The sequence below is a fragment of the Rhinolophus hipposideros genome (assembly GCF_964194185.1).
Source record: "Rhinolophus hipposideros genome assembly, chromosome: 8".
In the NCBI taxonomy this organism is placed as follows: Eukaryota; Metazoa; Chordata; class Mammalia; order Chiroptera; family Rhinolophidae; genus Rhinolophus; species Rhinolophus hipposideros.
The window spans coordinates 33,811,442-33,883,530 of record NC_138054.1 but is presented as its reverse complement, the minus strand read 5'-3'; positions in this window follow the sequence as shown (position 1 = coordinate 33,883,530).

The window sequence follows — 72,089 nt, the reverse complement described above, 5'->3', positions numbered from 1 at the left end:
GTTCATATGGTTCTTCCACTGCCTCAAAGAACCAACAACCTGTGTTCTAAAAGTGACAGACATTCCAAACTGGCAAACAATGTCTAAATATAGCTGTAATGTCATCAAATTCAGTAAAACAATAATATTTATTATCATATATATATGTATATTAATATGCTTATGACATGCCAGGTACTGTTCTAACTGCTTTGTATATATTCATTTATCCAATCCTCCGAAGGACTCTATGAGTGGTCATATTAATGTCGCTATTACACAAGTGAAAAAAACTTAGACATAAAGAATAAAAGTACTCACCAAAGTCTAAATAGCTATCAAGGGGCAACCTGGGATCCAAATCCACAGATTTCTCTCTCAAAACATCAATTCTTAATACTGTGTTAATGTATGTTCTTACATCTAGCTAATATAAGATTGGTATGATGCTGACTGAGGGATGGAGGTTGGTTCTTGTAAATGAAATAGCTTTAAACTGGCCAAGCTTTTGTTCCACTACTCCCTCTTTGTCTTTCTTTTTCAGATATTAGGTTCACATTCTAGGTGTTTGTACAGGAGACAGGAGACCTATCAACGTCGGCTTGGTCCTGTCACACCTCCCCTTCTAGTGTAAAAGATACCTGGAGTGATAGTCCAAGTGACTGTCAGAACAGAAAGATTACATTTTTCCCCAAATTGTCCAAGCCGAACTAAACTATATCATATTTTAAACTGTATCGCCTTCCCTCAGTGCTGCCAGAGGTAGAAGAACTGCTTGCATGTTTGTCGTCTGCATTCACAGTTCCTCCTTGAACTACTTGAAATGTCAGCCCCTTTAAGAAATAATGTGTTCATTCAGGAAGCACAATCAAAATAACTGCACATTTTCCCCAGTTACGCGTGTATTAAATTTTTCTTCTTTGCAGAAATGTGGATAGAAATCACACCCATTCTGCTAAAGAGTAAAAAGAAATCAATTCAAACCTATCATGAAATAACAATTTCAGAAATATAAAGTTGGGAAATCATAGCATGAGAGCAAGCAGGAAATTCAAATCGCAAGCTTTATCACCCATCATTTGTCTAATTCTTTTCTTCTCCTGTATTGTGTTAATACAAAAGAAGAAACATGCAGGTCAAACCCTACTACAATGAGTATCATTATCCCAAAAAACTGTATCTAATCAGAAGATAGGAAAAGTGATAAACAAGAGCAGCATTTCAGAAATTCAGTTTCAGTGACAGTAAATAAACAGTCAGTAAATAAACAGTGTGAAAAATTCCATAAACTCTGTGGTAAATGGATTTTAATTAAACATTAACCAGGACTACAAGCGTTAGCCATGGTGATCAACTACAAGTATGAGTTGATTGATACCTTGAGTACTGACGACACGCACTTAACAGTTATGGGCTCCTTTATGTGACTGGTGCCTTAAATCTTATTTTATGGAATTTCACAACAGCACTGTGCCTGTCTAATCTGAGGTGCATAAAGTCTAAAAAACTTGTTCAAGTCTATATAGCAGGAAAATGCAGAACCAAGATCCAAAATCCAAACATATGCCTGTCTTTTGATAATGGCATGCAGGCCTGTGGAGCTCACTGGGAAGAGAATAGGTTACCTGAGTAAGGTAGCCCCACTTTGACTGTATGAGTGAGAAAAGAGCAGAGATCTACAACACCAAGGTCCATTCTACTCTTGTCACGCCGACTTTGAGTAAAGTGCAGCGCCACATGCCTGAGTGTTCTGAACTTGCCAAAAAAAAAGGGGGCGGGGCTTACTCATGCTTTACCTTTTAAGTTCTCCATTAAACACCTCAAGGACAAGTTCCCAGAAGCCATAGAGCCACTTTCATCAGAAGCACTATGTCTACAGCTCATTTGTTTACTTACTTTGTTTCTCTTTTTTATCCACTGCATTTCATAAATCTCTTATCCTTTCTTTAACATCGCTTTATTACATAGCATATTTTAAAATCTGTGTTGGTATTTATTTTTATAAGGTGGCTTGGGTTTTGAAACCATTTTGAAACCAGTTCTGCCATTTACTGGTCATGTGATCTTGGGAAAATCACACATGCGCACACGCAAGCACACATGTACCCTTTGTAGGCCAGTTTCTACAGCAATTAAATGAGTATAATAACTCTATTTCTCATTGAGCTGTGAGGCTAAAATGACAAAAGGAAGATAAGATCAGGCATACAGTAAATGCTGAACAAATGCTAGCTATTATTTCTAAATTTTCTAAATGTCTTATTTTTGTCTAACTTTGATGATGGGCAAATTGAGATGAATGTTATTTAATGCACACGTATATAATACTATGTATGTAATACTATACATTTTGAAAGAAGAAAGATTCTTGATAATTAGAGTTTTATGGCAATTTATTTCAAGAGTGTACTGTGACTTGGGATAGCAAGAAATGCATACCCTTCAGCAGTGTCAGCATTTGGAGTTGTCCTATTGCCATCCAAAGGGGATGCTCACCAGGTTTATTCAGAGCATAACAACCTGAGTATTAATGATTTGTTTATACCAGTATTCCAGTTATTCTTGGCTAGTTTGCCACCATCCCCTAGTGGGCAGAGTATTCAGCTAAGATGCTTTGGTGATGGTCGTTCAGCACGTATATAAATGGTGACCTCTGACTATTGTAACAATCTTTTTTTCTATCAAATATTCCTAGGGCAGTAGGACAGGTTTAACCCATCAGAAGGAAAAAGCTACAATAAATATACATTTTTTTTAAAAGTACACACTTGTGCACACGCACACACACACACAGTCATTTTCTTCATTAGGGAGCTATGCAACTGGCAGGAACGTTGAAGCTTGTAGTTCCTTAAGGAGGAAGTGAGATCAAGCCTTGGAGCCCAGGTAGCATTTCAGTAGATGGATATGGGAGGGGAAGGCCTTCAAATTAGTGCTGGGGGCAGGCACACAGGCAACACAAGCTAGTGCCCATAGGTATAAATATATTGAAACTCAGTTTATCTCTTATGTTTTCACCTTTACTTTAAAAAAATGATTAAAAAATATTTGATTGTTATAGCACAAAAACTATCTCCAACATATGACATGGAGATAATTTCTTAAGGTCACAAAAAAAAAAAAAAAAAAAAAAAAACAAACCAACTGTTTAGTAAACCATTGATGAATGGCTTGAAAGCATTAGTACAGCTTCTTATATATGCTTAATATATTCAAAAAGACTAAGTATTCAGTGGGATAACTAGTTCTGATGAAAATAAAAAATTCAGTCTTCACTTTCTCAATTGCAAGATCATTTCAACGATCACTTCTCTTAGGTAACCACTGAAGTCCTGGGTGAGTCTTTCAGGAGTGGCAGACCATTACATTGGAAATTCTTGAGCAGTGGGAGAGATATGGGCCTGGAGTGGCCAGCAGCCTGTGGAAACGTTTACAAAAGCATTCAGCAGTCCCTGATGGCCCAAAAGCAAATGGATATTTCACTGCAACAATGAAAAGAAACATTTCAATGTGGATGTGTTTGCTTGTGAAACACATGTTTACAACGGAAACCTCCATTTGGGTTGTTAGAACACGGTCAAACAAAGTACGTATTTACTGAAGAATCAAGTACAGCTCCTCATTGTAAGTATTGTCTCTTTGGGGACAGGCTATATGGTAAGGATAATGTGCTGGATAACAGACAGCAAATGGAGCTACAAGATTTTAAAGTAACAGGCAATGTGTTTAACACTTCCAGCTCTGCCAAAATGGCTATTCCAAGAAGAAAACGGTGATGCAAGCAAAATAGACGTTTATTTCCATCTCTTGTAACAATTTAGATGTAAGCGGTCCAGGACATGGCGTCAGGGACCAGGTCCCTCCTCTTTGGCTCCAGCCCCCATAACGTCTGATTTGCAGAGTGTGGTCCATGATGGCTGCTCTGGACAGAGGAGCACTTGTCAACAGACACATATCTGCCTTTGAGCCAATGGAAAAGGGAGGAGAGTTGAGGGAGGGCTTGCTTCTTCCCTTTAGAGCAGTGGCTCTCAACAGAGGGCAATTTTTCTCCTCCCCTAGGAGAAATTTGTGTTTGTCAAAACTTGGTGGCGGGGCAGGGAGGGTGTGGCATTATTTACACCTAATGGATAGGTGCCAGGGATGCTGCTGAACTCCCTACATAAATAGGACAACCCCCCATAATGATGAATTATCTGGCCTAGTATACCAGTACTGCTAAATTTGAGAAAACCTACATCAAACTGAAAGCTTCTTCCTGACATGCATTTGTAGAACGTGGAAGCTGACTGAGGACTGTTTCCACTACACTCCTGCTGCTTTCTCAGAGAACTGCCTGGCAGAAATGAGCATAATCTTTGGCAGAGATCGCCACTGGTCCCCAGTGTCTGTTCTCTTCTTCTTGTATATTAATAGAAGTTTAACCTGGGCCAGCTAAAAAATGTCAGACACTCCGCATCATGACAACCAAAAGTGTCTCCAAACATTGCCAGATATCCCCTAGGTGATTCTATTAAGAAATATTTTATTCAGCTGATGTCCTTGGGCAAGTCAATTAAATCTTTGGAATCTCAGTTTCCTCAAAAGTAATACTATGGATAATACTTGTTTCTTAAAACCACTGCTGTAGGGAGAGTTTTAAGACATCCTTCAAAATTCCTGGTTTATACACACTTTCTCCTAGATATTGTCAAACAGTCATCTATGTGCTGCTGTAAAGGGATTTTTATGATGTGATTTAGGTCCCAAAATCAGTTGACCAAGTACAGGACCTTGTGCTCCCTGAGCCTAAGCTAATCAGGTGAGCCTGTAAGTAGGATGGGGCTCTTCAGGACAGAGGAGTGTCATGTAAAGTATGAGAAGGATTCAGTGTAAAGGGGGTTCTCCATTGCTGGCTTTGAAGATGAAGGGGACCACATGTCAAGGAACGTGGGTGCCTCCACGAGCTAAGAGTGGCTGCAAGCTGACAGCCAGCATGAAAATGAAGACCTTAGTCCTGTAGCAGTGAATTCTGCTACAGTCACATGATCTGGAAAGAGAAATTTGAACTCCAGAAGAGAACATAGCACCTCTGATACCTTTATTTTAGTTTTTTAGATCCCAAGCAGAGAACCCAGCTATTCCATTCCTGGACTACTGACCTACAGAACTGTGAGCTAATAAGACAGTACTGTTCTAAGTTGCTGAGTTTGTGGTAATTTGTTACACAGCAATAGAAATCTAATAGACTCATTACAAAGATTGATTGTGATAATAACAGGTAATTTTTAGTGAATGTTCTGGTGTTCCAGAAAACTAGCTAAGCATTTTAAAAGAATTACTTATCTTTTCAGTAACTATTGCAAAAATAGGCATTATTTCCCCATTTTATAGATGCAGCAACTAAGGCCTTAAAAAGTTACAAAGTTTGCTTAATATCTCACAGCAAATAATGATTAAACTGGAATTTAAACCCTGCTTCTATGTCCTTTCCTCTCTGCATAATTTTGTTAAGTATAAAGTGTTAGAGAGAAAAAGGCCATCCTAATTTCATTCATTTTACTACGTATACACCATGACTGAATCATGGGTTAGTGAACATTTTGAGACACCGTAGGCACACAAACATCAAAAACTGCAATTACGCATAAACTGAGGTTTAGTTCTAAAGTTTATGATGATGGCTAAATCAAGACAAGTCTTACTTTCTAGCTTAGTAACACACTTCCTTATTTATTTGGTTGACATATTTTTACTGGCAGTAGGGCCTTTTGAAATCCAACTATTCCTTGTCTTTGTTTTTCAAAGAATACTTGAGAGATGATTATTTTCTGTATATCAAGGAAAGAAATGCCAGAAACCACCTATCTAAATATCTACCTAAAATAATAGTAATTTTGATGATCGTCACTCATAAGCATTCATCATGTCCCAGACACAGTGCTAAGTGCAGGGTGTTACCTAATCCTCACAGAACCCTATGTTGTAAACATTATTATCCTAATCTTAGAGATGAGGAAATGGTCTCATAGGTTTAGTAGCCTGCACAAGCAAACTTGCAAGTGGGTAACAGAAACAACATAACATCTATGGTCTTTTAAACCCTGCGCTTCTTACCCCCCAGTATATAATATTCGTAATCATGGAACCTCACAAGTTCTCCAAACTGCCCTTGGAATGAATGGCCGTCTCTGAGTGCCTCTAGATGAGTCCAGAACCTCAAATCCTGGTACCTGATATTTACCGTATATGGAGTTGCTGTTTAGACACCATTTACATACTACTCTTTGTGCACTTCGTTGCTCATCAGGAGTTATTTGGAGTACTGCTTCTGTTTTATCCTACGTCATGGGGGAGACTTATGGCTGGTATGTGTCTGATGGTGATGACTTTTGTTGCTTTACCCATGTTCTTTCATCCAAAATCCTTAAAAGCTAAAGCACTTCAGTACAGCTGGTAGAGATTAGGGTATATTGGAAGGCAGAAGGCGGAAACAAATTTCCCCATGCCATCTGCAATGGCTATGCAGCTGTAGTGCCTATACACATGTGGAGAGCTGCTGTCAAGTAAGAGCCTACTATTTGGCCGCGGTAGCAGATGACGTTCTTATTAAATGTGAATAGAGGCAGGGTTAAGTTTAAGACTAGGAAGATGACAGCCACAACAACAACAATATACATAGAAAGGAAGAAGAGAAACCGACACATAACAACACATTACAAAATGAGAAAAGTATATGAGGAAGGTGGTAAGATAGCAGGATAAAAATTTATGAAAATGTTAAATAGAGATAGATTTAAAAATGCCTTGATTACCATAGTAATTAGAAACTGTCAGAGTTGTGCTTAGTTAAATCTGGTTCATTTACTGGACCTGGTGCTAAAGTTGCCACAGACAACATTTGATGTTGTATGGCCTAGGGGCACTCCATCATTACTAATTGAGTTTGAGTAAGTGACATTAACAGAAGAGATGGACAAGCCTATCTCTGCTCATTTCAGGGAATCTCACTGCCTTTTAAGGGCTCCTACCAACCTCAGCTTTTCTTCAATTAAAAAAAAATAACACAAATATATATATGGTGTTTGAAGTAGCTTTAAGAATTGGGTCAATACTATGGTGCAAACAGATTCCTTTTCTTAAAGCATGCCTATCCAGTGGTAGGGTCCCCTTCAGTGCTGTGTAATAGATTCTCCCAACGCTTTTGATTCTTCCAAGTAGTTTCCAACAAATGATTGATAATAGGATCTGCCCTCATAAAAGAGACCAATTTCAGATCTGAGAGAGAGAGCCCATTAAATGGCAGGATAAATGTGGAAGGAAAGCAGAAAGGCTGCAACACAGTGGGAAGCTTGGTTTTGCTCTAAGTCATTGGCATACAGCTCTTATCCTGGGTCTTAACATTCTTTCTAGTCTTCAAGTAGGAAACTCACAGTCATTCTTTTTTTTCAGGTTGAGCTGACATTGAGAAAGCAAGCTGCTCAAGTTGGAGCCAAACCAGACAACCTGCCCATTCTGCTAATTGGATTTGAGATCTGTGTGGAGGTAGTATGAGCTGGAAGTTTATTCACCTCTGCTCAGATGCCAAATCCATTGGTCTAGACGTACACAGACCCTAATAAAATAAATTAGTAAAATGGTTATATCTTGCCCATTTTCAAAATGTATACCTTATGGTTACTCTCAGTTGGGGATGCTTTTATTTTTCACTGATCAATTAAACTTGTCTAGCTACATGAATTGTTCTAATTACTGAGTTTTCCTAGAATTAAATACTCTAAGTTAAATCAACTAACATTTAGCAAAAGGGAGCTACTTCTCCTGCTTCTCTCCCTAAGAGCCCTCCACAGAATTAACAGTTAGGTGCTAATTGCAAATGATTAAGTGCTCACCAGTCTTGGAGTCCTTTCTTTAATATTAATGAGATGGATTAGCATGGAACATGTCTTCTATTAATATTATAAATGGAAGCCTGCATGGATCACTGAGTGCTGTTTTGTATTATAAAGAACATTTAGTGTAAAGAAATAAAAAAAAAGTACACTCCTAAAATGTATCTTCCTTTCAGTTGCGAAGTAAAATTACTGAGGGAAAATGTTTAAATATCATTAATTTAGAGCAACTATGTAGCATTTTTGCAATAACCACAGTAGCCAACTTTCACATAAAATTCCTTTCATTAGTATCTGTGAGAAGGCATAGAGCATAAAACCAGAGTAGAGTTTAAATTATTCCATAAAACATAGATAGATACACACAGAAACACTCACTATTCCATGCTACAACAAGAAATTACATAGCAGTTCAGAACTGTTTTCACATCCCTGAATTCCCTTCCAAGATCACTACTTTCCTATTTTAAAAATGCTAATTGATTTCCTTTGCCAGTTTGAAAAACAACAATCTTGCTGCTTTTTCCTTCTTTGAAGAACAGACACAGGTAATAACTACGTTTTCCTTCTTAGTTTTCCTAAGAAGATGCTTATGAAAAAATAAAACTTATATTTCATATATCGCTGTTTTAGAATCTACCACAATGTGCTAAATCCACATTGTATCTATGTAGAATGGACATCATTCTATTTTATTTCACAAGGTTTATTAGTTAAGAATATTGTTCATTTTGATAAGTGCTATTTGAGAAACACCTTAAAAAACACTGAAATGCAAAACATTTCTTTTAGATCATGGCATAATCTCAAATTTAGTATTTTCACTCTTTTGTTAGTTGAAAGCATTTGCACATGAGAGAACTAATGCTTATGCATCTAAACCAAAGTTAATGTAGTATGTAGTATGAGTCAGTGTTAATGTAGTATGCACCACAGTTTGATTAAGGACTTGACCTTGAATCAAACTTCTAGTTTTGTCCTTACTCTTAAACTTAAAATTATGTACACATTTACCATTTTCCTGAGATAATCATATTTTCAACCACATAGTACTATGTAGTGATTACTTATATACTCAGTAACAGAGCTGATAACTTGTGTTTAAGATTTCATATGTTAAAAGTGATAATCTGTAGGGCAGGATTTCTCAGATCATGGACAAAATGAAAATATATAACTAATACCTTGCATTTGACCTTGAATGTTTGATTTAATCCTGAACATGCATTATGTGTTCATCGGTTATATTTTTGTACAAATATATTCAGATAGTGTGACTGTTTTTAATAATCGCAAACTTTACGTAAAGTCATAATTTATGGTAGCTGTGATACATGATCTAGCAAAAAAAATTACTTGAAGTTTCTGGTTTTTTGAGATATTTACAATTATTCTTGCAAACACTGAGATATAAAATCTGCAAAACTAATTTATGAAAATTGTGCTAGATAGAATTCTGATAGCTTCCAGGATAGATGCTCCTTGATGTACATACATACTCTAGAATTTTCTCCCCTTTAGTGTGAACAGGACCAGTGAATGTGATGAGATACCATTCTCAAGACTAGGTTATTTATCAACTGATTTGGAGTTAAATCAAGAAGATTATCTTGGATGGGCTTGACAAAATCAGACGAGCCCTTTAACACAAGGTGAAGTGTCAGAGAGAGTCTTTCCTGCTGACCCAGAAGAAAGCAAAGAGTCATGTTGTGAAGGAAGTAGTCACAAGGCAAGAAACTAAGAGCAGCTTCTAGGAAATGAGAGCGGTACTTAGCAGGCAGCGAGCAAGGACACCGGGGTCTCAGTCATCAAACCACAGGAAAATGAATTCTACCAACAACCTATGAGTTTGGAAGGGGACCCCAAGCCTCAGATGAATCACAACACGGTTAACACCTTGAATTCAAACTGTGAGACCCATAGCACAGAACCCAGCTAACCCATGCCTGACTTCTGACCCACAGAAACCATGAAATAATACAATTGTGTTGTTTTGAACCAATAAAGTTAGCGGTAATTTGTTAGCAGCAACAGAAAATTAATACCAAAAGGAATTTGGTTTGCTCCATGTAGAATACATTTAACTGAGAACAGTCACTCTTTTCATTTAATAAAATCTGGCTGCAGACTTACAATAGCCCACAAAACATGGTATTATTCATGGCAAATGGAAAAAAAAACACAATTATGAAGACTTAAGTAATATTGCTAATTAAAAAGGAAAACAAGAGCTTCATAATTTTGCTTCCTCTGTTCTTCAGATAGATGTTATTATCATTGACAATGACACTACCAATCATTCTTGGATGACTGCAAGAAATTGGCGAGGCATATCTCAGAATTCTCATCTCTGCTCACAGGTTTCAGACTCATAAAAGATGCTAAACTTTCTTCAGATTGCAAAAAATGTGCATTGCCCCGTATACCACTGGGAAAATGTTGGATTGTCTTCTGTGGAGTCTCAGGCTCTTCAGACAATGGATTCTGTTCTAAAAGCCCTGGACAGGGTATACTAATTAACTGTGGCAATGGTTATGCTACCCTCTCCACAAACACACCATTCCCTGAGTGTTACCTCCTGAGTGGGAACACCAAGCAGCGTTCACTGTGTTTCAGACAAAAATTTTGAACATCAGTGATATTTCTCCCGGCTTCCCCTTGTTTAGAAGATTCTGCTTAGCAAGATACTAAATCATATGGATACCTGTTTTTAACAATTCTTGGGAGTTCAGAGCAGATGATCGTTTCATGAAGTATAAAATGTGCTGGATCTGTAGCATGGTGAGGCACCATTTGGAGGGAATGGCAAACGAATGTCTGCCATTTTCTTTTTTCTTCTTTCCTGTAGGAGGATTCAGAATTTCCAAGTTCAGATCAGAATAAAATGTGTGATAAAAGCAAAAGAGTTACCCAATATAGAATCTTTGCTGTACATCCTAATAATGCAATAGTTATTGCAGATCAACCATTAAAACACAGGCACAACACACACACACACACACACACACACACACACACACACACACACACACACACTGAATTTCAGAGAAACAAAGGCTCCTGTTTAGGAATGCTTATACTTGATATTATTTCTTCTCTTCTAGTTTGTTATATTATCCTGCAAAAAGCTACAGCAGAGGCTGTAGGAGAAACAGTTCCCAATCTACCTCCGTAGTAAACCACCTTTATATTATTTCAGATAATACCCTTGAGGATATGCTTTTGTGGTTATAGCCTAGTTACAAGGCTGGGGCAACATTAAGTTGTTAATGAATCTGGCTGTTTCTTTTTCTGCCGAGAAGATAAATAGTCTGGACCATAGGTTCTTTAACACTATACAAGTTTATCATACACTTAATTATTAATTCTATTGTGAGGTTGTTGATTTGCAGGCAGCAGGAATAATCTCACTACAGTAAACTGACAATCACTAGGCTCATTTTGTTCAGTCACCTTTCCTTATTTTAAACCCAAATGCCTACAAGGCATATTTTTCACCATAAACCTAAATCTGAAAGACTAAAATTATATATTAAGTTCTGTGTTGACCTTGAAGGATCCCTAGAATAAAAAGTCCGAGTCTGAGGATCAGATGCAGCTCTTCTTGGCAGGTTAAACTTTCTGAACTCCAGTGACCTTATCTTTAAAAAGAAAAGAAAAGAATTAAAAGAATAAAAATAAAGAAACAAAAGAATTCTTGCAGTATATTATCTATCTCATGAAATGACTGTAAGACGCACATAATGGATACTGTGCCTGCCAAATACCTACTTGCTTCCTGGTCCAGTCTCTGCTCTTTACTTGCTCCTTTGTATTGCAGGAAACTGCAAATTTCATGTTCTCTTGCTTTCTGAATTCTGCATAGTTTCAGCCAATGAAAAGCAGTTTTAGAAAAGTCAGTGATGGAAATACTATTGAATGTCAACTGTAATTTTTTTTAAAAAGTCAATGATGTGAATTATGGGCAACACTGGGTATTGCTCCTCTGTTCTCTTTTCTTAGGTGGCATGTCTGGCCGGGATCTCCTCCTACCTGCACCAGCCAGCTGTTTCCTCCATGGTTCAAACTGTGGCAGGACAGTTCCCACTGGGTTTGCACTTTTGCCTGATGGTCCTTCTTCTGGGCTCCGGTATTACCACCTCCTCCTGTTGTCCCTCTAGCTCCAGGAGTAGCAGCAGCTAGCTTTTCCCCATCTCTTGCCTCACTCTCTCTCATACGGCTTCTCAGTTGTCCTATTAGCTACATATCCATTTCACGGTATCAAGTTACTTCATTGTGAAAGACCAAAGAAGTTTCTTTTCCTGGCCAGACCTGGACTGATACTGATGGAAAACACTTTAAAGATTATAAGCATTCTGCAAATGTATTGTATTACTATTATAGTCACTTTAATAATTAAGTCATATATTCCAAATATGTTATATTTAGTTAATCTGCCATTTTGGCACTCTCTCATTATTACCTTCCTTTATGGACATGGATAATCAATAATCCATCCTACACAAAAAAAAATCTCTGAGATTATAGGTATAGAAATGGAACATATATATATATATATATATATATATATATATATATATATATATATTCTATATATATATATTCTATATATATATATTCTATATATATATTCTATATATATATATTCTATATATTATATATATTCTAAATCTGTATTTCTCATTAAAACCATATATATATGAACACAGAACTTTATATATATATATATAAACCATATATATATATATATATATATATATATATATATATATATATACATAGATGGTTTTTAATGGAAAATGTAGAATTAGAATTGGAGTATTTTGGAATGTGTTTAGATGTCTTAATTTAAATTTTAGTGTGAAACAGTGGAAATGATGGCAATTTCCTTTTAACTACCTATCCTATGTCACTTCTTAAAATTTGTTAAAGAGTATATCAGTCTTTAGGGAGAGATTCATGAAAGCAAACAAAAGAAAGCATTAGAAGGAAATTCTAAAATGGCTTATTTTGTCCAGAAACAAACTTAAGACAAAATTCTATGACTTACCTATGTGTCATCATCTATCATCTACTTACCTACTTACTTGAAAAATTTTGAAGTGAGCTGCTTATCATGGGCATGAATATTAACACATTTGTTTGGATTGAAAAATAAAGTCAGAATGTTGTGCTGGAAATTAAATCTTACTTGGCTGGTTGGTTTGAAAATTAATAATTGGCTATAATTCATACCAATAAGGTCATAAAAGGGCATTTTCCATAAATTGATTGAATGAAACCTGCAGCTCAAAACTTTTGATGAAATTGTGTTTAAGGCATGTGATGATATAAAAGCATTTAAAAAGATTGTTTTCTAACTTTGTATTATCAAGTCCAGCAAGGTGCCTCTAAGTGAGAGAGAAACAGGTCTAATTAACAGTTTTTTGATAAGTGTTAGTAAACTCCTGAAACTAAGAAACTAAAAGATTCTAATGACTGAATAACATGCATTTATTGACTGATTTGTTACATACAATCGAATTGAATAAAGACCTAACTGAGTTATAACTGATAGATCATTAAAAATGATGATAGATCACAATGTGATTTTTGATATGTACCTCAGGAAATGTTCAGACTTGAGGAATGTTGTCGTAACAAAAGTCCTTCTATTCACATCTTTTTGTTTAGAAGAACAAATATTCTTAGCACATAATTTTTTAAGCAAATAAAAAATAGGAATAGAATGTTATTGAGTTCACTAATATTTTACCAATAATTTGTATTCTTTTATGATGCATGAACTAATTAAAAATGATTACCCATTTCATTAAGAAATTATTTCTAATAAAGTTTGCTTTATTTACTTAATAAACAGCAATTAACACATGGTTTGATCAATTGTAATATTAGGTCAAAGAGATTGTGTAATATTAAGTCAAAGTTAGAGTCAAGGAAAATTTAATTAAAATAAAAATTTCATTTACATTTATATTTTGTGACGAGGAGAAAAGCATAAAATGTTACATTAAGACATGATTTTGTATGGTAATTGAAATTAAAGTATGACTCCAAGAGGTAAAAGAAATAATATAAATTTTCTGACTTAGAGGAAATCTTGCTTTGGTAACTTTTCAAATGGATTCATTTGGTATCCGATTGTTGTGATATTTAGGTACTTTTGGATACTTTGTACAACATGGCCCAGCTGTTTTACTTAATAAATGTTAATTCTTACAGTATATCATAAATTGTATGCTATGCAACCCATTAAACACAATGAAAAGTCTTTTAAGTGGTATGTGAATAAAATTACTTTGAAGACCTATCTACACTATGCCCTTTCTTCTCTGAACTATGATTGTACTTATTCTGTTTATGCATATCTGAGCACATTGATGCATCTCATCTCGCATTAACTGATTTTTTTCCTTCTCCCTCAGTCTTATCTCCATCTGAATCAGCTATGGTATCCAGCACTATGCTGGCTTCATCACATAATATGGACTCAGTATTTTTAATATGTGAGTTATCTACAAAAACAGACAATAAACTCGTATACAGAAATACCTTCTGATATCCCATTGTATTTCCTGCTTACAGAGAGTGCCCTGTTTTTGGCCATTTCCCCCTTTTTATTGCTGACTTGAGTTTCCACAGCCCTCACATTCCTTTTTACAATCTCTTAATCCCTCCTCTTTCAAACCATTTGAATTTAGGTTTAGTATTGGGTGACTACCAAGTGAGTCATTTGGACTATAAATAAAATAACTCTAGATCAATTTCTTTTATTTCTCTACTACACTGTTCTAAGCCTGTTTTACTTCTTATTTTTTTAATCAGCGTATTACTCTGGCACACATCCCAATTGATGGGCGATCTTCAGAAAAGAGTGTTAAATTAAAAATATCAGTTACTGGCTTACCTCTTAATGAAGCAGCTGGCTTAAGAAGCTTGAGATTTAAATTATCTTCCCCGGCATTATTATGCTCCCTTAAGTGAGGCAGTGCACCAGTAAGTAATTGGCTGAAACTGAAAGTCTGAGGTGCCTCCATTAACAGATTGATTAGAGACATTATTGGTACTGTAATGTAAAGAAGGGGTAGTTCTTTTAGGCAAAGTCTGGATCAGTGCTTTGAACAGTACTAAGACTGAAATTTATAAAATGACTTTTAAATTAATTTACAGTGTAGCTCCTATTAGTGATCACAGAATCAGTGGCCAACCTGATTTGATGGATGGTCTCATTATGATGTACTGTAGATCAAAGAGATTTTTATTATGTGACAAATTTCCTTGGTGCCATTTATTTTTCTGCCATGCGTTGTACCAGTACTATCATGTCGTTCATTTTTTAAATAGAGATTTATTTTATATGCAGACATTGTTGTAGGTCAATAGAATATAATTTTATTTTTCTCATGGTTTAGGGACCATGAGTGGATCACTTCATTCACTCCTGTATTGTCACAAGTGGATCCAGAATCCTAGACATTTTTGGAAGAAAAAACTATAATACCAGTCAATATATTAACATATATGTTTTTTGACTATTGAAATATTAAATTTATCAGCCAATAAGTTTGTTCACCTGAAAAAAAAAAATGAGGATTAGATTAGTTTAACCCCATAGATCTTTCCCATTCTAATAGTGTATACTGTCAAATTTTTCTTTAGTGCTTACGCTAGAGCTAGACAATGAGGTCTACAAAATAACAATGTGTATTCATTTGAAAAGAAATTTATAGTTAAAATATTTCACCTACATTATCACTTGTAATCATCATAGTAAACAGAACTGTATCTCTACTTTACAAATTAAAACAAAACAAAACACATCTCAGAGAGTCTAAGTGACTCATTTAAGGTTCTGCGCTACACTTTAAAGTGACTACTGATCAGTTCAGACTAATACTGGGTTTTCTGCTATTTCTTTCAATGCTTGGTTCACTATATTAAATAATGTAATGACTATTTTTAAAGATCCTAGAATTGGGTTGGAGGAGCAAGAATGACACAAAAGAAAAAAAAAATGAGAGTATAATAAAGTACTCAAGGACTATATGCCATCAACTTCAATAAGCTAGAAGAAAGGGACAAGTTCTTAGAAACATATAGCCTTCCTAGGCTGAATCATGAAGAATTGGGAAATGTAAATAGGCCGATCACCAGTAAGGAAATTGAACCAGTCATCCAAAACCTTCCCAAAAGCAAGAGTCCGGGACCAGATGGCTTCACTAGTGAATTCTACCAAACATGCAAAGAGGATCTAATACCAATCCTGCTCAAACTCTTCCAAAAAATTGAAGAAGAGACAGTACTCCCTAACTCATTTTATGAGGCCAACATTACCCTGATACCAAAATATGTTAAGGATAACACGAAAAAAGAAAATTACAGACCAATATCTCTGATGAATACAGATACAAAAATCCTAAACAAAACTCTAGAAAATCTAATGCAACAATGCATTAAAAAGATTATACATCATGAGCAAGTGGGGTTTATCCCAGGGGCGCAGGAATGGTTTAACATTCGCAAATTCATCAATGTGATACATCACATAAACAAAATAAAGGGAGAAAAAATCATATGATTATATCAATAGATGCAGAAAAAGCATTTGACAAGATACAATATCGATTTATGATTAAAACACTTAATAAAACAGGGATAGAAAGAAAATGCCGTAACATAATAAAGGCCATATATGACAAACCCTCTGCTAACATCATAATTAATGGTGAAAAACTGAAGCCCTTTGCTCAACATTCAGGAACATGACAGGGCTGTCCCCTATCACCTCTGCTTTTCAACATAGTGTTGGAAGTCCTCGCCAGAGCAATCAGGAAAGAGACATCTACACTGGGAATGAAGAAGTTAAATTGTCACTTTTTGCAGATGACATGATGCTATATATAGAAAACCCTAAAGACTCCACCAAAAAGCTATTAGAAACAATAAACAAATAAAGTTGTCGGCTACAAAATCAAAGTACAAAAGTCCATTGCATTCCTATATACTGACAATGAAATCTCAAAAAATAAATAAAATTAAAACAAAGAACAACAAAAAACAAAAAGAAACAAAAATCAATTCCTTTTGCAATTGAAGCAAAAATAATAAAACATCTAGGAATAAACTTGACCAAGGATGTGAAAGACCTATATATTGAAAACTATAAGACATTAAAAAAAAAAAAAAAATTGAAGAAGACACAAAGAAATGGAAAGACATTCCATGTTCATGGATTGGAAGAATCAACATAGTTAAAATGACCAGATTACCCAAAGCAATATAGAGTTAATGCAATCCCCATCAAAATCCCAATGGCATTTTTTAAAGTAATAGAATAAAAAATCATCAGATTTGTATGGAACCACAAAAGATTCCTGATAACCGTAGCAATCCTAAAAAAAAAAAAGAACAATGCTGGAGGTATCACACTCCCTGACTTTAGCTTGTACTACAGGGCAACAACAATTAAAATAGCATGATATTGGCAGAAAAACAGACACACAGACTAATGGAATAGAACTGAGAACACAGAAATAAACCCACATAAATAAGAACAAGTAATTTTTGAAAAAGAAGCCAAAAACATAAAATGGAGAAAAGACAGCCTCTTCAATAAATAGTGTTGGCAGAATTGGAAAGCCACGCACAAAAGAATAAAACTAGGCTGCGTGCCACCATGTACCAAAATTATTTCAAAATGGATTAAAGACCTAAACATAAGACCTGAAACAATAAACTGCATAGAAGAAAACATAGGTACTGAACTTGTGGATTTTGGGTTCAAAGAGCACTTTATGAATTTTACCCCAAAGGCAAGGGAAATAAAAGCTAAAAGAAATGAATGGGACTATATCAAACTTAAAAGCTTCTGCACAGCAAAAGAAACCATCAATAAAATACAGAGGCAACCAACTGAATGGAAGAAAATTTTTGCAAACAATGCCTCCGATAAGGACCTAATATCCAAAATATATAAGTAACTCATACAACTCAACAGCAAAAACTCAAACAATCCAATCAAAAAATGGGCGGAGGACCTGAAGAGACATTTCTCCAAAGACGACATACAAATGGCCAATAGACATATGAAAAAATGCTCAACATCACTAATCATCAGAGATATGCAAATAAAAACTACAATGAGATATCACTTCACACCAGTTAGAATGGTTATCATCAACAAGACAAATAGTAACAAGTGTTGGAGAGGCTGTGGAGAAAAAGGAACCCTCATACACTGTTGGTGGGAATGCAGATTTGTGCAGCCGTTATGGAAGGCAGTGTGGAGGTTCCTCAAAAAATTAAGAATAGAATTACCATGTGACTCAGCAATCCTTCTCCTGGGTATCTACCCCCAAAATTTGAAAACATTTATCCCTAAAGACACTTGAGCTCCAATGTTCATTGCAGCTTTGTTTACGGTGGCCAAGACATGGAAACAACCAAAATGTCCTTCGATAGATGAATAGATAAAGAAGTTGTGGTATATATACACAATGGAATACTATTTGGCAGCAAGAAAAGATGAAATAGTACCCTTTGTGACAACATGGATGGATCTGATGGGGATTATAATGCTAAGCGAAATAAGTCAGAGAGAAAAAGTCAAGAAGCATATGATTTCACTGATATGTGGGATATAAAACTGAAAACACCAAAAAATAAGACAAACAAATGAAAAAACAAAAACTCATAGACACAGATCATAGTTTAGTGGTTACCAGAAGATAAGGGGGGAGGGAGGTGGTAAAAGAGGGTAAAAGGATCGAATATATGGTGATGGAAAGAGAATTGATCTGGGTGGTGAACACACAATGTGATATTTAGATGATGTGCTATAGAATGGTACTCCTGAAATCTATGTAGCTTTACTAACAATTGCCACCCATTAATTAAAGAAAATAATAATAAAAAGATTTTAAAAAGATAGTCAAACTCATAAAATACTGAAAATTTAATAGACTAGCTTTTACACAGTAAATTTGCAATTATATTTTCTCTTGACACTCACAACAAATCAATAAAATAGATATAATTATTGTTATTGTTTTACCATTTTATAGATGAGAAAACTGAGGGGGAAAAAACTACAAAGTGAATTTCTTCTAGATCATACGAAACGTGCATTCGGGCCATAGTGAAACAGGAAAGTTTAATACAAAAGAATAAAGGAATTGCCCGGGTGGGCCTTTACCTCATGAATAGCATTACCAACCTCAAGTCTTTAATGTTTAATAAGATCTTTCAAATAGATAGGAACCACAAAACCACAGAGCTTCTAAGCATGACATCATGTCAGAAATATTTTCTTATAATGTTTCTTTTTCTTCTTAAGCCTTGTTAATATGTCGTCCATTGCTAGGCCTTCCAATTAGGTTAACTAGAAGTCTAAGGTAGAAGTGAATTGGAAGCCATAGTTTATTAGGATACAACAATGAGGTTCCTTCAAAATTATAATGGAAAGAAATCATGAGGTCCTGTAGATTTCAGAGTAAATGCTGTTGAAAGTTCAGTATATCAAACATACATTTATTGAAACCTGTTCACGACAAAACATCCATATTTCCTAGTTATAGAGCCTACGATCTTTAGAATTAAAATAGACTTTAGAGATAAATCATCTCATCTATTTTTTTTATTTATATAGATATAGAATTTGAGGTCCAGAAAGACTGTGAGTTGTTCAGTGTCACACAGATGGTGAATAGTAAACTTGAGACTCCAATGCTGATCTTTGAAATTTAAATGATTTTAATTCCATTCAGCAAAAATATTAGTTTCTGCAGATGACAGAACCCTGTGCTTTGTGCTGTAATAATGGAGCATTGTCAGGCCTTTTTATATGCTGTAAACACAGACCACTTTGGATCCCAGTTTTTTGGGAAGTGTAAAGGTGAGTTAGCCATAGACATTGGTGATGGTAGATGGAAAGGCAGAATTCCAAAAATATATTAGGAATAAATTGTTAAAACACACAAAAAATAAATAAACAAAAGAAAGAGATACACATTACCCTTTCTGAAAAATTTCTAAAACTACAATATCTCTTATTAGAGACAATGCAGATTTCAGACCTAGTGTGCATTTATTCTATAAGTATTTATTGAGTACCTACCACTACATGCCAGGCATTGTTTTAGAAATTGGATTTACAACAAAACTACATCTTGGCCTTAGTCAAGGGTTCTAGAAAGACAGTAATGAATTTGGGAGTAAGAGGGCGTGGGGAAGATTTAGAGACAAGATATAATAATAAAATAAGAAGACAGTTATCTAAGTACAGAACACTCTGTTGACTTAGCTGCTATTTCTTTAGTAATAGTATAAAATTTATTGAGCACTTATCATGTTCTAGGCTATTATAAGTACTTTATATTTATTACTTTATTAATTCCCAATAGTCATTCTATTGTCCAAAGGAAGTAGATTATTTTATCTATCCAATTTTGCAGATGAGGAAAGAGGTACAGGGAGGTTCCATAACTTGCCCTCTTAGAAAGCCTTGGTAAATACTGAGACCGGGAGGCAAACCAGGAAACCTGAATCCCAAGCTCATGTTTTTCATCAACAAGTATCAAAGTGCCTACTTGTTTCCGAGGTTATTATTTGTGGAGGACACTATAGGACCACTGTAGTTATAATCACTGTTGTCTGACTTTGGACAAGTTCTTAAATCCTCAAATGCAACACAAGAGTTGTTGACTAGATAGTCTCTAAGGTTCTTGAGAATTCTAGCATTCCCCAGTCCTGTGGTTCCCTAGCGACTGTACAGGATACAGAGCTGCTGACTGCTAGAGTATTATTTAAGGAACATACAATAATATCCCATACTCAAGCTATCTCTGCTCCATACTCTAGATTCTGTCGTGAGGTCTGAAGTTGTTCTGGTTGATTCACGCCTTCTAGTCAAGGTATTTTCTATCAGAAGGACTCAAATTAATTAACATCAGTTATCGACTTATTAGTCAACTGGCTCCTATGGGGATGAGGGTAAGTGTATTCATGGGAAGAGGGACAGAGAAAGATCCAGATTTGTCATGCCATAGTAAATGTTCTAGCTAGCCACATCCTAGTAATCTGGGAACAGAGAATAATGAATTTAAAGTCATGGTAGTTGCCACACATTGTTTTGCCTTCATGATTTTGCTTAGAGATAGCCTTCATATATGCACAACCTCCTCACCCACTCAACTTTCTTTTCTTCTCCTTTGTCCCCACCTCTCCATTCCAATGTAGACCATGAGTGGGGAAGCAGTAAGTGGGGAAGAACAGTCAGGACACTCTAGAAATTACGAGACTTGCTGACGGGAGAATCTATGTTTAGAACATTATAAAAACAGAGAGATATCCCTTACTTTCAATAAGAGGACATGTAAAATGTGTCAGCCGTGAAAAGAACCTGAGTTTCACAGGGGCTATATAAGTTAAAAGCAAGGACAAATGAAACAGAAACTGCAGTGTTCTTTTCCCTCTCCTGTTATGCATTCTATCAGGTCATTAAGTGGTTAGGCCTTTCCCTAAGGTATAGTCATCATCAACACCTTTGCCTACCTCAGTCAGCTTGGTGCTCCTGCTGCTACGGATATTAATGATGTTGTGAACTTATTTAGTATAAGTGTGGCTTAATGTGTGTTATTACATTATCCATCAGTTGTACGTTGCCCCTAGCAACTGGCATAAAGTTATCTCTAGCCCACTGCTAATTTTATATGTCTTCAATGGGTCAGCTTTACTGGTTTCTTTGCTTCATATTACTACTTTCAGAGTTGTAACTCATGACAGTGATATAGAAATCACCACCTTATAACTGTAAAAATAAGAACTGATTACAATAGAACAATGACCTTGAGAACATAGGGTCATAACAAAGGTCTTCTGTGCCCTTCTATTTTTGTTCTTGAGGTATTCTTTTGGTAATATCATCTAGTGTAGATAAAGGGCATAGATGTACCCTGTGTGAAATTCCTCATTTATAGAAATCTATGCATGGATGCTAATACGTTATTTTGATGTCTTTCTCTCTTTATGGTTGGAAAACTGATTTGGGGGATGTATTTGAAACAGGATGGAAAGCTATACAGTTCTTTCTGGTTGAGCTAAAAAAAAACCCAAAACAAAACAGTAAAATAGTTTGCAGACCTAACTAACACACAAAATGATAGAAATTTTGTAGTCTGATGATCTTCAAAAAAATGTTATTACTCTTCTCTAGGGTTGAAATCTGTATCATTAGTAAAACTTACAACAAATAACTAAATTTTCGTCAGTCCTGTTTTTCAAATTATTTTTAAAAATTAATATTTATTTGTTTGAATGGGTAGATAGGAATGAAACCATTAAATCTGTGTGAGAGCAAATCATTTCAATTTCACATTTTACTATTTAACCTCTCTGAATCTCTTTTCATCTGTAAAATGAGAAGATTTGACAGCTGATTTCTTAGGCCCTGCTTGGAGTTATGTACAAATAAGTGCAATTTCTTCCTTTTCTCCTCATAGATTTGCATTGGGTAAAATGTTCTATACTCCATCATATAAGGAAAACTAGTTTTGGAATAAAACAATGTGAGTCACTATTGATGGTAATATTATAAGTATGAAAATAATATGTGCTTAGAAAATGTTTACAAATAACTCAGCTTGATGATAATTCTAATGTATAACAGTAACTACTTTCTTATCTGCATTTCTTTTTTTTAATTGAGGTAACATTGGTTTTTACATTATATAACTTTCAGGTGTACAATTTATAATTTGATATCTACATACACTGTAGTGTGTTAACCACTGTAAGTCTGATTTCCATCCCTCATCATACATTTGACCCCATTTACCCATTTTGCCCTCTTCCTACTACCCTTTTCTTGTGGTACCCACCAATCTGTTATCTGTATCTATGAGTTTGGTTTTATTTTGTTTGTTCATTTGTTTCTTTCTTTTTTCTTTTGTTTTATATTACACCTCTGAGTGAAATGATTTTTGTCCTTTTCTGTCTGACTTATTTCACTTAGCATAATCTCCTCAAATTGTCACACATGACAATATTTCATCTTTTTTACAGTGAGTAGTATTCCATTTTGTGGAGTGGACTACATCTTCATCCATTCATCAGTTGATGGGCACTTAGGTTTTCTTCCCCATATCTGAGCTATTGCAAATAATATTGCAATCAACATAGAGGTGCATATATCTTTTCAAATTAGTGTTTTCATATTCTTACAATAAATACCCAGAACTAGAATAGCTAGATCATATGGTACTTCTATTCTTAATTTTTTTTAAGGAACCTCCAAATTATTTTCCATAGTGGCTACACCAATTTACAATCCCACCAACAATGTACTAGGGTTTCCTTTTATCCACATCCTCTCCAAAACTTGTTATTTCTTCTTTTGTTCATAATAGCCATTCTAACAAGTATGAGGTGATAGCTCACTGTGGTTTGGGTTTGCATTTCCCTAATAATTAGTGATGTTGAACGTTTCATGTGCCTGTTGGCCATCTGTATGTCTTTGATAAAAAAAATGTCTATTCAGATTCTTTGCCCACTTTTTAATCAGGTCAGGTTTTTTTTGTTGTTGAGTTGTTTTAGTTGTTTATATATTTTGGATATTAACCCCCTATGAGAAATGTCATTTGCAAATATTTTCTCTTATTTAATTGCTTTTGTTTTCATTTTGTTGATGGTATCCTTTGCTGTACAGAAGGTTTTTAGTTTGATGTTTTAGTTTAGTGTGGTCCCACTTGTTTACTTTTATTTTTCTGTCCCTTGCCGTTGTAGTAAAATTTATAAAAGTGTCCCAAAAACTGGTGTCCGGGAGTTTAGTGCCTATGTTTCTTCTACATATTTTATGATTTCAGGTCTTAAATTCAAGTTTTTAATCTATTTTGAGTTAATTTTGTGTATTGTGTAAAATAGTGGACTACTTTCATTCTCTATAATGTGGTTGTACAGTTTTCCAACACCATTTGTTCTTTCTCTAATTTATGGCTTGGCTCCTTTGTTATAAAACACTTTCAATTCTGTTCCATTGGCCTGCATGTCTGTTTTTCTGTCAATACCATACCATTTTGATTACTATAGTGTAAAGTATAATTTGAAATCAGGGAGTGTGATACTTCTGGCTTTGTTCTTTTTTTTTTTCTCGAATTTGCTTTGACCATTCAGTGTTTTTTCTGTTTCCATACAAATTTTAGGATTTTTTGTTCTTGTTGTTCCACTTTTGTGACAAATTTCTTTGGGATTTTGATAGGGATTGTGTTGAATCTGTAGACTGCTTTGGTAATATGGTCACTTTAACAATATTAACACTTCCAATCCATGAGCACAAAATATCTTTGTTTTCTCTTTGCATATATTTTTTCTTAATGTCATTGGACAAAGATCAAATTAGATATTTTTACTGGTAGGCTACTTTTCGGCTAAATGGAAGGATATTCTGCCAGAAATTCCATATGTGCTAAATGGTGAATCTTCAGTGGCAATTAGACATCTTTTCACAGTATCTGTTAGGCCATTAATGTACTTTATAAGCATGCAGTAGGAATTTGTGTAATGAAATTGAATAGTGTCTCATCCCAATTTTTGGCGTAACTAGTCAGTTTACCAGTATATATTCAATATGTATTTTGGCATACTAGGTTATACAAAAAGGCCCCTTAAAGAATTTATGTTTCTTGCCTCTCGTCTCCTTTCTTTGATTCCTATAGTAAAGCCTGAAGATCTGTTTCAGTTGCTTTATGAATCTTGTTTTGCATGTTTCTGCATAGATTTGCATATTAAAATAAAGGGACATTAATTCCAAGGTTTGTGATATAGAATTCAATTAATAAGTTCAGGAAAATTATTCCAATTATATTCAAAACCAGTATTCAAAGCTGACATTTGAGACTCAACTTGAGTATCTTTATAGCTTTTATATCTTGCCATTTCAGCCTTGAGTAAAAAGCCAAAAATACTCAAGTGTGAAGAAAAAATTCTATGGTCTGACAGAACATAGAATCATAAAACTCCTTTGTATAAAGGATTCCAGAGATAATCAGTCTAAGTCTTTACATTGGTCTATAAAGCTCTATATAATCTGCCCTCGACTTTTACCTTGTTGGTCTCTGCTATGGACTGAATTACGCCCCCACCCCCAGTGATAAAGTGCTAACCCTCAATGTGACTGTATTTGGAGATAGGGCTTTAGGAGGTAATTAAGGTAAAATGAGATCATAAGGATGGCATCTTAGGGTTAGTGATTTTATACAAAGAGGAAGAGAGAGATATCTCTCTGTCTGTGCATGCACACACCAAGGAAACGCCATATAAGCCAGCATACAGTGAGAAGTCTGCTATCTGTTAAGTCAAGAGGAGAGTACCCACCAGAAATCACCTTTACTGGCATTCAATTTGGGACTTCTAGTTTCTAGAACTGTGAGAAAATATATCTGTTATTTAAGCCACCCAGTCTGTGGTGTTTTTTTTATGGCAGCTCAAGCAGACTAAAAAAATCTCATACTATCTCACACTTCCTCACTCCAATCCAGAAACATTGTCCTCTCTCCTGTTCCTTTGCATGCATTGTGTGCTTCTGTCTTAGAGATATTGCACTATTTCTTCTGCCTAGAATTATTTTCTGCCAGATGTTCTACATGTTTAATATGATCACCATCTTCAAATCTTCTATCATATGTCACTTTCTCAACGAAGCCTTCCAAAACACCCTATTTATGACTATAGTTTGCCACCTCTACAGCCTGGATCACCTTAAACTTTTATACACTGTTCCATGTTTCACCCTTTAATTTCTTTAACAATCAACCCCTTCTACCAAGCTAGCATTTATTTATGCCCGTTATTTACTGTCTGTCCTTTTCTCTTTTTTTCTCTGATGTATTTCAACTGTGTAGAGTAGTACTTGCACACAATAAGTTCTCAATAACCTTTTGGTAAATGAATAAATAAATGTTTGCAAAGAAACAGTTTAAAAATATTTCTTGGTAATGCTCCTCATATCCCTTGTTGGGTTTAACTATCACACTGTGAATCGTATCTTTTCACCTGTTATTTGTTCATTCATCTATACAGCAATATTTCCTAAACACTGTTAGGCACTGCTGAAAATTGGAAATAGGAAGTGAGATAGACAGGTATAGCTTACGTTTTAACAGAATTTAGAGTTATAAAGGATCATAAAGATTATCTTGTCCAATGGTTTTAAATACAAATTTTTGGAGATGTTTAAATAAAAAAAAAATACATAAAATTTTAGATGAAACTTAAATCAATAGGTCTGAATTTGAAGACAAAGAAAGAAGTAGAAAATACACCACTTGGTTTGGAAACCATACATGACTCTTTTGATTTTAAAGCTTGAATTCATACAGGACATGAACGAGTTGAATAATGTTCGATTCCTGTGAAGGAAAGCGATAGCATATTTGGCTTCAGGGCAGCTGGGTTTTCAGGTCATTGTCCTTTTGCTGTGATGTGCTAATTTTACACTCTTTCATGCACTGACTTTTTGAATTATTTTAAGTCATCTAAATACTCAGAGAAATTGTGATTTTTTTAATGCATGCTGTTGTTAAGGCAACTATCATTTGTAGGGTCTTGTCAACTGATGCATGTAAACTTGTTTTCTATAAAATCATAAATAAATTGCAAGAAGAGTTTTTATTTTTAGTGGATTTTTTTCTGTAGTTTTCTTGAATCCTGAGCAACAAGGTTTGCATGTCATCACATCGCATTCTTATAATGTGGAAAAATTACCGCTCGCTCTAGGGAAGAAGGGCCGCAATGACCTGAACTTGACCACCTTCCTGGGTCTCATAACAAGGACAAAAATTACTTCATGGCTTTTATAGCTATTTATTATTAAATTGCTATAATTTGTTATTAACAATATATTAGAAGGTCTTTTATGTCTTATCACATTTTATTATTCAATTTATAAACTTCAGATGAGTTAAGCGATAACCTATGTTAACTGGTTTAATTTCTATAACATTCTATAAATAAGCATTCATTTCAGTAATTACATTATTTGGAATTCTCTATTATGCAATATTCTGTTACAAACGAATGCCATAAAAATATGGAAAGAAAACACGAGAAGCAATACTCAAAAACATGGATGTGGGAGAGCATGTATATATATACTCATTGGATCTGATATCACCTCTAGGTCACCTCTGCCTTATTAGCTGTACAGTCCTACTAAGATAGCCATGCTGAGAGAGACCTCATCATTACCAAGAAAATCCGTTGGCTATTTAGGCTATTCTGATTGTCAGGAAGTTCTTCCTTATACGACTCCAAAATTTACCTCACTGTGACTAGTTAGGACTGATGAACTGAAGAGGCATTTTCTTCATCCTTCAGTCTTTTCTCTAGGCTAAATATTTCTCAGGTCTTTTGACTTTAATTTTGGTAAGCTACCCCCTCCCATTTTAGGTTGTTCAATGCTTTAATTATCTCCCTTTGAATTGGATGTGTTAGGGTTTATTGGCCTCTGCTAAAATGTGATGCCTAAAAGACTAAATTTAACTTCTTGCCTTCCTCATGCACCTGCTTCTGATTCATATTGGCCTTCTCTAAACCTTGCAACTCTGGTTTTCCTTTTGTATAATTTCCTTTATTTTATTAACTGATAAGAGAGAAGAGAATTATTAAGCTCTTTTATCTTTTAAAGACATTTAACCAGTTTTTATTTGAAACATAAGTTTCCTGACTAATCAACCTTATGGTTACCAGCACAACTCCCTTCATAAAACATCAAGCTAAAAAATAAATTATAGAACTTTGACTCTTTTTGGTAGCTTCCTGTTTAAGTGTTGGGTCAATAAGAATATACTATGTCTGAAGACGGCTAGATTCTGAGAGCTCTATAATTTTTTTTGCTCCCCCCAAATCTAATAGTTTTTTTTTGTTTTTTTTTTTCCTCCAAAGAGCTTTGGCAATCAGATGGCAATTACCAGAAAATTACCACCTTCATTCAGTTTGTTAAGTACCCTGCTTTCTCTAGAATATCTGCCTTCTCACATACTTTTGGCTGTTCCTGGAATGCATTTCTATTAGCTGGTCTCTTGGAACACTTCCTCATATATGTTTTAATGGTCCACTCTGTTATTATAGTTATAAAAAATCTTCTCTACACCCACAATCCCCCAAACCCAGACCAGTTTAACAGATCTTTCCTTTGTGCACAGATCTATGATGAAACGTGATGATACTCTACTGTAATTTGTGGGGTGCTTGTCTATAACTGATACAATATCATTAGCTCCTTGAAAAGATAGAACTCGTTTATTCAATTTAAAATAGATACAATGTCAGATTAAAGGCATTTGATAATTATCTGTTAAATTAATGTAGGAGCAAACTAATGAATGAGTGACATCTTGTTATTCTTTATTGTGAAATATATCACACATATGAAAGTATATAAAACATACGTATATATGTATATACATATATATGTAAAACAGTTAAAAAACAATAAAATGAATTTCCTTTAGCCAGCAGATAGCTAAAGAAACAGAATATATCTAGTCATTTAGAACCCCTCAATCTAATTCCTGTTTGCCCAAAGAGTTTATTCTCTTTTCTGAATATTATTTTAATCATCTTCTTGTATTTCTTTTTATTGTTATTACATATGATTTAAACACTAAATAATATAGTGTTTGGTATTGTCTTGGTATTGTCTAAAAACTGTGTTGACATATGTAGCTGAAATTTAATTTTATACTAGTATATAATATTACATTTTATGACTATTACAAATGTATATATCTCTTTTACTCCTGGTGGACATTTTGACTATTTCTAAGATTTTTATTATAGTAAACAATGTTACTATGAACATAGAAAAAAATTGCCATGAATTCATACAAGAGTTTCTCTAGGTTACATAACAGAGTATATATACTGATGCAGAATATGTACAAATGTTAACTCTAGTAGGTGATGCCAAACTGTTTCCAAGTGGTTGTACAATTATACATATCTCTTGGATAGGGGGAAATTCATGTTAACCCATATTCTAGCCTATATCAGCATTGTTTACGTTTCAATTCACCCCCCCCCCAATATTGTGTATTTAAAAATATATCAGGATGGTTTTAATTTGAATTTCCCAGATTACTACGCAGGTGGAACATGTTTTCATATGATTAAGAATCTCTTTTATTTCCCTTTTTGTGAAATACCTATTCATTCTTTTGTCCAATTTTCTACTGAACTGTTTATCCTTTTCTTAATACTTGTAAATGTTAATTCTCTGTATACTCTATGTATAATAAATGTTTCCTCAGTTTATTTTTTTTATCACATTTATAGTTTTGTATTCACAGTTAAATCTTTAATCTACCTAGAATTGATTTTGTACATATGTGAGTTAGAATCCAACTTCATTTTTTATAGGGTAACCAATTATTTCAAGATAATTTAATAAAAAATAAATTTAAAAAACATATGCTTTCTAATGTGATTTAAAATGTCTACATTATCATAAATCAAATTTCCATATATGCACAGGTCTATTTGGATCTCTCTTCTGTTCATTTGAACATTTGTTTAGCAATTTGTCACTACACTGTCTAACTATCTTAGCTTCATAATAAATCTTAATATTTGTATTTTTTCTTTCTGTCTTCATTCTATCTGCCATGCTCTTCTTTTACAAAATTATCTAAACTACTCTTGATTATTCAGTCTTCTGTGCAAATTTTAGATTCAGCTTGTTAAATTCCATGCAGATTTATGTTGGAGTTTGTTTGAATTGCACTGAACTTAGGAAAGTTTATGTGTTTATAGTATTGAGACTTCCAATCATAAACATTGAAGATATTTCAATTTAAGTAGATTTTTAAAACATATTTCAGTATCTTATAGTTACATTAAAAATTGCTTTTTTGTGTTGGATTTATTGCTAAGCACTTTAACAGTTTGATGTTATTTAAATGGAATGTTTTATATTTGAAATATATTTCCTGATACATGGTTGCTATTGAATACAATTTAATATATTTATATATTAATTTTGCACTGATCAGACTTCTTAAACTGCCTTATTAATTCTAATAATTTATATATAGATTTTTTTGGAATTTTTATGTTGACTAACATTTTCTATGAATGTTTTGTGACTTCCTTTATAATATGTACACACTTTATTTCTTTCTTTCTTAAGATCATATTGTACTTTCTAGGACTTCCAATTAAAGGATGAATTAGATATACAATATATGTAACATTTCTATATCTATGCATATGGATGTAATATATACAAATGTGCATTATATGTACTTTACATATATTGATTAGTATACATATAGCTGAAGAGATTTTATACATACACATATATACATATACATAAACACATATACTTTTAATTTGCAATTACAATTATTTCAGTCAGAAGCATTTAGAATATTCTCCATAACTCAGCTTACGTTTATAAAAAACTAGCATATTATCATCTAAATGGTCAATAGTTACTAGCTGAGTAATACTGATTAGTTGACCGTGAAATAAGAAAATAGTTGAGTTCCCATTAACACTTATTCATCATTTTAAAGCCAAGCAAGACAAACTATTTCTAAAATTTGACCTTACCAAGTATTTCTTTTCATACTTAATGGGAATGATGATTTGTATTTGCATAACAGTTTCATCTGTATTTGCTATTTTGATACCCTTGCTTATTCTTTGTAACAATTAGGTTAATCCTATCTTCATTTTACCGATAAGATAGTCACTAAGTGACACACCCAAGGCCAGAGAGCAGAAGAGTTTATAAACATAGGGCACACTTTCTGGTCCTTTAAATTCAGGGCACTTCCCTTTTCAGCAGTGTTTACTCTCTGAGCATAAGAAATTTTTAACTTCTTTACCTACAAATAATTTTGTTTTGTAGAAACAATTAATTACTGCATATAGTAGTCCTATCAAATTTAAGAAAATATAACTCTACTATAAGTTCTAATTGCAAAGTGGGCTTGTAAAGTGTGAAATGTTTTCAGCACAGCACCTAATTCAAATTCTTCAATTTCCAACTCATCAACTTCTTTTAACCCCATATACAATACCAACCCACCTTTTATTTCCCTGTACCCTGTACAGCTTCAAAGAGGGTAGTTTGATCAGCAGTCTATTAGATACATATGCACATCAAAAATAGACAAGAATTTCAGAAAAGAAGAAAACATGTTCTTATGGTCCAAGGGCAAATGTCATTCTCTCAAAGACAATATACTGTACATATGTTATTTATATGCCACCATTTTTTTACTGCCCTAACAAGATGAAAAACATCTTGTTACCATAGCAACTGCCATACAGCATGCTATCTTTGAGACTACTATATCATTGCACTAGACACACAGAAAGACACTCATATTCTTAAGTCATTTCCAAGTCATTTTAGTAAAGTTTAATGAAAAATAATGAATATGCGGTAGCCCGCTTTTCTTATTTTGTTTTAGAATCACTTGATTTTGCATGGACCTTATTTTTTCATTAATTTTTAACTGATAAAGGGAATATTGACAATTTATATTTCATTGTGTGTTAGAGGCAGAAGCAGATAACTAAAACAGAAAAAGAATTACGATCTAGCAGTTATGGCTGTATCACATCTATTTGTTTTTACATTGAGGGGTTTATATCCTGTCACCGTAGTGACATCTCACTGAGCCATAATGTGCTGTTGAGCATATGTGTTTTCATTCTTTAATACAGAATTTAGACATGTGTGTTATATTTTCTGCTTAATCCTTGTTTTGTAATAATTGTCATCAAGTCTCACTGATAATATATATCTTTACCTGAAAAAGTACAGTAGAAATGTGTTGACTATAAAATTCTATTTTTTTAAATGAACTGTATTTATAACACTAGTGGAAAATTCTATTAATAAAATAACTAATATTAATTGTTTTCTATATGCCAAGGACTGTGCTAGTACTTTATTCATTATTTTAAGCTTCAACTGATTTAATAAAATTGATACTATTATTATGCTATTTCTAGATGGTAGAACTGAGATTTACAAGGTTAAATAATTTCCCCAAGATCTGATACTTAGCAAGTGGCAGGTGCGGGTCTCCCACTCATATCATTCTGATCCCAGGGCACAAATCTTTACTTTTGTGCTATATTGAGTTCCTTGCTAGATAACCTGGCAAAACTTTACGAAAAGAAAAGATAAAAGAAACATTTTATTTGTCTTACATTTTAACAATAATTCTTAATTTGTTTTACAAGTTCTGATGTTTTTAGAAGAAAAATCCTGTGAAGTCACAATAATCAAATGGCAAAATTAAGTACTTATTACATAAACTGAACTCAAATTAAATAGAATATCCCTGATTCTATTTCACATACTCTCTTGTCTTCCTTACAATGTTTCCTTTAATTCTTTACATCGTTAACTTGAAAACTAAAATGATCATGATCATAGATTCATGCTGTCGGCGTGTAATTGTTAGGTGGTCTTGGATTTTTTCAAAGATATTTGCTACTATCACTCAAGCAGTAAAATTTCTGACACAAGGTAAAAATGAGTTTAGCCAAGTCAACATAATACAACACAAGAACTCATAATCTCTAACAGTGGAATATCTGCTTGCATATGCTATCTTTTATAAATTGCAATTATAAACTCTATTGATTTCATCTGATTACAAATGCAGATAGAGGGGATTCAGGAAATGAGAAAGTTGAGATTCACTAGGTGACACCCACAGGGTGTAAACACCCTGTGACTACAGGTAGACAATTAAAACTTTGGAGCTGAAAATGATATGAAGCACAAAGATACCACTTTGTGTATTTAATTTTGTTCATGTACATGTATGACTCTAACAATCCACTGATTAAATTATTTTGATTTCATATTCAAAATCTTAGTGGACAATCAAAGTTGTGGTCTAGCTTAAATTAAAAAATATATAAATTACAAAAATAATACAAATATTTAAAAAATAATTACTACTTTTTGAGTTCCTACTTAGTGTACTGTATTATGCCTGTCACATAAATTATTCCTATTTCTCATAATAATCTTGCTCACTAAAACAGGCAGAGAGAGGTTGGTAGATTTTTTGACAGTCACACAGTCAAGTAAGATATCTATTTGGAATCAAGTACTAAAAATTCCAACGTCTTTTATCTTTTTGATAAGGGATATTTTTTAAAAGGATAGAATTCTGACCTGTTTATGTGCTTCTTTTTATTTTTAGAATTTCATTCTTTGAAAAAAAACAACATAAATTTTACTTCATAAATATATATCTAAACAACTTCCAAATACTTTTTTTAAAATTTTTTATTGGGGAATATTGGGGAACAGCGTGTTTCTCTAGGGCCCATCAGCCCAAAGTCATTGTATTTCAACCTACTCCAGTCGCTGTGTTCAGTCTTAGTGAACAGGCAACCTTGTTGTTGAGAGCTTGAGCTCTCACCAACTGAGCCATCTGGCCGCCCCCTCCAGAAGCTCAGTGGCAGCTCCTTGTCTTCAATCTAGTTGTGGAGGACGCAGCTCACTGGCCCATGTGGGAATTGAACCGGCGACCCTGTTGTTCAGAACCCTGAGCTCTAACTAACTGAACTGTACCGCCGCCCGCAACTTCCAAATACTTTTAAAAATTAGTTAAATTATTATAACTGAATCTATTTATTTCCAAACAGTTAATCTTTCAGGAATCATTTTCTCACTCACAGATATATAAAAATTTTGTTTTGGTCACATCCTGAAGCAAATTTTCCATCTCTCCTGAACTTATAGAATGAACTGGAATAATTATTCCAACAATTTAATTTAAAAAACTAAAATAAATTCTTCTCTTCCAGAAGAATATGTTCTTTTGGCATGAATTTTGTAAAGGATTGCTTCTATATTACTTTGCAAGCATAGACAAACAAAATCTCACTTTAAAAATTCGCTATGAAACTTCTTAATGAAGAGTAGTTTAAGGTGCATAGTTAGACTAAAATGGCTTTAAATGATCTGGTTTTGTGATGTATAAGTGCAAATGTGTCATCAGAACCAGTCTAATTTCTTTGAGCTCATGGGCAAGATAGTGTTATAAACCTTTTTTATTCCAGATGCATTAGTTTACCTTTGGAAGGTGTTCTTAGGACCTGACACATAGAGATACATATATCCAAGCATAATGTTCCATTAATGTATAGGATACTCTATGCTCAAATTTATTTTTATCTGAATGAGCAATTGAAGTAAACAGTGACTTGGTAAATTGGCATATGTATGAAACATTTATTTTATTAAATTTTTGCAAATATGCTAAAATATGCAACCCAATGTGCTCAATATCATGTACGCATATATCCTTTAGATAGTTTATCCCCTCAAAACTTTCTACATAGTTACTCGTTAGTTTGATACTGCACTAAAATATTTGGGTAAATACTCAGGATTTATGACCACAAACATAGAGGTTAATGATAGATGCATGTACAGTTGTGAAAGTTTAATGATAAGAGTATGTGTCATTTGGGAGGTTAATGTGTATTAACTTCTCCAAAGACTATAATTAAGCAAATTTCTTTTCATTCCTTGTGAAAACCTCTGTTAATTGTTCTGGGAAGTCGTTGATTGCCTGTTACTGAGACAAAACATACAAGGTTAGACAGATGGCTTAATGTCACAAAGTTATTGGCTCATATAACTAGATTTTTATTACTAAGTTTCAGATGGAAAGAGAAAGAGCTGTGAATAATAAATATAAAGCAAAATCATGTATATTATATCAAGCTATTCTCCAGTATTAAAAGTATGGCACTGAATGTTTTAAGTGAAAAATTGTAACAGTAGAGGAATCAGAGCTGAATATGTATGGATAAATCTAGTTCCAGTATGTAAAGAGAGTGAGATACAAGTGCTGGTTGCACATAGCCTTGAGAAGTCCACTGACCTAAGCCACTTCCCCTGTTAAATGATATACAGAAATATTTTGAGCATTAAATTATTATGGGAGGTGTTTTCCAAACTTGATTTAGGAAAACAATCATAGTGACATGAACAAGTTTTTAGGTTTAAATGGTCTTTATTTTATACAAATTTATTAATATTTGTATGAAATAAACAATTGTTGAAATGATATCAATGTGTATTCATTTCTGTATACTCATTTCCAACATGTAAATAACATGTTATAAAAATATCTTTATATCACGTGATTATTTTCCTATTCACAAGCTTTGCAAAGCATTTTCCATAAAAATCCAATGCTCAGAATATTTCTATATATCCTTTAATGAGTCATGCTAACAGATCATGCACAACAAAACAAAAAAGCTTTATTCACCCCTCCAAATGCCCCTCTTTGATCTTCTGTCCATCTTCCTACCACACATATTGAGTTACTTGAGGGAGAAGGATGAGCACAATGGATTGACCATGTTGCACACATTTTCCTTTTCCCTAAATTAATTCACGTTTTCAGAACCTTTATTGGTGAATTATTTGCTTAAAGAAGAATAAAATAAAAAGTAGCAGCAAGGAAGAGAAAGCCCTGTATGCATTTGTTTTTAGAAATCCTAAATTCTCCTTCTCTGTTATTCACAGGGAAACTTATGTAGTAAACATATGTTTTTTCTTCTCTTTTTTGCCACCTTATTTTATGATATTTTGATCTGTCTCTGGAGATTTTTCAATAAAGTTAAATTTCTTATGCCTGGTCTAATATGACCTAATTTTCACATGATCTGAAGATGATTGTTTATTTTTCTTTCTCTCGCTCTCTCTTTAAAAACAATTCTGTTTAGCTTCCATCTGAAAATATTTGGCATCATCGTTTTGTTTTGTTTTTTTAATCATGGAACTTAATACAATTTGTAATCCTTGATTTTTTTCCCCTTGACTTCCTCTTATCTCCCATTTATTTGAACATGTGAGTCAGACAGAAGTTTAAGGGAAGTAGAATGAATGCATGGAAGAAAGTAGCTTTCCTGGTAAGGAACAGGGATGTGAAAGCTTTCAGAACTTCCTTCCCAATCCTGATGCTTTTTTGATGATTGGAATAGCATGGGTAGTGGAAACAGATGCTGTCAGATCCACATTTTTTGGCTCAGGATAAAGCAAGCAAAGGCTAAGAGAGTCATGCTGTTTTGCAAACTGACATACACACTTCATCTTTCCAAAATATATCTGGGTAAAAGAGCAAATTACCAGGCTGGGTGATGCTATGGATGCCGCTGTTTCTTTAGTTAAGGGCACATATAGAACAGAGAATAGAAAACCAACTAGATTATCAGTTTACAGTTGGCAGAGTCAACTATCTCTACTATGTCTTACAGCTGCTTTTTAAATTCCAGTTCTGCGGATTTGAAATCTGTATGCAAAACACATTTCCCCAAGGCCTTTGGTTGCTATTGCTGCCCCTGGTGGTCATGGAAGAGTTTTCTGAGAACAAGCACAGGTGGCAGGAACATCCAAGTTTCAATCTAAGTTCTGGTTTGGGTTGTTTCTGTGATTTTGAATAAATCATTTTTAACTTCATAGTCTCAGTTTCTCCATTAGCATAACCAGTATATTACTGTACTGTCTGACTCACGCTGCTTATCTCATATAAGTGTGAACTGAATGTTTGTGTATTACTTTACAATGGAGAATACCTAATTAATTAAGGTTCCTCTGTGGCTGATAAGCCTTCCCATTAAATATATGATAGACATGATTGGCTGGTACCTGTCATATGCTCTATCAGTAACCTGGTAATGATAACAATTAAAAGGTATTTGGTTTTGAAAGAGGCATTTCCACACAAACCCAGCAAAGATGCTGAAACTACAGGGTATGATCTGTTGAAAGATGTTGAGAGAATAAGAAACAATGTCTGTCAGGATACAAGCTCTGACATCACACCTTCCCATGCCCTTGATTCACTAAGTCACATGTATCAGAATCAGGAGAGCTGAAGACTTTGTGTTTGTTTGTTTGTTTGTTTGTTTGTTTGTTTTTAAATGAGCCTTGCTTCACCGCTTTGGCTCCATCTACTGCACCTCAAGAGTTAACAAGCTTTAACGGTAGCATTTAGACCAGGGGGTAACTGTTTGGCTCCTCATGGGACAAAAATTAGCTCACAGATGTTATTGGTAAGGAGGTTTGCTTCTATCGTTGTTTTGCCTGGTTTTGTTTTCAGATGTGAGCACAAATGCTCAAAAAGTCTGACCTTATTTCCCTAGCCTTCCTGACACCTTCACGCCTTACAGCTGTCATTTTACACATTAGGGTCTGCAACTCCTGGCTTAGAGAAATGGAGAGCAAGCAGTGGGAGGGAGATATGTCTGAAGCAAAGTCAAGGTGGCAACAATATCCATGTTTTATTTGAGAAAAAAGAATTGGAGAAGAGCAGTACAGGGGAGAGGAGTTTTAGATGAGTTTCGGAAACTTATTTGCAAAAGAGTTTCTTAGGATGTTTAATCAAATGACTGTCAACTTCCACAAAGATATTATCATATTTAGTTATCTACTACCATTTCAAATTTGGTAATATTTGAAGTAAGAAATATCAAATTTGGATATGAAAACATGATCCCTGCATCCTTACTATCCTGTTGCATTGCTCCAGAAGACAATATCCATGTCATATTCCAAACCAATGACCTTTGTTACGTGGCATGCAATACTTGTGATGACTAGGGACTTCTACTACAAAACAAGATTCATATCCATATCTTTATTTTTTAACTCTTTTTTCCTCCCTTGAAATGCCCTTGGAAACGTTATCTGTCATTGAAATCAGAGCAAGAAATAGTCGGAATGTTGCTAAGTTAAGTTACACAAATCATCAAGATCTAGGATGACAGGACCTTTGGAATTAGACAAAGTCATCACAGTAACAAAGATATTATTAGCAATTTATAGTTTTCAAATCGATTCATTACACTTCCCTAAAAACAATTTTGTAAAATATAGTGTTATAGTGAGCCAATTTAGACAGACATTTTCCTTTGTAGCTTTCTATTCTCAGATTGAAAAAAAATTAAATTCATAGACAAAGCTCAGCTTGGGTTAAAATCAGTTTCCAAGAAAAGTATTTGAGTTTTCTTTTCTTATAATTTGTATTTAAAAATTTATTGTATTTTACAATTATTATTCATGAGCAAGCTTAAGCAACTCACTAATAAAACTAATGGTATGCCACAAGATGCAATTAAAATCGCTTAGGTAATAGGATGACCATTAAAGTTCCTTTGGAGCAATAGCAAATGTTTCGTAGTAAGGGTGCTTGTTGAGTATACAAAAATTTTAATTTGGCTAATTAGTGACATGGATTTGAAAGGCAGTTACTTAGGTGATGAGAGCCCTGTAGTTTCAATATCGTTCTTTTTAAAAGGAAAATAATGTGGTATAAAGACTATTAAGTGAAGGTTCACTCAGAGAGCAAAGATAGAAAAAATATAAGGATATCAGTTTTCCTTTGATAGTGTGCCTTAGCTGAGGCTTCTTACTCCATCTGTATGACTGAGGGAATAAACTCTTCCCGCCAACTTCTTACCTCTCATGGTTTTTATTCAAAGCCTGTCAGGCACATGACAGTAAATGCCATCTTTGTTGAATCAAGAACCTTAATACTTTACACAAAACATGTAGTATTAATCAAAGTTACAAGATGTGAAGAAAATAAATAAAAGATGAAATTGTGAGAGTTGGAGAAAACGACCTTAATAGGCAACCTCTCATTTTTGTTGGAAAGAAGGTTGCTGAGAGTCTGTGGAGGGCAGTTTTAGGGAAAAAATCCACACAATAATGAAAATCAACAATGACAAAACAACCACAAACAAAACTCACTAAATGTTCTATAAAGTTTCTAGGGGTCTTTATAGATTCTTGCCTAACTCCTTCAAAGAGCGTGAAGCCCAGTGCTAAAGATGCTTTTTGTCAGGTAACCTTTTTTACCAAATTGGTAGCACGGTGGCAGAACAACTAGAGCTTTTGTATCTTGGGGGGCTTAATTGCCTCTCAATTAGGGTGATGCCTGTGGATATCCACACCTGTGGGAAGAATCTCAGGTATTTGAGAGAAGGATAATACTACTATATGCCAACTGGAAGGTCATCATACTTTTAGAACATAGCAGAGCAGCCTTGTTTCCCTGAGGCGATATAGGGGGTCAACGGAAAACAAGAGCCTTGAAGCCTCTTAAAAATGTAAAAAAAAGCTGTTGAATATTTTGCTCTTTACACAGTAACATTAGCAGAAAATTGTGAGGCAGATAAAACTGTGTAGTAGTATTTATCTGTTTACTGTTAATATCCAGTAAGTTTAATGAGTTATTATTAGTGTGTAAGAACATGTGAAGATTCCTGGGGTGATGGTCATGCAGAATTCTTCTGGGTTCTTAAGGAGAAATAATGTGAGTAGTCATTTCCATTTTTATAAAAATAATTCATCTTAATAGAATGCAATATTCCAATTGAAATGTATATAGCATCATAGCTACTTCATCTAACATGAAATGGATGGCTTTCTCAAAAGCCATCATACAATGCAAAACATATTTTTTGAGCATTTATGCTCATAACTCTCCATTTGCATTTAAAACTGGCTTTTATCACGCAGCCACAGAGCTGGTTAGGGACCACTGCCTTTGCATTTACCTAGCATATAGAGATAGCAATAAAACCCTTTAAAGTCTACTTGGTTTCCCCCATAGATTTTCACATATTTGGTCACACATTTGACGTGTTGAAACACAAGCATTGTACTAAAGAGAAAAAGCTTTTTCTTTTTCTTTTGTACAGGATTTGTTCAAACTTGTTTCTACACATCTGTATATATTGTAGATGAATATAGCTTCTTTCATGGAAATCCCATAAGGTGTTTCTGCGATGAGCAACACTCATTTAACAAGTGCACTCTGCCATGCAGACGGGACCTGCCAGGAGCAACAGCGTGCCTGGAACAGAAATGTTGTTTAATGAATATTTATTAATTATGAATATTCATGAGGTTAACATCTTGATGGCCAGCTTCTGGCTTTGTAATTTATGTGGCAGCAAAGTGGTTAAGTAAAGTTTTCCGTCCAATCTTGGAGCCCTTTGAGGTTCAAATAACTATAAAAATTACCAAGACTATAAGTTTTCTTCTGGAACAGAAAGCAACTCTTGAAATATTCTGATGTGGTTATATTTGGCATCAAAGCTTTTAGTTTTGGATCATGATAGGAAGTGACCTGACCCTTTATCTGAGATTCTTTTTAGTACAATCTCCCCAGCAGAAGGTGCTAGTCATTAGCTCATGATGTTTTGATATGTTTGTTATTTTCATTTTCTGCATCCTAACACTTACTGTACTAATTCGAGGTATCATCATGTTAGCATGAATTACTGAACCAGCTTACTTCTCCAGGTCCCTTTGAAGGCAAACTTGTCACCTAACATATTTAGAAGAGCATGATCTTCTTAAAACACTCTTTTGATTGTGGAACACCCCTGCTTAAGATCTGTCAAAGATTTTCCATTGCTTTTACCATCAGATCTACAGTCCTACTTTGGATCTGTATCTTGCTCTTTTTCGCTTTATTTCTCACTAGTTTCTGCTCTGAATGTTAGGTGCCAGCCATAGTGAAAAATTACTCATGCTAAGTCTTGCTTACATGCCTTTTGTGACATGCTTTACTTTTGGCCTAGGAATCTGTTCCCCTTACTCTAACCCTTTAACCCAGCTTAACTCCTACTTACCTTTTGGCTGTTGCTTTGTGCCTGATTTCCCTTGGAAATCCTTTCTGGATTTCTAAAACTGGCATAGATGTCCATTCTCTGTTTTCCTATACCATCCAGGTTTACTCCTATTTTAAGACTCACTACACTGCACTGAAATTTCCTCATTAGTCTTCTCCATAGTTTTTATAGTCTCCTTGTAAAGTAGAAGGACTGCGTCTTGTCCACCAATGAAACCCCAGCACCCAGACCAGTGTCTAAACACTTAACAGGTGCCTCATGTATGTTTGCTAAAGTGAATTGAATCGACATGCTTGATTCTGCCAGAAGCCTTCTCTGAGGGGCTTGCCTTCACAGGGTTATGCTAAGCTCATAAGATTGACTGAAGGAAACATTGATGAAAAAATAAGATTTTACATCTAAAGTTAGGTCTGTGGAAAATTTTGCTCAAAATCAGGAACCCAGCTCTATTCTATAGCATGTAGGACTCTAGTGATCAACAACAACAACAGCAAAATACTTCAATTAGTAAAGGCAAAAAGATATGTTTATTAAAAGAATATAGAGGTAGTTTGTGAATACTGGAAGGCATATGTTGGCCCGCAATCTGGAAGAAATTTGGAACTATGAAGTAAAATTGGAACCATAAACTAGAAAGAACTCCGTGCATCTTACATTTGCTACTCTGCATTTCTCTTGCAGACTTCTCCCTCTGCAGGCTTTTCCTCTGCTTCTTAAACCACATGGCAGATGCTTCAGTTAACATCACCCCATTCAAAACACAAGCCCAAACTGAACTAGAATTTCTTCTGCTCAATTTCTGTGGAAACTATTATTGTTCTAACCTGGGGACAAATGTAAATAAGGTTATGAGGGGCTTATTTTAGAAGTTAAATGGATCATTGAGAGAGTTCATTATGAGTTGAGAAACCAATCCAAAGATATAATTTCTGAGAATAATTTTATCTAATTTAGTAGCATAAAAACCATCTACCAACTTTTTCTCTAAGACTAGTATAATGTAAATGCAAAGGAAAACACTTTTTTTTTTTTTCTTGTTTGGCTCCACTTGAAAAGTTATCTATCCTAATTCTAACAACATTTCATTTGTAATCATACAACTACAGAAAATGTCATGAGCTTTTTTCCTACTGTTAGTGAAGCTATCTCAGATCTGATGTTTGGGCCTAAACAGTTCCTACCTATTCTTCTCAGTAGGGTTATAGACATGTCTATCAGGATCTGTCTTAATAGTCAGGGGGCAACAGCCCGGTGGCCTATTTCTATTAGATGTAACTTGCCTATTGACATTGTCATAATCCCTGTGAGTTTAGTCCTATTTGCCTGGTTCTCTGGTTGTTTTTTGCTTTTTGATCTAGGGTTGATTTCTCAGGTATTTTTTTCTCTCCCCTTTACCCAGTGGGTTTAAATATGGAGAATATTTCTCATCACAGAAGCAAAGAAATTATTCTAAATCTACTAGTTGCCACAATTCAAACCTTTGTTCTCTATGTCCTGTTTCCTGTGTCAATGTTTCAACTGTAGATGCAGAAAATCTGTAATTAACATTTGCAAGGAAAAAATAATGATCTTTTTTCTATAAGAAACATGCCATCTTCAGTCTTGGTTTCCTTCCTGTGATTGAACTTTGAGTTCACTAAGATTTCCATGACCACTGTTCCTTCCTACACAAGGCTCATCTGTCATCCTGAAGGCTTGCCTATGAGCTGCAGGGAAACTTCCTGTTAGTCTGCCCGAGACTGGATGCTCCACCGTGTTCGCCACCTTCTAGCTTCCTTTATGAATTCTTTAATTCCCCATCTCCCCGCGTGGGATAAAACAATGCCTTTGTGAACAGGCTTTCTGCTTTAGCTTCAGTAGAATCAAATCATTCCAGTGTTACTGAACTGAGCTGCAAATGTAAGAACTGCCTTCCTAAATGCATCAGAGACCCAAATCTTTTCTGTTCCTTTCAGAATACTTCTGCCTCAGGCTCCCTCGGGCAAGACTGACCCCATTTGCAGTTGTTTTTAGTTTCCCTGTGGAGATGGGCCTCACTGTTTAATGTTTAACAAATGCTCTACAACACAGGGGTCCGGCTACAACATTTTCTCTAATCAGAATGATGTCATAGCCTACTCCCAAAGTGGCATGCCCTCTGAGGGATGGTCTGCTTCTGCTTGCTGTCATTCTGCCAAGACTGGGCATCTCTTGGATCAGGGTGTTTCCTGAGTGTCTGAGACTATAGGGCTTTATGAACTGAAGGGTTTTCATGAGAAAAAGGAAGTAGACATTGCCTGATAAGTCTGAAGGGTAAAACTAGGACCAATGAGTACAAGTTATTAGAAGGCAGATTAAAATTCATAAGGAAAAACTGAGTAATAAGTTAGGTGTGTCTAGCAAGAGAATGGACCTGGCTCCCTTTCACTATGATTGATCAAGATGGGTGAACACTAGTTAGAAGGAAAAAGGGGGTTATGAAATTCATGACCAGATTGGACTAGAACACTTTTAAACCTCCTTGCAGTTTTAGTATTTTAATGATTTTATGTTAAAATTTTTCTTTTTCCCTCTCTTTCTGCTTTCCTTCTTTCCTCTCTTCCTCTCTCTCTTTCTTCCTTCTTTCCCCTACTCTCCTTCCCAACCTCCCTTCTTCCCTTTCCTCTTTTCTTTCTTTTTTTTTCTTTTCTTATTTACGTTTAAATTTAAATTCAACCTTTTTGAACTTAAATTATACTCAAGAGTAGTATAGTTGCCTTCAAGATTAGCAAAAAGAATGATGGTTGAATCTCTCTCTCTCTTTTTTTTCTTCTTCTTCTTCCCTTTCTTTTCTGAAGAATTCAAAATGAGCTTATAAAGAGAATGGTCCTATTCTCAGAATATTTCACTTTCAAGATTTTTGCTTAGTTTTACTGTATATATCCAGTGAAAGAAAGCACATTAGTCTTTGAACTCCAGGGCTGTCAAACGTCCTTTACAACACCAGTGCCGAGGCTTGACGTCAGTTTTCGCCACCTCATCACAGCTGAAAGTGTGGGCAGTTACCTGTAAGATCTTTTATGATCTAGGAAGCACTTGTCCATAAGTGTAGCAGTGCTTTTCCTCATAGAAATTCAGATTAGTAAATTATTTTTTTAAGCTTCTTATTTAATGCTAGTATAAAACCTGCTTACTGAAGAGCTGTTATTTTAAAAATCGGCTTTTCATCAAATTGGTGGAATTCAGAAAATACTGATTTTTGCCTTTTCTGCCAATGTACTTGCTTTTCACTACTCAATCTCCACTCATAGTTCAAGCCACTTAATTCAGATCAGAGTGCGTATTGTGACTTCCTCAGGATGACATGCTAGTCTGCTCCCCCGACACTTGAAAGTTGGTCTTTTTGTGCCAAGACCCCTGGGTAATTTCTCTGAGAGAAATCTATGACCTTGGGGGTAATACTTTATTTGTAGGATAGCAGAGTAGTGGTGATCAAGCAATGTTAAGTAAAGATCCTTTGGTATTTGTCTTTGTGTATTTTCCCTGAAAAAAGAGTAAATATATTTGGTTTGCCAAATATACTATGTTGATCTGCAGAATCAAACAACTTTGAAGAAACAGTCCCTTTGTAGTGCATTTGGCCAACATGGAATGAACAGAGCAGAGTTATGGCCATCTATTGTTTATATTCTACTGCGTCCAGCCCCATGTTAAAACACATCCAACAACTATTTCACCAATAGTTTAAAGATGCTTTGATGAGATTAACCATTACTTTCTAGTTACTGTGATATATCAATCTTCTCTTTGGGAAAAACATAAACAGACCCACAGTTTAGGATCTATATCTGCAAACTTTCATGTAACAACTCTATTGGAAGTCTCACAGCCATCTTATCCTTAACATATCTAAAATTGAACTGATAACTTCCCCAAATCTGCCACTTTTTCAGACTTCTCCATTCCAAGAGATGTCACTTGTTATCATATATATATATATACATATATATATATGTATATATATGTATATATATGTATATATATGTATATATATGTATATATATGTATATATATGTATATATATGTATATATATACACACACACATATATGTGTATATACATATATGTATATACGTATATACATATATACATATATGTATATATATAATGAATTGCCCTGGACAACACTTAATATAATTTGTAAGTGTATTTATATTTATGTGGGTTTTTTTTAGTCCTAGTCCAGGTTATAAATTTATGAGGGCAAGAGCCTAGAACACAGTAGCCTGTCAATGAAAGTTTGCTCAATAAATAGTATAATAGGAAGTCATTACATGATTTATTAACTATTTGCTAATCAACAATCATTAGCTATGACTCATCCATCTTTGGAGTTTGTCAAACTGTGTTATTTAACAAAAAGACACTGATCTCTAGCATATCTTTAATAAACACAGAAACTCATTCCAAGATATTATAACCTTTCTTTAAAAAAGAACATAGCCAGGGGAGTTCCAATAACTTCCATGTTTTCTGTACAAATAGAATAAGCAATCATGTCTAGAGTTATGTGATAATTCTTTGAGTTATGAAGACTATCCATTTCAATTCTGATGGGAATTCGCTGAATTCTGGCTTCAAATCAAAGAGAAAATGTAAGGATGACACAATTACGTTCTGTCTGACCACATGTATCTGGTTATAGAAGCTCCACCAGATCAGCCAAATAATGATAACAGCAGGATTAATAATGGCAACTAGTATTTATTATTTACTGTGTGAGGCATTATACTAAGTTATTCGTATTTTATTTTGGATCCTCATACAAACTTTCTGTAGTAACAGTGACATGAGTGACAGGAGCACCAGTTCAACACAGAAGGACACCAAAGCTGTAAAGTAATTGTTACAGAGTCACAGGGCTTGATTTAAACCTGGAGAGTCTTCCTCCTGAATTAGTTCATACTGGTACACTGCCTCTCAGTTGGTGGAATATTAACCACCCACATCTTTTTGCACATTGGTAACTAAAACTGCTAGATTTTTCCCTAAGGAGCAGTTTGCAGCCCCATTAGCAGGCCCTAAGCCCAGCCTTGCCATTCCTCTTGAACCCTTGCCTTTCACTATAGTTCTTTATGCTTCACAGCTGACACCTCATAGGATTTGACCTGGACAAGGTCTGTCCTCGTTGTAGCTGGAAAGGATTTGCTACGGAAAGGAGAGAATATTTGGGACAGGAGGAATTGGGATATGAGAAAGAAAAAGTTGAGCAAGTCAAATAAGAGTAGTATCTTTTCTGACAAGAATGGGTATAAATGTAAATTTGAAAAGTAATTAATCGTTTTTCATATATTTTGAAAATTTTTCATGTCCCAAAATAGGAAAGAGGTAAACTAAATAGATGTATTTATCTGTATTTGAAAAGTGCCTTCATGATATGGTGGAAACACAGAGAGAACTAAGGACATTAATAAGGAATTTGAAAAATAGTAACCTTGGAAGCAAGTTGAGATAGGGAGGGAAGTGAAAGCGAGGGACGGTAGGTCATGGAATTATGGAGAAAATCAAGTAATGAAGAAATACACTTTTCTAAAGTTTGTACTTGTGTAAGAAGCTATTTCATTTCTTTAGGTCACCATTTACTTTGGTAGAGAAATTACTGTATGGGCTTTCTTCCTGAGGAGAAACAGAAGATGGCAGATGATGGAATAAACTGTACCTCTATTATGCATGCAGTTTCAAGGCCACAACCAATACTAATCCTCTTCCTTTTCAACTATCCATTTGAAATTGTACTCACTCTTATCTGCAAGTTATGATGAGGTCTTGGTGGCTTACCTCATGGTGTGAACCAAAATTTTAACACTATTGGATCTGAGCCCTAAATTGCTGTTTTAGTTTGGGTTGCTATAACTAATTACCATAAACTGAATAGCTTAAACATCAAGTATTTATACCTCATACTGATAGAGGCAGGAAGTCCGCATGATTGCTTCTAGTGAAGGCCCTCTTCCAGATTGCAGATAGCTGACTTCTCCTTGTATCTTTACACCATGGAGAAAAGCTAGCTTTCTGATCTCTTCTTTTAAGAGCACTAATCCCATTCATGAGGGCTCCACCCTCCTGATCTCATTACCTCCCCATAGATTCACCTCCAAATATCATCATATTGGTTATTAGATTTCACATATGAATTTTAGGAGAACGCACACATTCAGTCCATGATATTTGTCAATCATATCCTTCAGACTAGAGTGGCTGTACGTGTCCATCACAGTTACAGTGGTGTGAAAGAATCCAATGAAACATTCTTCCTGTGTCCATGTGTAAATGTACCCTTACTTCTGCATGCTGATCAGAGTCAATTATTCATTCCTATAATGATAGTGACTCATTTTTTTTCAGCTATAGGTCTCTGGATATAAAGAAGTCCAAAGTGTTCTGGCAGATGCCATAACTGGTAGTTCGATGAGATTCAGTGGCTCTTTCTTACCTTCTTTTGTATCTGTTATTTCCAATTTCCAAGTCTTTCCTTGGTTATGAAAAGAAAATTGGCTGAGGAGCTCTTCACATTCTTGACTGAAGTTTTCTCTGTCCTGTTCCTTGTTACTCTGCCTGCATTTGCTTTCCAGATCCCAGAAATTTTATGAAATCTCTTGAGGCTTTTGACCCCTCCCCACCTCCACGCCCAATTCATCTGGTCACTTCAATTTATATTGTTTTATTTGTTTACTGTCATTTCAAAGCTATTTTCAGAGGGAAGGAAATGATATATGTGGTCGGTCTGCTATTTTGAACTGGAAGTCCTGACCTTGAATTAGAAATCTACAAATAAGTTTTAATATGTAGTGTATATCTTTTATTTCGATCTATGCAGTCTTTCTAACTTTGTCATTTTGGTGTCCTATTGAACTCAGTATTACAAAAGCATTTTGTTTGTTATCTTTTTTAAAATTCTCAAAGTGGTTGTTGTGTATGTGTATATGTGTGTGTATGAGGTATACTTCCAAAAACTATTTTATGTGTTGTTGTTTCAAAAATGTGACCTGAGAACTTATTCTTTTTTTCTTTATTTGTTATTTGATTAATTTTAGTGGCAAGATGTAGAGAATTTGAGTTTCTGAGTAAAATAGTATAAAGAATTTTTCCAATTTTTAAATTTGTACTAAACTCATTAATAGTTTGTGGGAATGCTTGTTTCAACATATTCCAATCCACACTGATTATTATAATTTAAACAAAACTAAAACAAATCCAAAAAATTAAAGATACAAACCACATTTTAACATGTTTGCATGTGAAAAATAACATTATGTTTATAGCTAAAACAACATCATCTTATCATTTAAACTGGTTCTTGGCCATTCAGATGTTTGTGTGTGTGTGTGTGTGTGTGTGTGTGTGTGTGTGTTGCTTCTCTATTTTTATTTTTATTCTAAGTGGATTTTTTTCCCTTAAGGAAATAACCTTTTACCTGAATTACTGTTGTAATTATTTTCCAGTCTGACATTCTACTTTTAATTGACATTTGGATGTTTTTCACAATGAAGCAATTTAAATATATATGCCACCAAATATCAAATCGATCTAAATTTATAGTTAAAAATACTTTTTCTATTCTGATAAAGAAATAGAAATACACTTAAGGATTTTTTCTTCCCTCTCTGTCTCCCTTCCTTCCTTTCTGCCTTCCTTCCTTCCTTCCTTCCTTCCTTCCTTCCTTCCTTCCTTCCTTCCTTCCTTCCTTTCTTCTTTCCTTCCTTCCTTTTTTCCTTCCTTCCAACTTCCTAACTTCCTAACTTTGTTTTACCACCTTTGGATCATAATTGTATTTCATACATGTCAAAACCCACTATTCTTTATATAATATATGAATTCTGGTGGAATGTATTGGGAAAACAAAGCATGTTAAAACCGCTAAAATATCTCAAGTAGTTTTGACTTGATTGTATAACCTAAAAGGAGACATTGAAGTCTCCTGCTCATAGATGCTTAATGTTATTAGTTATATGAATGATGGAGCATGGGTTTAACATAACAAAAATGATATTCCAGGAAGGCTGTATGCTAGTAAGAGGAAGACCTGCCTAAAAATCATTGACGGCTTTTGGTCCCTTTTCTTAATGTAAATGATACAGCACATTTCATCATAGAACACAATGAGGTTATTCTAAAATTCTTGAGATCTCTCCATTATTCACTCCTTCAATAAATATTTATTGTGGTTTTACAATAAGGTCAGTATATCTACTACATGTTAGTGTTACAAAAATGATTAAGCAACATTTGTTGCTTTTAAGGAGTTTAAAGTCTGGTTAGAGCAGACACTATATACACAGATAAATTACAACACATTAGGGTAACTATAAGAGAGTTATAAACAATTTGTTATGAGAACATGAAGGCGGAAATAACTAAATCACCTGCAGAGATTATGGTCTGTTTCAAAGACAAGGCAATATATTTCAAATGGATCTCAAAAAAATGAGTCATGAAAACAGATCTTTTTATTGGCTACTGAAAGATCTTCAGGTGAATTTTGGAACAAACAATTTCCATGTAGAGTAAAGGCAAAAGCCACTCTGTGAGCAGATTATTTAATGCCTTGAGGTGTAAATGGAAGGTAAAGAAGCAGAAAAAGTGACAGACAAGTACCATTTCAAAAATTTTGTTGGTACTGTGAAAGGAAGAAGAGTGACAGACACATGTTTCAGAAGCCCTCTCATATTCATGAACAAAATGTGTATTGTTTGCTGTTCTTCTCATGCCACATTTCCAGTAGAGGTGCTACTAGAAAAAATGTTTTGTTAGGTCAACTTCTACAGTTTGGATAAGTAGACAAGTTGCAAAGTACTTTCCTGCTTTTCTCATAAACAGGGAATACACTGAGACCTCATAACATACAGATTCAAATCCAACTTCTGTTAGCTGCACGCTACTATATGGCAAAAGCTTTCTTGCATACTTCCTCATGTATTTTATATTAGTCAACACAGAATCATGAGTTTTCACCTAGAAATTATGCTTTACAGCCAAAAACCAAAACCCCTCTCAAACGTGGAATTTTCTTTTTTGTTGTATACCAACTGCTTATATATATATACACTATACTAAAATGTAAGATACAATAAGGCAATTTGATTTCCAGACATTTTGTTCTGAAGCGGATGTAGTGAGCATTTTGTTGCAGATGGCTGAATTTTGCTGGCCCTGTTGAAAAATCAGTTTGCATAGCAAAGTAAGACTATGAGGTCTCTCTCTCTCTCTCTCTCTCTCTCTCTCTCTCTCTCTCTCTCTGTTTTTCTCTCTCTCTTACCTCTCCCCCCACACACATTCTTCAAAGCAAAAATAATTTAGCTTCAAAATGAATAATACGAACTTCAACTGCTGACTTGGAGGTGAGATTATCTTTCTTCAATACCGACTTAAGAGGACATTTTCAGAAGTTGTGTAGGATTGGTTTGTTGGCCAGTTGAAGCTGAGATGAAATGAGGAAACAGCAAGTAAAAAACACTCACTACATTCTCAAAGCTGAAATCAGGTTCCATCAATTTTAAATTAAATGTAAAAAAAAAAAGTGCAATATATTTTTCCCTGCTTCATTTCTTTTGCATTGCTTTCTCCTGGGCATTTTGATATTTTGAAGGGTAATGTGTTTATACATATTGGAACTAAGCAGTCATAAAACTGTATAGACTCAGCTTGGAACCACCATCCACAAATTAGAAAGTTCCCCTAGACTTGCCCATTTTATAAACACTTTATGAAGCAAGAGAGAAAGAAAAACAAACAAAATCCCAGGAAGATGTTTAGGTTTTTTTTCCCCCATTCTCCCCCGATATAACTTCTAAATAGTTTATTTGATAATTATACAACACAGAAATATGATGCAAAGTAATGTAAATACAATTTGCATCATATAATGGAAAGTTTTAAAAATTGCCTTCAGCAGTATAGCTGGAATTCAATAGACTCGATGCATTTTTGAAATTAAAAAAAAAATGCACTCTAGTCTTACACTAAAAAGCAAAGACTAATTGAAAAAGGCATCAGTAAACATATCTTTGTTTTGTTTCCAAAATATTTTTCTTACTGTGAACTAAAGACTTCAGAAATCATTAGTGGTCAGAAGTAAAATTATCTTTTCCTAAATCTCTCTGATACGATTCCATACTTTCCAAACAATCTTGCTATTTGACCTGTGTAATTTCAGAAAACACACTCAGCATTGGTAGCTTGGACAAAGCTTCTAATGCTCTGTTTCTGATGTACTCCCAGATTAAGATGGCAAGTCATTTGCATCAAAAGCTTTAAAATAAACAAAGCACAGGGCACTGTGGGTTGGAAGTACAACTCCTTGAACCAAACAATGACTAACTTATTTACTTGCAACAGCAGTAATTTTCTCTGAGATCGGTGCCTCACATTGCAGGCACTGAAATGATGTTAAATACAACAGTATTAACTGCTGCTTTTGTTTGAGATCAGATGGAAACTCAAAAACATGAGAACTTGAGATAAATATACAAGTAAAGAAGATCAGTGCTGTTATTGAAGGCTGTGTTGAATAAGTTTAAAGACCCAATATTCTGCTAGTACACATGCTTCAAATAAGAGATAGTCCATGTTTTATATTTTGCCAAATTTTGTCAGCTAGCCCATCTATCAACAAATGACAAACCGAATTATGGTAAAAGGAGGGAATGATTCTGAATGCTGATAAAAGAATAGATGTTGGTAAATAAGATTGATTTTAACACTCTCCTCTCTCGAAGATCTAAAATGTTCCAAAATTAGACTAACGCTTAGCACATTGTAGCTACTTAATAAATATCTGTTGAACAAATGGACAAACTTTATTCATTGCAAAAAATAAAAAAAAAGCTAAAATGCTCTCCAAGGAAAAGTATTGCCTAGTACGCTTCTGACTTCAAGTTTCATTTCATAGGGAATTGAGCATGCTTTTAACAGAAACTGAATGTTCTCTAGAAGTTTAGGGTGTAGGTAGATTGATAATCACCTTTGATGCTCAGCAGGGAACTCATAAATAGTTAAGCATATGCAAATTACTTGAGAGAAGTTGGTCTTCATTTGTGGTTTTAGGTCAGACGAAAGATTTTTTCTTTCAAACAGAACCAAATGGAAGTGTCAAAGGAGGTAAAATTCTTAATGGGAGTGGACATAAATAGTTTCTAACCCGCTGCTAAGGTTACAAATGTCACTGGTAGTTGTCATTATAATAGAGCAGAGGGTCCTTCATTATTTCAAATGCATTTCCATATCCACAGGTAGTCAGATAAGTGACCATTACCACATGTACCAAAAGGACAAACAGATGGTGCTCAGATCATTCATTTTTTTGTGTGTCTTACAGGATTCAAGCATTTTGGAAGTCATTCAGAGTCATGTGTTTTATATCAACTTATGTAGAAACATTTACATATATTGAACCCTTGCCTTTTCACTCCTGGCTTTGTTTCCTCCATCTCTCCTTTCTTATATCCCAAGTATGCAAGTGTGAACGTGAAGTACAGATCTTTTCCCAGGATGGTTGGGAAATCTTCCATTGAGATTCTAAGTGAGCATTTTCTATTAATCATCTGGTCTTTCAGAAACCTCCAGGCATAATAAATAGCCCAATCTAAATCACAGGACAAAACATCCCCCCCACCCCCACTTGAGCTTTCCACATTCCGCAGTTTTGCCACAGAGTTTGAAGTGAAGATGGTGGCCATGTTGACAGAACACAACCAGATTACCTTGGCGTGCTGATTTAGAGCTTCCCAGCAGTTACCCTCCAGCAGAGTTTCGAAAAGCTTATATGCACAACCCATATAGGCAACAGATATGCACAAGGAAACAAAATTGTCTGAGCAGAGTCCATTTTAGGGCTGTTTTGTTGTTGCGTGGTCATACAGAAAAGCCAGTGGGGGTCATTAAACACAGTCTCTTCCTAGTCTGTTGCAATTACCTCACTACAGTCCACCATAGAGCAGGTGGTAAGCTTATTTGGCTCAGCCAAGTCCAACTAATACAACCTGTGATTTGGAATATTTCCAGATATTGCTGAGAATTGTCAGTTTGACAGCTAGGCATGACAACACTGGTAGAGGGGGATATCAGATTTTTTTTTTTAAGATTGATATATATTTTTATCTGCAACTCTTTCCCACTTAACTCTTAAGTATACACCTAAATGAAGTCGCTCAGACTGCCCTAAATTGACCTGTTAAGTAGAGTGACATTAAACCATACACTTTTATGACCTAAATAGAATGTCTCACCTTTTTTTCTAAGACATTCCTATCTCAATATATGCCCTACTCCACTCTTTCTTTTAATTTGGATTCTCTAGTTAGATTGCTTGAGTAAGAATTTAGTGGATTTAGCACCTATGAGTTTAATTATCCCCTGCTAAGTTCAATTTCAATATTCAATCACCTCAAAGCTCACTCCCACTTGGCCTTATCTAGCTGAGAAAGGGCTGTTAGGATCAGCTTTAAAGATAAACTGGTTAATTTCATATTTAGGTCCTAGGGAAATTAAGCTACATGAATGACATGTTCAATAGGCACCGATCAGAACTAAGTGCAAACCTAGTTTTCTATCTCCACATTCTTTTCAATATATTACAAAATTTAACAAACAAACAAAAAAAAAGTCTCTACAGAAGTTTGCTTGAATCTTAATATGCATTTCAGCAGTCTGGGATGTTTGAACTGATGCACCATATGTAAAGTATTAAAGAAGCCCACAGCTATGAGTAAATCAGAGCATGTGAAATCTCCTTATACAGTTTTTTGCCACAGGATTTTGTTTTAGTTTTTCAGAACTTTTTGTAGCAATTAGCATTTTTTGATGTTGCATCTCTGCTTATGTAAAAGTATAATACTGTGACATTTGAAACAAGTACCCTAAAGCTTGATTGAATCCGTGCATTTCTGACTCTAACCCTTCCTGGTTAAAAGTCTGTATTTAGGCATTACCAAGTTACTAAGGCTTAGAAATGTGCTTTTCAATGTGAAGATCTTAGACACTCAAATTTCTGTAGGTTCTAACTAAGAGCTTTCTCCTATAGTATGATATACATAGCAACTTCCCTTACACAAATTTCTCATGTGAATAGTTCTGTAGTGTTGCTTCATAAGATTTACATGATAGATGCATTTTTGTTTCCTTTTGTTTAAAGAATTATATTATGATGGAGCACGGCAACTTTGAACAAACAGTACTTTGAAATTTCCCTCCTCATCAACTAGTATACCTCCCTATTGTTCTATTTTCTTTAAAAGGACAAAACAGGAAAAGGATGACCTGAATCAGTAAGAACCTATTCAGTTTAACTGGATAATCGTCTTTCTTGTCTTGTCCAAGATCTATCCCCTTCCTCCAGATACTGCCCTAACATGTGAGTTAGAGTTCTCAGTTATGGAGAAGAATCTGCTGCTTCGTATATTCACTAGGATTGGGAGTGAGGATGTTAACACTAGATCTTAAAGCATCTATGGGAATTTTCTGTGTGTGGACAGACCTGCAATTTGAGCTGAAGATGGACACTTTATCCGTACATTTGACTGATTCCTCATTTATTCATTCATTTAACAATATTTATTAAGCACTTTTCATGTGCCAGTCATACTACCAATTGCTAGAATTAAATAGTAAAACAAGAGAGACATAACCTATTCCTTCAAGTTACACGTGTCGTTTCTCCATTTGTACTTATTTGGGCATTGCTCACGAATCCATTTAGGTTCTATCTATGGCTTCTTTATGAGTCTCAATTCTTACCTTGTCTACTATTGTCTCTTTCCTCTAGTTTTTCTTAAAATACTGTTTTTCCTCCAGAAAAAGACAAGCAAAATAATCAAAATCACAACAAAAAATATATAATCCCTAAATCTCAAATTGAACCATTCATTTTTCTAAAATAAGTCATTGCTCTTTTTCTCAGTCTTATGATTTCCTGAAATACTGTCAAGTAATTGCACACTGGAAGTACACACTTTTTACATAGGAAGTGGCCAGCTAGTCTTAATTTTCATTCCATGCAGTAGTAACCATTATGGTGCCTGGTACCATGTCATAAACTCTGACACCAACAAAATTAACTGTTTTTTAAGAAATACATTTTCATAAATATCAAGTTAGTTATTAAAAGTTATTTCACATTATTGAAGAGGATCTAGCCAATGTAATAAAACACTGAAATAATATTAAATGAATAGTATTCTTAATTTAAAAGTATATCCTAAAAGATTACTATTTGAACATAATATCAATGTTTACCTAAAAAATGTGTTAATCAACTGATGAGCTAAAAGAAACAATTAGGTAAGTCATTAAAGTGGTTGAGTATTTGATTAATGTTAAAATTTGATATTGTAAAACATTTGTGATAACGTTAAAAAAAAGTGATAGCTTCCTTATATACTACCAATAGCAAGAGAGAATAGATAATAGAAAAACATAATAGAAAAAAAAATTACAGCATAAAAAGAAAACAATATAAAATAATTTCATAAAACTAGAAATATAAAGAAATATTTATGTAAATATAAAATAAAATAATCATAACATTTTTGATGAGGAAAGTATTATAAAAATTGCTATTTTCCCAAATTCATCTGTAAATTTAACTCAATAAAAAGCTCTCTGATATTTAATGATACAACTGCAAACATTCTGTTCTTAAGTGTTGTTTAGATGAATGAATTTGCAATACAAAGAAATTTTGACAATAACATAGAAACTTGTGTCACAGATATTAAAACATGCTCTACTGCCAGAAGTTATAGCAGTTTATATTTGTGGAGGAAGAGACAAAGTAATTGTAGTACAGAATAGAATCAAGATGTAGTGAATTTGATTTTACAATTTAGTTGAAAAAAGATGCATTATTAAACAAATGATACTGAATCAACAGGCCATCCATTTGAGATAAAAAAAACAAAACAAAACAAATTCCACCATAACATATGTAAAAATAAGTTCTAGACAGATTGAATATTTATATAAAACATTAATTAACAAAAACACTGAAATAAAATATAGGTAAATCTTTTTATAATATTGAGAAGCATAAAACCAAATTCAAAGTTATTTAAAAAAAAGAAACAATTTTTACTGCAAACGTTTTAAAACACTCTTGTATGGGAAAAAAACATTACAAATGAAATTAAAAGAGAGTTTGTTTGTGAAAATTATTTACTATAGTTGTCAAACACTTAATACCTTTATTATATTCACTGCTTACAGATATAAAATAAAACCAACAAATAACACAGCCCAATAAAAATGGGAAAATGATATAAAGAGAAATTTCGGTGAAAAAAACTACAAAAGATCATTCAACATAAAAAACATGCTCAACCTCACTAATATTCAAAGAACTGCAAATAAAAATAACAGTGATAAAGTTTACTATCAGGAAATGGGGAAAATATTTAAAAGTGGTCATCTTCCTAATCTAGTCTTGGCTAAATTACCTTTTATTGATAAGTGAGTTTATTCATTTGTACTCTAATTTATATGAACTTACATTTTCATTCAGCAATTCTCCCTGTAGAACTTTATATAACAGAGACTACAATAAGTTGGCAAAGCCATTAATTACAATGATGGCAATAGTGAAAAAAAAAAAAAAAGAAACCATCTAAATACCCATCAGTAGGGGACTGGTTGGGTAAAAGAGACTTACACCTCCATAAAAGGTGATGCAATAAAGCCATTATAAAGAATGTACACTTTACGTTCTAATATTGAAAAATGACTTACATGAGTGGCCCTTAATGAAGCCAGTGAAACTAAAAACATCCCAGCTGAATCCTTCCTTGAGAATAAACATTGAGGTGTCTTAAGCCACTACATTATGGAGCAAGTTGTTACACAGCAGTGGAATCCAAAATAGCCACTAAGATAGAATGAGAACAATCTGCCTATTGAACATATAGAATGGAGTGAGGAGATTAGCGTGATTATACTGTGGAGAGAAATAAAATTAGGAAATACACTGTGGGGCAAAACATTAGCATCTGTGAAACTAGGCAAAAGGCACTCTGTTTTCTAAGAACAGAGAGAGATTTGTTAAATAGCAAAATCTCAAAAATCACAGTTGTAGAGAAAGAATGAGGGAACCCTACTCCCCTATCTAGCTGTCTCAACTGCAGGTCTCTTCTTCCTGGATAGAGAAGGAAAAAGAATTTCATTGAAAGGGATAGACATTATCAGCAGGGACAGTGAAAACGTCTGTGCTGCATCTGCTGGAGGGTCTGAAAGCTCTCACATCAAGCCGTTGGGCCAGATGACCTTTAGACGTCTTTCTAATTCTTTCATTCTCTAGAAAGAACAGCTTTCTTTCCCTAAATTATTTTTCAGATGGCCTGGTCAGAGCCCTCAACATCCTGCTAACTCTCTGTGGCTGTTTTTAGTTTGTCAAAACTAGTTTTAAGGGAGACATCTGGAACCAGGCACCATATGACTCATATGCAGCCTGCATAGAATGGGGGGCATAATAACTCAAACAATTCCAGTTATTTTGCATGCCAGGTTCCTCCAAAATGTCTAAACATTGAAGGACAACATTAACAAAATATTGAAATATTAATTAAATAACTAAATATTGATAATGATAGTGAATACAGAGTCTAAGAAAACAATATATTCCAGACATACTTGAAAAATAGCCTTATTATAAAGGTAGGTTATTCCGCTTTTATATTAGCCTGTTGATAATCATTTTATTCTTTTGTTGTTCCATTCCAACAGATTCTCCCTAGTATCTTTATCCTTTCACTTGCAGTAGATTATTTCACTCCTTCCTCTTTCACAGAAAAGTTATTTAATACACAGCCTTAAATTTTTCTTGCTCCATAGAGAACTGTTTTTGTTGGAGTCGAGGGTCTCTTCTAACTCTGTTTCGCCTTAAATTTTATCTAGATACTGCTCCATTGTGTATCCTAAGGCTTGTTCTGCAATCATTCTCTTGCTTCCTCAAGTTTGTCCTTTGTATTGACATCCTCCAGTATACCTACAAATACATGTTTTAAGCCACTCATAGAACTTGTTTCATCAGATAGCCATACTTTTCATCTTCAGTTCTTCTTCACTGAAACATTCCCATTGATTTACAAGTGTGAATTTTAGACTTGATTAAGCAATTTTTCAAAACGCTAGATAGTTGTTAGCTGTGCCTATAAATCTATACTCTAAAAACATTTAAAACACTTCTTTTGTTTGCTAGACGAAAAAGAACAAACAGAGCCATACCTGTAACTTGTTAATGTTGTTAGTGTTGGAGAGAGCATTCAGGTAAATGGTCTTTTGCAGAATTCTTTCCAAATAGGACATTAGTTAAGTAAATTTTCTCTCTGGAATAAAAGAAATGAGATTTTTGAGCACTTTACTTTTACAGCTTAATATTTTAATAGGGTTATTATTATTTATTTATTTACTATCTGAGAACAAACAGTTATTGAAAAGTACCATTATAACCACTTTAAAAATAAATAAATGAAAGAAAAGAAAAATGTCACAATAGCGCCACTTCAGTAACAGGATAAGTTAATTAAAAGTGAGGAATGAACTTTTTTTTGGTGGAGGTTCTCTCAAGCCCACCAACAGAAGTTTGCTAGCAGCAAACCATATTTCAGGAGGTGAGAGGCAGCTTCTTACTAATCTGTTGGTGCAGTCTTCATCAAAAACATCAATTTTCAGCCCTCTTTCCAATATTCCTATGCTATACAACTAATTATAGTTAATATGCAACTGGTTAAGACAATATCATCAAAGTGAATTTGAGAGTTTAGTATAGTCACTATTATCACTATCAAAATGTTTCATATTTATTTGCATAAAGAACAGTATTCCTCTTCCAAATCATTTAAATGTGCTTGCTCACATATAGGAATTTATTGCGTTTATAAAAGTACAAACATAGATGGACATTTGAGACACACCTTAAACGAATACATAATGTAAATAAATTAGTGAAAACTTTGAATAAGTAAAGTGCTATCAGTTTAATTATTTTTCTAGCATGAGTGATTCATGAAGATTCTGGACCAGAAGATAGGATCATTGACAGAAACTGGGAAGAGATAAATAACATGTGTTACAGAGTATAATTTATTGGAAAATAGATAAAGAAAAAACAACAACATGGCCGTTGAAAAGTTGTGAACATAAGGAACCACATTCTTTGGATATGTGTGGTAGAAAATTTAAAATCACTGCAGTGAAGAACTTTCAAATACCGTTCCTACAAATGTCATCTTTTGAACTTAATAGCTAAATTGTAAAAAAAAAAAATTAAATTCTATGTAAAATAAGTATCTACTGAGCATTTAATTTCATGTGGACATGAGAACAGATCACAGTTTAGAAGTCATTAAAATGTTGAATACTAAAATATTGAAAATAAGCTACTGAAAGAAATGAAAACTCCTTCCCACCATTTGGATTTACTGTATTAGCTACCACTTATTTGGTATTGTTTAATAAAGAGAATTGCCCAGTACTTAATTATATTTGGTCAGTCAGTCATTTATTTGTATTTATTCTGAGTTTCTCTTTCTGACCTTAATTTTTCATCTACAACAATCAATGCTATGTCTAGATGGGAATCAGGAGTCACAGCATGGAAAGCTGAAATAGTTTGTAATCTAGCTGGTTGGGCTCTGTGACGAGTCACTGTTTAAGCACCAAACAACTCGAGCAAAAAGCAGAGAGAATGTAAATAACATATAAGGACTTGCACTCATACAGATAGATGTAAGAGGAAAGGTAGAACAGCGGAGTTCAAGTGCTCTTTATGCTAGAGTCAGCATGATATTCATTTTTTTTAATCATAGACAGTCTCTCACCATCCCTTATTTCTTTGAATTTTCCCCATTGCATGGATGTGTTCATATGCATGCACACACACAAACACAAAGCCACATGGGATAGTGGTGCACTGGAAAATATGTAGACTCAAATATGTTGGGACCTCAACTTGAACATAATGTGAGAGCAAAGAGGATTATGAGGGGCAAACCCATGGGGAATCTCCAACATGAACTGTGATAAGCAGGGCAGATCAGCGGGAGTTTGTGGCATCAGGTGTCTGATTCTGATGGAAACAAGCCAGTAATCTCTGGCACTTTGAATTAAACTCTTAAGTGGTAAGTTCTAGTGAAAATAACCTTCACCAGAAAGTAGAGATCCCACATTCCTCCATTTTTGTTGCTTATTCACTGCGTAACTGAGCTAATCACTCAACTAGATTTCTGTCCTCTCTATCTCATAGGGTTTTGACTCCTATTTATTATTACACACACCCCTTACCCAGCAAGTCACTTGGGACTGTTGGTTATTTCTCCATTTTTATGTTCAGGGAGGGTAGGGCCTCTACATTACATACAAAGTGACAGTAATGGAAAGTGATTAAATTAGAAAAAGGAGAAAAGTGAGACAAGGATGCCTTAATACACATTAAAATATTATTCTGATGTATAAGCCAACAGAAAAAGCATTAATTAATTGTAACCACAGAAACAATTCACAACACTTACATGGGGTTTAGTTGTGCGCGTGGGTTATGTCCTTTCAAATAAATCAGAATATCACTTTGTTCATTCATTCATTCAAGACATAATTTATTCATACTGTGTTTCCCCGAAAATAAGACCTAATCGGAAAATAAGCCATAGCATGATTTTTCATAATACGCCCTAATGCATTTTTGGAGCAAAAATGAATATAAGACCCAGTCTTATTTTTTGGTTAATACAAGGTTATTTTATATTACAAGCATCCTTAAAAATCATGCTATTGTTTATTTTCTGGTTAGGTCTTATTTTTGGGAAACACGGTATGTGTTTTATGTGTTAGCCTCTGTTTATTCTTGGGAATATTTCATGGAATGGGACAAGGATTTCTAACTTCACAGTTCTTACTTTCAAGGGGAGGGAGAGAGAAAATAAACAATAAACAAAATAAATGAGTAAATTATCTACTGCCTTCATAGGTAATAAGCGCTGATGAAAACAAGGGAAAAATAGAATGCAGCAAAGGGAATCAAGAAGGAATCAAGAATGCCAAGGTTGGGGAAAAGGGTTAGACTGCCACATTAAATGTTGAGGTTAAAGTTGCATCATTAAAAGTGTGACATTTGAGCAGAAATTCAAAGAAAACTAGAGAATTAACTATGTGTATATTTGGAAGAAGAGTATTTTAAGCAGAGAACATACCTAGAGCAAATCACTTAAGATGAGAATATGTTCATCATGTTTAATGAAAAGGAAGGAGATCTTATAGTTGTACTGCAGGGAGAGACTACTAAGAGACAACTTCAGAGAGATAAGTCAATTCAGTTAGCAGGATTCCCTCTCTAGTTATCAATCAGCTAGGCTTCCTTACTGATCTTGAATGGGCTCTCCTAGGTGTCTGACTGGTGGCCGTGTGGACTGAGTGGGCTTCAGTGGACACAACTGAATAAGAGCTTTGTCCACATTTCTTCATTGAACAGGCTAGCCCAAGTACGATTTCATGATGGAGAAAAAAAAGTAACAATATGCAAATTCTTTTTCAAGTCTCTGCTTTGGTCCAGTTTGCTACTGTCCAGTTGGCCAAAGCAAGCCACACGGTAAGCTTAGAGTCATTATGGGAAGCCTGTAGAAGAAGGGCATGACTTTAGGGAGGTGTGATAGATTGGGGTCATTGGTGCAATCAGTCTATAACAAAGACCTAAATTCTTCATATATACTAATATGGTCTCTGGCTTATAGACCCATCTCACACAGTTCTCTCCCCTAGTTGTCTAAACATCCTTTGTCTTATTCATTTAGCTTAGTTCATTCCCATTTATCTTCTGTCTCAGCTTAAATATCAATTTGTACAGGAAAACTTCTTCTACCTCCCAGGCTATCTAAGCATTCATTGTCATAACCCCTCATACCATACTTCTGTCACAGGGAACTTGACTTGAGTTGCATTATTGATGTGATTATTCAATTAATTTCTGTGTCCCCTCTTAACTAGTACCTCTTTAAAAATAGAAACTTTGTTATTTGTTGTGCAACATCTAGTATCTAGTATTGTGCTTGGGTCATAGCAAATGTTTAGCAAATATTTCTTGAATGACATTAGTTAAACTGATTAAATTTTTCTGATTATTATTTCTTTTCTTATCCTGAAGAAATCTTATCCATTTTGTAATAGTTATTGAGACATTTCTTAAAAGCTTAAACTACCATCTCTTATTTGAGAGAGTTAATACAATGGCTATTTTTCTTTTTTGCTTATTTTCTTAGACTTTCAGATAGACTTTTTTTTCTAAGTTCCTCATCTCTAAGCAATTGTTCCTAGCACAATTGAAAGGAAATCACAAATAGGAAATTAGTTGTCATCCTTCAAGCCACACCCCCCCCCCCTTTATTGTAGTCTTTGAGAAGAGAGCCATAATGACAAATTGGTATTTTGAATTAGGGATATGCTACCATGTTTTTACTAATGTTTTTAATAGAACATTAGGCTTGGAATTTGGAGATGTGAGGTAACAGATTCATCTCTGTTAAATATGTTTGATTGCTGTGAGATATTTTCTCTCCTTTTTTGAGTCATTTTACCTCTTTAGACCCCAGTCCTACCCATACATTTAGAGAGGACATAAGGTCAGATAAAGTCTAATATCCTTTGCAGCTTTAATTTTTTTTTTTTCCCAAGGAGTGTTTTGGAATGCACAAATCACATTTCTTCTGTGTTCTTCCTTAAATGATTGTATATTTCTCTGATTGAACTTACCTCATTATGTTGCTTAAATGCCTGGTTTCTATATTAGATTGTGATTTCTTTTTCACAAGAACTAAGTCTTCTTCCTGGTACTTGGCACAATTAAGTGCTGATTATTATTATTATTATTATTATTATTATTATTATTATTACTTCAATGAAGACTTCTATCCAATTCTCACTTGTGACTGTACATTTTAGGGCACATATTTTCAGAGAATTCCCTCGTGTGGAGGCTATTGCCTTAGGTACGTTAGACACATTGGAGATTCCAACTGGGAGCTGTTAGCTCTCATTCATTAGTCCTTCCTTGAGCATGATAAAGTTATATTGAATAAGTGTCTTGGTATGCTCATTTGAGAAACAAATGCAAATTCACAATGCAAGAAGACAGAGAGCATTTTGCATTTACAACCTTGCCTTTTGGAATCACACATGTTGGAGAGAATGCCCTTAAACTCAAGTTTCATAATATTTAACATATAGTAGAGTGACATGGAAAATGTTCATGTTAGACTGTGATAGTTTCAATGATTGAAGCCATCCACCAATGACTACACTGAAGTATGTCAAAGAATCCCAAGAGTCTGCCAGTGAAAAAAGAGTTTATTATGGAAAAACTAATGGACCGTCTTCGATAGCTGCTCCTGCTGGTGCTGCTACAATGGGTAACATACACCAAGTGAAATATCCTTCTCATATATTAAACCACACATTTTCTCCTCAGGGAAACAGAATGGGATTCATCTCTGTTAAATATGTTTGGTTGCTATGAGATATTTTCTCTCCTTTTCTGTTTTTTTTTCTGCCACTGCTTTTATTTTAGTAAAACTAATTTGTAACATTCAGGTGAAACACTATTCAATTGTATCCCTTTTTCATAAACACCTTTATGTTAGGAATTGTGTTAAATGCCTCTGCTGTGACCTCCATCTTGTTATGATCCAGAGGTCACTACAATTTTGCCTTGAGGGAGTCAGGCTAATGAATTCAATGCTTATTTTGGTATAGATGACCATGCTCTAGTAGTGCAAGCTAAGTGTGCACTATTTAACTTGTCTGAAACAAACAAACAAAAAAGGCATTTGATGATAGCTAATCTTTGCTGCATATAGGAGAAGTTATGCTGGTTTGCAAAATTTAAAGTTTTGCATGTGCTCTCCATTAGCTATACATGCACATTAAGAAGATAATTTTTCCAGAAGACCATTTTAGTCCTAGTTATTCCAGGGTAATAAAAAGTTAAGAAATCTGAAATCTCCTAGACCATGAAAATACAAGCACAATGAGTATTGTTTTTCTAAATGTATTGCACAATTCTTTGCAGGTATGCAGGGAGAAATGTATTACAGTGGTGTTCACTGCCCTTTGTAATTCTACAGAGCATGAATTGGTACATCAGTTCTCTGCTGAAGTTACTTCTGTTCCATTCTAAACCTGCTTCATGGACTGTTCCAGATCCTTAAAGCGCAATCAATGAGTCTATTTTAACCGATTGGATTATAGAACCTGGTTCCTCTTTGTAGAAGAATAAAATTACTTTTGAAAGGTGTATGTTTTCTTTGAGAAAATGAAAAATTTGATCATTTCTACTTCCAATTTACTTCATTCATCAAGTCTAATTCCAGCACTCACCCCTGCAGGGTTAGCAGCTGATTAGACTAATACAACACGTAAAACCCATAAAATGTATTGCTGATTAATTTTTAATCCAATATCTGGTGGAGAACTTTGACAATTGTCCCAAATGTGTTAGGACTCAAATGTTGTTTTAGAATATCATTGAAAATCAAGATTGATGTGTGTGTTATTTGTAACTCATTATCCTTAATAATTTTAATTTGTGGAAGTTATTTCACTCTCAAGTTCAGCCAATACAGGATGCAGGGATCATTTGGCTTTGCGGTGTTGATTACGTTTTTTTTTTTCTGTAGTTCTTTCATGATTGCTTCTGGGTTAATTCGACAAAAAAATGTTACTTACTGTCGTGCAGGGCGGCCAGTGGGGTCTCTGGTCCCGCTCCCCACATAAGAACGCAGGACATGGTGAGGCCAAAAAGGAACACCCACGGAGCCATAAGTAGGGGAGTCATATCACTATATTCTCACCGGCGGCATCCGCCTCTCTGCAATCCGGTCTTGCTAGCCCCCATTTTTCTGCTAGCGTAGCCACGTCAGTTATATTAGTGGCCAATGGCTCACTGGTTACAGCTGACGGCCAACTAGCCACAGCTGATGGCCATCTGATCACAGTTGATGGCCATTTACTACCTGAGTCAGCACCTTTCTATGTGAGGCCGAGAACCTGGAAACTGCTTTTTGGGGCTTTGTCCCCACACCTATATTGTGTTTCCTTGGCCTAATTCCCCTTTCTATCTCCATGGATCACTGTTTGATAAAACTGTGGAGGAGAGAAAGCCATACTACTATATTTTCCACTTGAACTAAAAATTAATTCAAGTTCACATTGTAAATTCCTTAATCATAGTTGTCCGTTTACATTTGGTCACTAGGTTTTATGTAGTCAAATCATCTATCTGAAGTGTAAAAAGCAAACTGAGGGTACATACCTAGAAAACACTTTAGATCACAGACAATTATCATTTCTTTCATGGAAGTGAAAATAATAATAATAATAATAATAATAATAATAATAACTATTACTACCTTTTACTGAGTGTTAATTATTGCACCATTATGCTAAGTGTTTTAGTTCAAGTTGGGATTTGAGAGACTGTAGTTATTTATGTTTTGTGGTAGTTCAGAGAGATGATGTATCTTGTCCCAGATAATATAGCCTTTAAGTTGTTTAAAGTAGAAGTTGATACTAGACCCATCTCTCTTCAAAGTTTGTGTTTCTACACGTTCTGCAACTCTACTTCTCATTTGGATAATTATGATGCTTTTATCTAATAGTAAATAACTCTGCAAAACAAGGAGCTTCTAAACTCATGACTTTGAACAATAATTCTTTAATGAATTTCCTCTAAGGCTTTCTCTGAATGCAGTTTCTGCCAGGATAGAGGATAAAACTAAGTTGGTTGTATAAAATGACAAGTAAATGTAGCCAGGCTCTATTTGTCTCCATAGTGCCTAACTCTGAAATTACTCTTTAGGATTCTCCCTGAGTAAAAGTCAACAGACTAAAGCTTAGAATCCATCCTTCGTAACCTATGTTTTCTGCACCGTGAACTCCTGTTAGATCCACGTCTAAGTGATCAGATGGCCTTTGTAATGTGGTCATCCAGGAGAACAATGCAGCTTTCTAGCTGTGACCTCCTGAGATTCCAGATCAAGGTAAAGAAGTTACGGCTCAATCTAGTACCATTATGGTAATAAATTATGCAAAATATCAATCCTGACACAAACTATATAAAAACAAATCCTGTGTTCACATTACAGTATCTTCTTCAAGCCTCCAAATAAAGTTCCTTCTACCCACTAAAACAAGCCAGCTGAGTCATTTTTAGAGTGAATGAAAACTGTAAGCCCTGAAACACATTGTCATTTATTTTTTAGCAGCAATTCTATGACTTATTATCCCCTGGTGAGCTCTAGCCCAGTCACAGTTTATAAGAGTTACCTCTAAGGTAAGGTGTATGCATGCAATCCAGGGAGTATGCAAAATGATTCATGGAATAGTGGAAAGAAAATATTAGAATGTCTCATGTTTATTTTACCTCAAAGTCGAAAGTTTTTATGTTATGTTTTATTAATTAAATGCATGTAAGTATAAAGGTACATTTATATTTTTACATATAAAGAAATATACAAGTAATGCCATTTTACATTCAAAATGTTTGAAGACTCCTGGTCTATAATAACATTAGGCTAAAGAAATTCAAGGTGGAAAGTATTAGGTCACCCATTATGATACTACAAACCCATATGTATTGATACATCGATAATTCAAAATTCCATATTGTAAAGATAAGGCTAAGACTCCTGATTCTGTGCACTAGTTTTCAATCAATAACTAAAAACAAACCTCTAAAGGTAAGGCCTCCAAGGCTTTCTTTTGAGATAAGGAAAAACACAGAATGAGTTTTTCCATCTAAACAAATGCCTTTAATTATTAAGGAAAAGGTAAAGGAGTGGAAGAGACATATTACATCTCAGAACAGTGTTTCCCAGCAAGTGCTTCTCAGCATTACTAGTTATTCTGGAGTAAGAGAGGGATTTGTTAAACAAATTTATTTACTAGAAGACTTCTTGGAAATTTTAATAGGAGCTCATGATGTGCACTGTGAATCTCCAAAGGCAAAAAATATTGTGCAAACTTTGTTGACCATGGTATGTTTTTAAGAAGCACATTATGGGATTAGCCTGCCATTGAATGTACTAGGAAAATGTCGGCTAAAATAAATTGCTGTTTTCCCTGAAGTTTTTACCCAGAACCCACACTTTCACCCTTTAAATTAGTATCCATTCCAGTTCAAGCTCATTCCACTTTAATGTACATGTAGGCCTTACCAACAGTCAGGATATTCTTTTACTTTTCTCTTTTACCCAAGTCCTTTATACTCCATAAATATGTATTGAGCACTTTCCATTTTTCCTTATTGTGTTAGGGAGAAAATTGTAAACTGACATGGTCTTTGTCCTAATTGGATTTAATCTAATTAGACAGATAGACATTACACATACAATTATTTAGAATTGTTATAAATGAAAAAGTATAAATAGGTATTATAGAAACACTGAGCTTAACATCATGGGTTAGGGAAACATCCATGAAGAAGTGGTGTTTTTGCTAAGATGTGAAGGAAGAGTTGCAAGTGGACATGTGAAGCGCGATAGAGGTCCTGAAAGAGGACACAAATGTGCAAATGCTCTGAAATGGGAACGATTTGGTTATAGTCACCATTAGATAGAAGGCCAGGGTGGCTGGAACTGAGTGGGTGAGGTGGAGAACAATATGGAATGAGGTGGCAACATCTATAGCAACCATATTATACAAGGCCTTGAAGGCTACATTAAGGCTTTGGGATTTTAATCAAGAGCAAGTGAAATTTATGAAATGGTTTTAGGTAGAGAGTGACAAGAGTTGTCTTTGAAAAACTGACTCTGGATGTTGTGTGGACAACAAATTGGAGGAGACAAAAAAAGAGGCATATCCCTCTAGGTAACCCTCAAATGAGACAGGGATATTTTTTTTTTTTCCTTACAAAGATATTCAAGCATCTATAACAGTGCTTGGTACATGCTAAAAGCCCTATAAACAAACATTGGCTGAACAAAGAAATTAAGGTATACATCTAGTTAAGACCCTATTTGAGCAATTCGGGCAAAAGGTTTTACTATATTGGACTTAAAATTCACAGTGGGGAACCCTAGATACATAACAATGATGTTTAATTGGAGAAGCAACAGAGCTTTGTGCTATTTGATGGTGAAAAGTCATTAGTTGGAAGAAATCTATGAAGGTTATTCTTAAAACAATTTTTGTGATTGACGACTGGCTTGATCTTTCACTACTTTCTGAAAGATGTGCATCTCATTGTGAACTAATCTTTTGGTGAAATATCAGATATTAACCAGACATTGACAGTGTACACACTTGGAGGCATGATGAATTCCTAACAGTTCAAATGCATCTCAAATCATAAGCAGCTGTCTACTTACCCTATGAACTTGAATAGCAGTGTTTAATCACTTTCCAAGTCCTGATTATTAAAGGTGCTTAGTCACTTTTTAATTCCTAGTTCATTTGTACTTTAAATGTATCAAAATTAAAACAAACAACCAAACAACTATAAATCTATTTTTAAGTATGTAATTTATGACTTTAAATCTATATAGTTTTTTTTTTTCCAGATTGCTATATTTTTTCTTTGTTTTCGTTTTTCTTCAAACTTTATTTGAAGGTATAATGGACAAAGAAAAATTGCATATGTGTAAGTCATCCTAAGTGATTTTTAAAAAAAAGATATACAATGTGATGATTTAATATATGCATGCATTGTGAAATGATTACCACAATCAAGTTAGTTAGCACATACATCACCTCACATTGTTATCTATGTGTGTGTGTGAGCAGTGAGAAGACTTCCTTTTTCTATGAGTTTGACTGTTTTAGATTGCATCGATAAATGATATCACAGAGAATTTGCCTTTCTGCGACTGGCTTATTTCACTGAGCACAATGTCCATCACGCCCATGTCCTTCAGGTACAGCCATGTTGTTGCAGAGGGAAGGATTGTCTTCTTGTTTTGACTGAATAATATGCCGTCATATATGTAATCACTATTTATGGCACTTATAGCCTCATGAAATGTGTTTCTTAAATAATAAGACTTGACAGTCAAAATTATTCCATGACTCATGTGTTGCAGAATGGATCTTGTGTTACAGGCATGAAAACAACATAAATCTATTTATACATCTCCATCATAGGCCATCATAGGCCATCATGTGTGTGTGTGTGTGTGTGTGTGTGTGTGTGTGTGTGTGTGTGTGTGTATGTGTTGAAGTTTCTTTACCATCCATCTGTTGATGGAACTTAGGTTGTTTTTCCATATCTTGACTATTGTGAATAACAATGAACATGGAGCTGCTGATATCTCTTTGAGATACTAGTTTCATTTTCTTTGTATATATGTCCAGAAGTGAAATTATTAGATTATATGATAGTTTATTTTTAAATTTTTGAGGAAACTTCATGCTGTTTTCCATGTAGGCTGTATCAATGTATATTCCAACCAACAGTGTACAGCCTTCCTTTTCCCCCTCATTCTTGCAAACACTTAATAACTCTTATCTTTTTATATTATAATAGCAGTCCTAACAGGTATGGGGTGACATTTCATTGTGGTTCTCATTTGTATTTCCCTGATGATTAATGATGTCAAGCACCTTTTTATATACCTGCTGGCCATTTGAATCTTCTTTGCAAAAATATCTATTAAAATCCTTCGTTATTTTTAAATTTTTTTTTCTACTAAATTGTCAGAGTTTCTTAAATGTTTTAGACATTAACTCTTTGTCATATATGTGGTTCATAAATATTTTTTCCCATTCCATTGGCTGTGTTTTCATTTTGTTGAATGTTTCTTTTGCTGACAAGAGCTTTTTAGTTTGATGTAGTCTTACTTGTTTATTTTTGCTTTTGTTACTTTTGCCTTCTGTATCACATCCAAAAAACTATCGCAAAGACCAATGTAAAAGAGCTTTTTTTCTCTATGTTTTCTTGTAAGGATTTTGAGTTTCTTATCTTATATTTAGGTCTTTAATCTATTTTAAGTTAATTTTTGTGAGTGGGGTAAAGGTATATTTTCATTCTTTTGCATGTGGATAGCCAATTTTCCTGACACCACTTATTGAAGAGACTGTCCTTTTCCCATTGCATATTCTTAGCTCCCTTGTCAAAGATTACCTGATTGTCTATGTATGAGTTTATTTCTGGTCTCAATTCTGTGCCTTGATCTACGTATCTGTTTTTATGCCAGTACCATATTGTTTTGATTACTATTGTTTGGTAATATGATTTGAAATTAGAAAGTGTGATGCCTACAGATTTGTTTTAAATTCTCAAGGTAAATATAGATAAACAGGGTCTTTTGCTGAGTTTTACATAGTTTAGGATTTTTTTCTGTTTTTGTAAATAATGCCATTGGAATCTATATAAAGACTGTATTGAATCTATAGATAGCTTTGCATAATATGGACATTTAAACAATATTATTTCTGCTAATTCATAAACGGAGGATATCTTTCCATTTATTTTTGTCTTCTTCAATCTCTTTTCAGTGTCTTGTAGTTTTCAGTGAGTGTACAGATCTTTCACTTCCTTGGTTAAATTTATTCCTAAGAATTTTATTGTTTTTGATGCTACTGTATTTTTTTAAATTTCTTTTTGTATAGTTTATTATTAATGCATCAAAATGCAATTGACTTTTGTATATTGATTTTTGTGTCCTGCATTTTTACTGAATTCATTTATTGTTTCTAATTCTCTGTGTGTGTGCGTGTGTGTATATAGTTTTTAGGGTTTTCTATATAAGGTCATAGCATCTGAAAACAGGCAATTTAACTTTTTCCTATCCCATTTGGATAAATCTATGTAGTTTTGTAGAACTATCTAAATATAATTCCTAATACATATTTTTATAATCTATAGATTTTAGGCAAATAATAAATAAAGTTTAAAATGGTGTTTCATTTTAAATGATGCCTGCTATGGGTTGAATTGTGTCTCCCCTACCCCAAAATTCATATATTGAAATTCCAAACCCCAGTACTTCCAAATGTGATTTTAGTTGGAGATAGAGCCTTCAAAGAGGTAACAAAATTATGATGAGGCCATTAAGGCAAGTCCTTATAAAAGATGACTGGTGTCCTTATAAAAAGGGGAAATTTGGAGATAGATACACATACAGGGAGAACACCATGTGAACATGAAGATGACGATCTACAAGGTAATGAGAGAGGCCTGGAAGATCCTTCTCTTGCAATCCGGAGAAGGAACAAACCCTGCCAACCCCTTGATTTTGAATGTCTAGCCTCTAGAACTGTGAGTCAATTCATTTCAAACCATTCAGGTTTTTGTTGTTATTGTTATAGCAGACCTAACAAACTAATGTAATATCTATAATAGCAACATTGTGAAGACTTTAACTATCAACTGTCATTTGTATTTCTATTCTGGTTGAAACTGCCAAATTTAGCAACACGTGCTAGTAACTACTGAGTACAGTGAATAGCTCTGGTTGTATACAATGATATACAAATTGTATTCTAAATGACATTGTAGTGTTGGAAAAGTGTGGAAATCAGCAATAGCAATCAGTTTTAGCCGAGGCTACTTTCTAACTCTTTAGTATTGTTAGAAGTATAAAAAAACACAATGAGAACTTTTTTCTTCTTTTTTTTTTATATCAAGAGGGCAGTTGTCTCGTCTTTTTGTGTGGCTGTTCAGAATATTATTGGCAAAGTCACTTAAGCATTTGTTTGAGATGACACAAATGTCATACTAATTCTCAGCATTTTACTTTTGTCAAACAGTTTTCTCCCATTTAGCAATGAATATACCTGCTTCATCTTATTTAGAAAGAAACCATTCTCTTTGTTGAGACTGAGACAACACTTTTAAATGTATTTATATATTTAATGGCTGTAGTGACATAAATAAACATTTAAATGTATTTCTTCATATTTTTTTTTGTAATTGGAGGGTATAAAGTTTAAATTATTTAATACACAAAAATTTAATTTAAATTCTCCAAAGTCTAAGACTATGCAAATGTATTTGTATTTATCCTCAATGTTTTTTCTTCATCATAAGGTTCATATTTCAAAAAACTTTTTTCAGTTTTATACCTTAATTTTAAAAATCACTGTCAATGTAGATGCTGTCGAAAGCTAGACCAAAAGTTATAATTCTTCAGTTTTTGAAATATTAACATATTGTTCTCTTTTTATAAATTTAAAGAACTAGAAGTCAGGTAAATTATGTCATGTCAACACATATTTATAAACTACTTAGAATAAAGTGCATATGTTGGAAATCATAAATAAAACAGAAGATGCAATTCTAACAGACAAGAAAGGTTTCATAGATTTTTCGAAGTTAGGTTAAAGTAAAAAATGTGTGTGTGTGTGTGTGTGTGTGTGTGTGAGTGTATGTGTGTGTGTGTGTGTGTGTGTGTAGCTTTGAGCTGAGCCAAGGAATAGCATGAAGCCATGGTGAGTATATTTAAAGTGAAGAAAAGTAGACTTATCTGATTAGAACATAGATTTGATGTTAATGCAACTTGAGTTACATTAGAATCTGTATGAGCAGAGATTACTGCTGGCCTCAAATGCTAGTAATGA